The sequence below is a fragment of the Azolla caroliniana genome, unplaced genomic scaffold (genome assembly GCF_043228905.1).
Source record: "Azolla caroliniana isolate FFs.n. ecotype wild unplaced genomic scaffold, voAzoCaro1.0.p SCAF_2, whole genome shotgun sequence".
Lineage (NCBI taxonomy): Eukaryota > Viridiplantae > Streptophyta > Polypodiopsida > Salviniales > Salviniaceae > Azolla > Azolla caroliniana.
In genome coordinates, this window is record NW_028230437.1 from 16,819,438 (window position 1) to 16,891,526 (window position 72,089).

Sequence of the window (72,089 nt, forward strand, 5' to 3'; positions counted from 1 at the left end):
GGTCTTTATGACCCAAGCCCCCGGTTCTCAGTCAGAGATGAACAAGTCGGCGGTATGCCGGCTGAAGAAGTCACTTTATGGCCTGAAGCAAGCCCCCCGAGCTTGGAATGCGAAGATCATGCACCGATTGCGTAAGATGGATCCTCGGGAACGAAGTCCGAACCGGCCAAGAAGGGCCTCAAACCGGGTGATACCAAGTTACACCAGTCTTCCCGCCTGAAGAACCCCGTTACGCTGTCGTGCCTTTCGGCTTCGGATCGTTGCGTGAGTCGGGTGGGAACCGCCGAGGTTTTGGACTAGGAGAAAGAAAAATACAAATAAGGCTAGTAAAGAATAGGTATAAAGAGTTATAAGATAAGAATCTCGTGAATCCCACGAGTTTAGTATATTTAGTCAATATTTAGGTAGTAAGAGAGAATTATTTTAGCAAATTTGTGAATCCCACGAATATTTTAGATTGATTGATCATTATAGAAAAATAATCAACAAAAACTACAATGTGCTCCCCATCCTTATATAGTGATGGGAGAGACTAAGCATAGCTACATGCTTTTTCTAATATGTTCATGCACACTAAATGTGCATGTGATGCTTTTCTAATCCTTGCTTTTATTTGCTAAATATAGTGCTCATGCACGCTAGATGTGCATGAGTCACTTTTTATTTGCTTGCGTTTTTCTATAAAATATTCACGCACTCTAAAAATGCATGATTTACCTTTTAATAAAGGTAGGCGCAAATAAAGCACTTATAGTTATTAATCTATTTGTAGAATAGTAAAGATAAGGTAGCATAATGGTAAAGTTGAGGTTTGGCTACGTGGAGGTATAGGGTTTGAATCTTGCCCTATGCATGTGATAAATATTTTGATATTCTTATTTTATTTATTTATACGTAATTAAATCGGTTATATTATTTTTACTTTTTCACGTAGTGTACGAAATACACTACGACAACGCGGTACGGGTACAATGAGTACATGGCGCATCACTATGTGTACATGACCAAAGTGGCGGAAGGACGCAAATTTGCGTGCCGCTATGGAAGAAGAAATGCGGGCACTTGATGCCAGCGACACATGGGACCTCGTTGACCCTCCCCGACACTGTAAACCGATCGGTTGCAAATGAGTGTACAAGGTCAAGTACAATGCCGACGGTTCGCTTAACTAGTACAAGGCTCGGTTAGTGGCGAAGGGATACACACAGACCCACAGAATCGATTACGACGAGACCTTCGCTCCGGTAGCGAAGATGACGACGTTTTGTGTAGTACTAGTAGTTGTTGCGGCAATGGGGTGGCACCTTCACCAAATGGACGTGAAGAATACGTTTCTTCAAGGTTCCCTTGAAGGACGGGTCTACATGATCCAACCTCCCAGTTTTCAGTCGGAGATGAACAAGTCGGTGATGTGTGGGCTTAAGAAGTCGTTTTACGGTCTGAAACAAGCCCCACAAGCTTGGAATTTGAATATTACGCACCGGTTGCGTAAGATGGGGTTTGTGACCTCTAAATCTGACTCATCATTGTTCATCCGGCAAGGTCTGGATGGTCCGATTTGCATCTTGCTTTATGTAGATGATTTGGTTATCACCGGTCCCGGACTCAATGAAATCGGCTGAGTGAAGTCCCAACTATCGGACACATTTGAGATGAAGGACCTGGGGGACCTTCACTATTTCCTTGGGATCGAGGTGATCCGAACCCCCGACGGCATATTGCTCTCACAAAGACACTATGTGTTGAATATGTTGTACAAGTTCGGCATGATGGAATGCCGACCTATCTCTACACCCCTGGACCGGAACCAGAAGCTCTGTCCCGACTCCGAACCGGCCTGCGATGAGAAACGATTCCGACAAATCATCGGAAGCCTTATATATTTGACAATCACCCGACCTGACATCAATTATCCGGTTGGCGTGATCAGCCAATATATGCAAAAGCCAACTTTGGAGCACCTTCTGTGTGCGCATTGAATTTTTTGATATGTGAGCAGCACGAAGGAACGAGGACTGTTATACAACATGGTATAACCGAAGAGCTAGTCGGCTACACTAATGCCGATTGGGCCGGCGATACATCGGATCGCCGATCCACCTCCGGCTATATGTTTTCCCTTGCTAGCATGACTGTTGTGTGGAGTAGCAAAAAACAGCCAACAGTGGCCCTTTCGAGCACTGAGGCTGAGTACCGGGGCACTACCGTTGCCACCTGTGAAGCCATTTGGCTTCGGCGACTGGTGCCAACCCTGATCCTGATCTACTGCAATAACATAAGCAGCATGCAGCTCGCCAGGAACCATGTATTCCATGCTTGCACAAAGCACATAGAAGTGCACTACCACTTCGTGTGTGAGCGTGTCCTGAGCGGTGAAGTCGAACTTCGGTATGTTCATATGGATCGGCAAGTCGCCGACATCTTCACCAAACCGCTCGGATTGGACAAGTTGCAGCACTTCACCAAAATGCTTGGTGTTCAGCATCTCGACGTGCCACACTTGAGGGGGAGAACGGGCAAAGACACCCGAGAGGGCAAAGGCAAAGAGACTGTCGATTGCGCCGGTGAGGGAAGAACCGACAAAGGGAGAGAAAAAAAGAAGAAAGAAGTCGAGTCGACAAAGGAAGTTGACACATCTGAACAAGTCGGAGCAAGTGGCAGTGGTGGCAGAGTCAAGAGGGACAGAGCCGACCGGAAGAAGAAGGTCAAGACCCGGACATGGTTCGATGTGGTGAAGTGCCTGGAACTGGAAGACGAATTGGGAGCAACCGATTCAGACAAGAGCTGGAACGAATCGGAGATAGCCGATTCAGTTCAACTGACGGATTCGGAAGAACCGGGTCAATTCGAGGCCAAGAGGACGAGATGGCAGCGAAAGTCGACACCAACACGAAGGGATCGGCGAATCGGCAAGAGCCGAAGTCACGGCAACGAGGGAGCTGAATTGGGCCTGTTGAGCAGACAAGCCGACCGAGGAGGTCAAGGTGCGCAGTAACAGAAGGGTTGCGGCAAACGGGACCGGACCGGACTAGGAGCGCGAGCGAGGTGGAGTGACGCCAGAAGGAGTCGGGTAGAAGGACCGGTTGCCACAGACGTTGACACTACGACTGGACCTGAAGTTGAGCTTGAGGGGGAGTGTTGAGTGGCAAGCTCAACCGGATCTGGATCGGCTGAATAAGCCTGAGCCGGATTGGCATCCGGAAGGATGAGTCGGATCGGTGACCCAGTGAGCAAGTGAGCCAGTGAGCTGGGGAGCCGGTTAGCCGGATCCATCAGTAACCAAAAGCCTAGTAGCAGCTAGACTACTAGGGAGTTAATAGTCTCGTAGTCAATGCCAGACGCTCGAGTGAGCATTGACGTATGCGGTACTTCTGTCAGTCCTCGCAAGACTTGTATAAATAGTGTTGTTGAGCACGTTTCATGTACAGAGAACTATTATGGTTTCGTAATAGATTAAAACGTTCTGCTCTCTTTGTCTCTCCCGAGTACTCTCTGTATTTTGTGTATTATTCTCTCTCTCTCTCTCTCTACTGCTACGCAACCAAGCTGTTGTCTTACGCTTCCGCACATAATCTTTCACAGACCTGATTCCGGAGGATGAGGCTAGTGAACCCGAAGAGGTTCAAGAAGAAGATGAAGGATTCGGTACTCTAGATGAGAATCCGATCTCATTCCGGCTAAGTGGACCGAGAGCGGCTGAGTCGGGATGACCAGTCGGATGAAGAACCGACAAGTAGTGGAGACTTTGCCGTGCTCTCCCCGCGCAAGGAACTGAGGAGACGGTTGATGCGCAAAGAGAAGGGGAAGAAGGACATGTCGTAATACAATACAGGCAGTGAAGGGTTGGATCGGCGTGAATCTGACCCTGGAAAGGAAGTAGACGGATCTTCAGAAAGGAAGTCTGAACCGGCCAAGAAGGGCCTCAAACTGGCTAACGAAAAGTTATGCCGCTCAATCCGCCAGAAGAACCCTGTCCAGAGGTACAGATACAATGAGTACATGGTGCATCACTATGCGTACATTACTAAGGTGGCGGAAGTGCGTGAGCCGGAGAGCTACCCAGAAGCAGCAAAAGACGCAAAAGAAGAAAATTGGCGTGTTGCTATGGAGGAAGAAATGCAGGCACTTGAAGCCAACGACACATGGGACTTGGTTGACCCTCCTCGACAATGTAAACCGATCGATTGCAAATGGGTATATAAGGTGAAGTACAATGTTGACGATTCAATCAACCGGTACAAGGCCTAGTTATTGGCAAAGGGATACGCACAGACCCATGGGTTTAGGGTTTAGGGTTTGTGAGATATCCCACATAGACAGGACAAATAAGGATCTCACCATATATAAGGTAGAGCAAAAGCTATTATCTTTGTGTCTATGTGTGGAGAATATAAAGGATGAATTGAATGACGTGACGAATAGATGTAGCCAAGTTCATTGGTTTTTTATGACGACAGAACCGGCGATCGGCAACCGGCATCCAGCATCCGGTGACCTCAGGATGCGAACCGAACCGGGCCAGACCGAACGGATGCAAATCGGACGGATCGGTTGGGTCGGTTGATCGCGGTGCATGGTGTTTTAAAGATATTTGGTCCAAAAGCCTAATAGTATTTTGTGCTTTAAAAGAGATGTAAACAAAACTTTAACCTTGCACCTCCAAGATAGGAGGCAATAGACTTACCACTAGGCTATGTCATTTCCTTAGAAATATTTTTCCTATCATTATAGTTTTACATGTAAATTCTCATATTAGAGCTTGATTAAGTGACATGTGAGGCATGAGCGCCAAATGGCAAACATGCATCACATGCATTGTATGCATGTCTTGTACCCTCACATGCATTATATGCATGGGAGCATCTATAAAAGGGTGGATGAAAAAGATCAAAGGGGTGAGTGATGTATTAATCAAGAAATTAAAAGTAAGAAATTCGTTATCCAATTGATGTATCAATCTTATTCTTCAAATCTAAAGTCAAGAGTTCAATCTTAATCTCTCTCAATCTAAAGTCAAGTGTTTTATCTTATCTCAATTTCTCTCTCTTTCAATCTATCTTAATTCCTTTCTCGCTAAAGCTAGTGCAAACTTTGAGTCCTTTCGGTTCAGAACCCCGACGGTTCCGCCTCACGATCCGCACGTAGTGACGGATCTTCACGACAACATCCCTACTCCAGCCTGGGCTGCGATAAGAAACGGTTCCGACAAATTGTCGGAAGCCTTATATACTTGACGATCACCTGACCCGACATCAGTTATCTAGTCATTGCGTGCATCGACTATTGCGATATATGAGCGGCACGAAGGACTGGGAGCTGTTATACCGACACGGTATACCTGGGAAGTTGGTCGGGTATACCGATGCCGACTGGGCTGGTGATGTATCGTATTGTCGATCCACCTCCGGTTACATGATTTCTCTTGGTAGCGCAATTGTTACATGGAGCAGCAAAAAGCAGCCAACAGCGGCTCTATTGAGCACTGAAGCTGAGTACCGGAGCGCTACCATTGCCACCTGTGAAGCCATCTGGCTTCGGCGACTACTCTGAGACCTCTGAATCGAGGTGCCAACCCCGATCCTGATTTATTGTGACAACGTAAGCAGCATACAGCTCACCAAGAACCCTGTATTCCATGCTCGGACAAAGCACATAGAAGTGCATTATCACATTGTTCATGAGTGGTTCTTGAGCGCTGAAGTTGAACTTCGGTATGTTCACACGGATCGGTAGGTTGCTGACATCTTCACCAAGCCGCTCGGATCGGACAAGTTGCAGCATTTTTCGATGATGCTCGACATTCAGCATCTCGATGTGCCACACTTGAAGGGGAGAACAGGAACGGGAACGGATGGCACCAGATAAGGAGTCGGAGAGGAATAAAGAACCAAGGGGGGAGATGAGCAGATAAAGGAAGCCGAGCCGACCGAAGGAGTCGGCACATCCGAACAAGTCGGAGCAAGTGGCATCGACGGCAAAGTCAAGAAGGACAAAGCCGACCGGAAGAAGGCCAAGACCCGGACGTAGTCCGATGTGGTGAAGGGCCTAAAAACGGAAGACGAGTTGGAGACTCCCAACTCGGACAAGAGCTGGAACGAACCGGAGGAAGCCGATTCAGTTCAACAGTTGGATTCAGAAGAGCCGAATCAACTAAAGGCCAAGCGGACGAGAAGGCAGTGGCAGTCGACACTGATACAGAGGAACCGATGGATCGACAAGCACCAGAGTCATAGCAGTGAGGGAGCTGAGATGGACCTGCTGAGTAGACAAGCCGACCAAGGAGGACGAGGTGCGCAGAACCGGACGAGCTGTGGGAAGCAGAACCGGATGGGACGAGGAGCGCGAGCAAGGCGGGAGGACGTCAGAAGGAGCCGGAGGAAAGGACCGGCTACTGCAGACACTGACACCATGATCCGACCTCAAGTTGAGCTTGAGGGGGAGTGTTGACCGAGCAAGATCATCCCGACACCGATCCGGTTCTCCGTTCCGGATCGGATTGAAACCGGAAGGCCATTAGAGGCCTACGGATCCAGCCTAGTAAGTAGGCATATTTTTGGGAGTCAGTGACAGTTGCTCGTATGAGCATTGAAGTACTTGTCAGTACTTCTGCCAGTCCTTTATGAACTTGTATAAAAGTGCTCTCTGAGCACATTCTATGTACACAGAGGATTATTATTTTAGAATAGAGTTCTATTCTCTCTCTGTCTCAATGACATTTGAACTTAATAATTGTAAACATTTTATTCAATGTTCCAAACTTCCATCTCGTTCACTTGTGTCTTCTAAATCTTTGAGTATTCTCGTTCATCAATTTATTTGTGTGTAATTGATCCCACGCTTCAATTTTATTATTTTAATCTTGACGCCACGCAATTACCAAATTATGAATGACAATTACTCGGCTCTATTTTAGACGATTTTCAAGACGTGTTTCCTAACGAATTGCCGCTTACTTTACCACCAAATTGAACTCATCCCTGGTGTTGCTCCTATGATTATTCTATCTTATCAACTTAGTCGATTAGAAGAGGATGAGATCGCTAAACCACTTAAGGAATACTTGAGTATGGGCCACATTAGGTATAGTAAATCACCTTGGGGTGCGCCAGTTCTATTAGTTAAGAAGAAAGGTTCATGGTGAATGTGTATCAAGTATCGTCGTTTGAATAAAATGACAATGAAAAATGCATATCCGTTACCTCGTGCCAATGATTTGATTGATCATTTATATGGGGCCCAATATTTTACAAAAATTGACTTACGAACAAGTTATCATCAAATTTGCATTGCCAAGGGTGATATTCCTAAAACCGCTTTCCGTATGCGCTAAGGCCATTATGAGTTTTTAGTCATGCCTTTCGGGTTAGCTAATGCTCCAGCCACATTCCAACAAATGATGAATGACGTTTTCCGAGATCAACTCGGTGATTTGGTTGTCGTCTTCTTGGATGATATTCTAATATATAGTCGTACCTTGCAAGATCATGTTTGATTTGTTTTGCAAAAGTTGTGTGACAACTCTTTCTATGCAAAACGTTCAAAATGTGATTTTTTTGAAAAATCTATTGTGTACCTATGTCATTTAATTACGGAAAATTGTGTTGAAATTGAACCTTCTCGTATTGAAAAGGTTAGTGGAAAGGTCTATGTTCTTGATTTACCAAACGTAAAACAAAAAAATTCTTCATGAATGTCATGATGCACCATCAGTTGGTCATCCTGGAATACAACACACACTCGTTCTCATCTTGAGTACTTTTTTCTAGCCTAAGAAGCACTCTCACGTACATAAATACGTGACTCAATGCTTACAATGTCAAATTAATAAGTCAGAACGACTTAAAGCTGTTGGTATTTTACATCCCTTAGATATTCCCAACAACAAACAAATGGGAAATTATCTCGATGGATTTTATTGTTAGTTTACCTCGTACATAGATGGGTCCTGATGCCATTTGGGTTGTCGTTGACCGACTAACAAAATTGGCTAGATTTATTCCTACAATAACCACAATAACCGCTCACCAATTGGCTTATCAATTTGTTGATGAGTTATTTCGTTTTTATGGATTACCTATGGATATTGTTAGTGATCGAAATTCCAAGTTTACTAATGACTTTTGGACTCAGGTCTTTAAGAAGCTAAAAACTATCTTGAGCATGAGTTCCATAGATCATCCTCAGTCTGATGGACAAACTAAACGAGTTAATCAAATTATTGAGGACATGCTTCGAGCTTATGTAGCAAAAACCTCTTCTAAGTGGGAGCAATACCTTCCTATCTTAGAATTTTCCTATAATAGCTCAAAACATACATCCACTGGATATAGTCCTTTTATGTTGATGTATGGTTTTCAACCACGTGCCCCAATTGATGTCATGATTCATCGTGATACATTTAATAGTACACGCAATTTTTTGCAAGACATGAACTAGATGTTGCATATTGCCAAAGAAAATGTTCAGACAGCTCAAGGTCGTGCTTGATTTTATGTTGATCAAGATAGACATCCTCATACATTTACTATTGGTGAAAAAGTTTTTTTGTGTGTCCCTACTGACTCTACATCATTGTCTACGGCAAGTGTGTTAAGTTAGCCCCATGATATTGTGGCCCATTTGAAATCCTTAAGTGAGTTGGGTCATCTGTTTATAACCTTGCCTTACCCCATAATGTTGGTATTCATCTTGTTTTTCACGTCGGTCGTCTAAAACCATTTTTAGGCTCTAGTGATAACACCATCACAATCTAGGAACTTGTAACATTAGAGGATTTTTCTTACAAACCTCATGTTCCTGAACGAATTCTTGATTCTCATACTAAACTTTAAGAGATTTGGTTATTCAAGATCACATGGATGGATAAAGCAATTGATGATGCCACGTGGGAACGCTAGCATACTCTTAAGGCACAATTTCCTCACTTTATATTGCAAGAGTGGAATCTTTGAAGTAGGGGAGTATGTTATGTACACATAACGTAGGTGAGGGTAGATCACTATTATTTACAAGAGTGAAGGGTATGTTCACTAATGTTATAAAGGGGACTAATGTGATTGGATAGAAGGAATGATAGGTGCATGCACTATCATGATATGAACAACCAATGAATGGAGAGCCTTTTAGAAAGGCACATCTATTCAAGGGGCCTAGGAAAAGGTATAAATATGAGGCTTAGCTACCCTCATAAGGAGATTATGTCAGAAGGTTGCTATCTTAGACACCGGTGGTGCAGCTACGCTTTCGTCTCGATGATCGTGTAATCTCTTCAAAGGTATTAGTCATCCTAATATCCGGTTGTATGGGACGGTGGTAGGTTGGGTATGTCTAGATTATAGCTCGAGGGTGGTCGGGTGGAACAGGTTCTTCTATCCAATTGATCTATTTTCCTTCTTTTACTTTATTTTGGTCTATTGATTAGTAATATACTCTTAACACACCCAGATGCTCGTTTTGTATGTTGTCTGGTATGCCCACATCGCACTGTGCAATTTCGTATCCCAATCCGTCTAGTTTTCGTTCACAATCTTCCGTAGGATATTCTGAAATGTTTTGTTCGTCGATTCTGCTAGTCCGTTCGTTTGTGGGTAGTACGACATGCTTCTCTTATGGACCACTACGTAGAATGTCGTTAGAGTCTCCATTACTTGTCCTATGAAGTGCGCACCTTGATCACTTATGAGCTCGATCGGACAACCATACCGGCACCAAATGTACTCATACAAGAACTTCGCCATTCACCATAGACGCCACAGTGTTGTCCCAGAGTGCCTTCGCTTCCACCCACTTTGTACAATAATCCGTGGCTACGATAATGTACCGGTTCCTAGTATGCATTGCCGACGGCTTGAACGTCTTGAACGGCGTCGTAGTCCGGAGGGTAATCTTGTTCATAGAAGTCTCGAACATAATCCTCTCTCCATCGGTCATCGTACTGATATCCGCGTTTTGGTTTGTAATGGCCCTCTCGTCAGAACCACTCCTCATCCGATCGTCAGTCATCCAGGGGCTCAATTTTTCGGACCGGCGCTGCTTGCCGATTTAATAAATTATACTCACACCGGTCTGCGGTGTGTGATTGGGAGTGACACAACATACATTGGATCCTCATCATACATTCCACAGTGGAATGGCCGGGGTTGAGACACGTCATGCATTATACTGCCTGCCAGAATCATAGGTCCTCCTCACTTGGCAGTGCGCGTTGTAAGGCCCCCATTGCCATGTAATTTCCGTTTTGGGCCCGATTCAATTCCAAAACCCGGTTAATGACTTCATCAATGGTATTCGTATGGAAATCTAGCACTACTAGCATTGTCAAGAGTGGCTCCCAGAGTGCGGCCAAAAAGACTGCCTTCGCTTCATCCTCCAGAGATGCCCTTGTCAGCTAGTTGTGCAATGCCTGAAACTGGATTATAAATTGTGGGATGGTTTTGTTGGGTTTCTGGTATGTTGTGTAGAACTTTCCGACGAGTTGCCTCTACTCCACCTATTGGTGAAACAGTCTCAAAAACGTTTCCTGCAGGGCTTGAAATGTGGCGAAGCTTCCCGGGAGGTGCTTCGCGTGCCACCTTGTCGTCAGTCCTTCTAGTGACATGTCGAATTCTGCGACTTTCAATCGCTCGGCTTCCACTTTCGTTAATCGCTACAAAACATGGTTGGCCTCCCATGTTTGCAAAAAAGCGTATGTGTGCGCTTCCGCATCTGGTTCATCCCTATATTTGGGATATGGGTATGGCATATTGTCGTCATCTGTAGCCCGTTCCGGTTTCAGTAAGGATTCGTTACAAGTGGTGTCGGCGGGCAGTTGTTTTCCTCCTTCAGTTGTCGTTCTGATGGTGCTAGTATCGTAGTTTTCGACTCTAGTATTGACGTGTGTTCGGATCCGTCTTCCGCCGACTCATATGGAGTATTGTGACTCGATCAATAATTGGAGTGGATGCTTCGTTTGCTTTCCGACTCCGACTCAAATGCTAAGAACGCGTATGAGTCTCCAGCGCTTGTTGCTAGCGTCTAGACTCTGCAATAGTGACTCGACTTTGAGAAAACTAATGAGGCTACTTCCTTCGTCTGATTGTCGTTGGTTTTATAACCGGATTGTTTCCTCCGCGACCCGCCAAAGCACTCTGGGAAAAGATCGATCATGCCGGATCTCTTCAGCCGCTAGTTGGTACTCTTCCCGCCTTCACCGTCATTTAGATAATCTTCTTGCTTGCTCGGCCACTGGGTCATTGGTCTGTGTTGAGAATGAAACTCAACTTCCCATAGAAATAGGTTTCACACTAGCTCATGGACATACCAGGCTAGTTTTGTAAATAGTAGAAAGGGCCCTTGCCCTAGTTTAGTTGGTATATAAACCAACGTTTTGTAACTTTGTTACTGTTGGAAGTAATACATAGTTTTCTCATCTTAAGATTCTCTCTCTGTGTGTTTCTCATAAGTGTTTATACACACACACACTCCTACCGTTACATACAATCACTCTCCTTTCTTTACATGGTACCAAAGTGTGTGGTTTTCTGATCAAGACTAATCGACTGTGGTGTTCTACATACCGACGATCAACAGAACCAGTCCAAGAAATAGAGAAGAAATCATCATGAATACTCAGATGGGAGGCGCTCTTCCTACGGAGAAGCTCGACAGGACAAACTTCGCATCTTGGGAGTACAAGATGCATCAGGATTCAGTACCTTGTCGGACAAGGATACTAGAGCTATATTGAAGGAGCTCACGAAACGCAGCCCAACCCAACACACGCCGACTATCCCGTTTGGGAGCAGGCTGCAAGCCATGTACATGATCACATGCTTGGCTATATTCAAGAGACGAAAATGCCGAAAGAAGCGTGGGGCAATCTCAAGAGGATCTTCGCGGCCAATACGGTTGCCCGCAAGCTCCAGATTCACCAGTAGTTGAATGGCATTCAACAAAGGGACATGTCAATCGGCAACTATGCCTTGAAGATCAAGGAGTTGTGCGATGCCCTCGGGTCGATCAATGTTGGCATTGACGACGAAGAAATGGCGCAGATATGCCTCGAAGGGGTGGCACCTCGATTCAGCGCAATAAGGTCCGTTGTTCCCACAAGAGAGAATCCCCCCACCTTTTTCGATCTCCAGTCAATATTGTTGGTTGGGGAAAATCGCATCCAAGAAAGGAGCAATGCACCAGAGGGTCAGATGCTCTACTCCCAGTCGGATGATAGAAGAAATTTTGGCCATGGAATAGAGATTGATTCGAACATGGCCATCACGGTCATGATCACAGGCTCGGCTATATTCAAGAGAAGAAAATGCCGAAAGAAGCTTGGGGCAATCTCAAGAGGATCTTCGCGGCCAATACGGTTGCCCGCAAGCTCCAGATTCGCCAAGAGTTGAATGGCATTCAACAAAGGGACATGTCAATCGGCAGCTACGCCTTGAAGATCAAGGAGTTGTGCGATGCCCTCGGGTCGATCAATGTTGGCATTGACGACGAAGAAATGGTGCAGATATGCCTCGGAGGCTTGGCACCTCGATTCAGCGCAATAAGGTCTGTCATCCTCGCAAGAGAGAATCCCCCTACCTTTTTCGATCTCCAGTCAATATTGTTGGTCGAGGAATATCGCGTCCAACAAAGGAGCAATGCACTAGAGGGTCAGATGCTCTACTCCCAATCAGATGATAGAAGAAATTTCGGTCGTGGAATAGAGATTGATTCGGACATGGCCGTCACGGTCAACAGACCCAAGAGCATAACTCCCACCAATGGCAAGCGGACAGCAACAATCCCAGAGAGTTCTACAGAAGGGGGAGTCATCACACCGAACCAAGCAATCGTGATAACCCAATCAAATGCAAATACTGCAGAAAACTTGGTCACTACAAAGTGGAGTGCCGAAAGAAGAAGCGAGAGTTTGCTTCAACCAGACGTCAGCTCACGAACTATGCATCAAATTCCAACTACGACAATCGTAGCGGAATGTTCACGAATTACGCATCGAATTCCAACTACGAAGATCGTAGGGGAATGTTCATGATGAGGCACAAAGCGCACTCAATGGCGACTCAAGTTGAAACAAGCACCACGCCCTCAGAGAATGTATGGTTTGCTAACTCGGGAGCATCCAACCACATGATGTCTCATGAAGATTGGTTTCGGTAATTACGAAAACCCAAACGTCCCGGATATGTCAAGATAGGCGATACCACGACTCATCCAATACAGCATATCGGGAATATCCCATTTGGAAGCGACGGCAAACAAACCTACCTCAAGAACATACTGCATGTTCCTACCATCACGAAAAACCTGGTCTCGGTCGGCCAGATTGTCGAACAAGGAATGCAAGTACGATTCAACAATGATGGGTGCTTTATCGAAAGAGGCGATCGAGTCGTAGCTCACGGTCATCATAACGACTGTATGTTTTTCCTCGAATCGAACTAGGTAAAATAGGCCATGTTTGCAAAGGGCCTCAAAGTCAAAACCGACCTAAAGTTGTGGCACAAGAGAATTGGTCACATCAATCTCCAGAAGCTTCAGAACATGCAATCGAAAGGAGTCGTAATCGGACACCCGAACTTTACCGCGAAGGAGATTATGGGCGTATGTGAAGCGTGCCAATTCGGAAAGCAACGCTGACATCCATTCCCGAAAGAGCGGAATGTGAGCAAAGGGATCCTGGATGTCGTACATTCAGATGTATTGGGACCGGCCCAGACAACCTCACTCGACGGATGCCGATATTACGTCACATTCATTGACGACTTCTCCAGGCACACCTAGATCTACTCGATGAGACAGAAGAGCGAAGTGTTTGGACACTTCCAGAGGTTCAAAGCCGAAGTCGAAAAAACTACGGGTCGGCACGTACGCTGCCTTCGATCAGATAGAGGCAAAGAATATTTCTCGTATGAGTTTATGGCGTATCTTCGAAAGGAAGGAATCCGACGAGAATTTTCATGTCATCACACACCTCAGCAAAATGGCATAGTTGAGCGGAAGAACCGGCACATAGTAGAGGTTGCACGGGCAATGATGAACGAGAAGAACCTGCCGAAATCATATTGGGCAAAAGCGGCGAACACAGCCGTATAGCTCATGAACAACTGCACAACCTCGGGAGTACATGACACAACCCCCCATGAGAAGTTTCTTGGTAAGAAGTCAAACTTATCACATGTTCGTATGTTCAGCTCAATCGCTTATCTGCATATTCCCGATGATACGCGACAAAAGCTCGACCCGAAGTCCGAGAAATGTATCCTCATGGGGTACTCGGTCCAACAGAAGGGGTACAAATGCTACAATTCATCTACCCGAAAAGTTCGAACAAGTCAAGATGTCGTTTTCAACGAGTCCGCATCCTAGTATGCACCAGAGACAACCTTGACTCCGACTCCGCTCGACCCGGAATACGTTGAAATAGAGGCAGAATCCAAAGATCGACTTACGCGCATGTTCGACGAAAGTCCAATCACGACCCGAATAAGTGGGCCACAAGAACCTTCGAGTGATCAAAGCACATCTCGGTCGAGTCCGAAGTTGGACAAAGGGAAGGCGAAAATGCTGGAGTATGAAGACGATCACTACAACGGCACGAATCGACTTACTCCCTCGATAGTGAGTTCGAAGGCCTCCACATCCGAACAAATGGAGCAAAGAAAGCCTTAGTATCCGCAAACGAGAAGCTCCGCTGATCCACCCATGAAAAGAGCCATGTAAGCCGATTCGGCTACAATGGTTACATGGCATATCATTACGCCTTTATGATGAAGGTAGTGTCAGTACCGGAGCCAGAAACCCTTTCCGAAGCCGTAAAAGATCCGCGATGGGTCGACGCGATGAATGAAGAAATGCAAGCCCTATGGAAAAACGAGACTTGGGATCTCATTCCTCACATTCTACACAAGAAAGCAATTGGTTGCCGATGGATTTACAAAGTGAAACACAATGCCGACGGCTCCATAAATCGCTTCAAAGCATGGCTCGTTGCGAAAGGATACGCACAAATGCACAGAGTTGACTACGAAGAGCCCTTTGCCCCAGTGGCAAAGATGACAACTGTGTGAACCGTGGTTGCAATCACAGCAGCAAAAGGGTGGCACCTCCATCAGATGGATGTGAAGAATGCCTTCCTCCAGGGGGAACTAGAGGAGGAAGTGTATATGATCCAACCACCTGTCTTTGAATTGCGCAATCATCCGAACGCCATGTGCCGACTCAAGAAGCCACTCTATAGCCTCAAACAAGCACTACATGTGTGACATTCGAAGATCACACAGTATCTTCATCAAATCGAATTTCAAATGTCAAAATCGGATAATTCTCTATACATCTGAAACGAGTTGGATAGCCCGATTGTCATCATCCTATACGTGGATGATTTGGTTATCGGAGGAAAGGATCTCTCCAATATTAACAAGGTCAAAACACTTCTCTCTGGTAGATTTAAAATGAAAGACCTGCACGAGCTCCATTACTTCTTAGGCATTGAAGTAATTCGAACACCAGTCGGGATAATGATCTCACTATGTCCTCAACTTACTCTACAAGTTCAGAACGTCCTCAACTTACTCTACAAGTTCAGGATGACGGATTGCAAACCTGTGTCCACCCCGCTTGACCATAATCTCAAGCTTGATGTCGATTCTGGCACAGCCGAGTGCGAGCCAACTCAGTATCACCAATTGATTGGCAGCCTATCTACCTAGCCATTACGCGACCCGACCTCAGCTATTCGGTCGGCCTACTCAACCAATTTATGCAGAATCCGCGAAACTTTCATCTTGATTGCGCTAAGAGGGTACTTCGGTATGCCAGTGGTACGATGGATTACGACATCAAATACTGGTCAAATACGATAATTCGACTTGAAGGGTACACAAACGCGGACTAGGCAAGTTATAAAGCGGATAGACGGTCAACATCAGGATTCGTCTTCTCCATCGGCAACGGTGCAACTTCATGGAGTAGAAAGAAGCAACCGACAGTCGCACTATCAAGCACGGAGGCCGAATACAGGGGTGTGGTGGTCGCTACGTGCAAAGCCGTATGGCTAAAGCGTATACCTAAAGGATCTGGGCGTACCCATCAAGGATCTGATTCGTCTATACTGCGACAACATGAGCAGTATCTACCTGGCGTGGAACCTCGTATTCCACGCGCGGACTAAGCATGTCCAAGTGCACTACCACTTCATCCGCGAGCGCATGCAGGACGGAGATATAAACTTACACCACATCAGCACGCATCTACATGTAGCCGACATTTTCACGAAAGCCCTGGGTATCGACAAGCTGCGGTAGTTCGTGTCAAACCTTCGCTTATCTATTCCCAACCAGCCGAGCTTGAGGGGGAGTACAGAACAGTGAATTGATCGATTGATAGAAGCCAAACAAGGAGTACGCAACCGAAAAGCTGAACAATCAAAGTTCGAAGCGTTCAAAAGACCGATCCGAAACAATTTTTCAATATCCAGAAGTTGTGTTCGAAGGGACGTGTTGAGAATCGAACTCAACTTCCCATAGAAATAGGTTTCACACTAGCTCATGGACATACCATGCTAGTTTTGTAAATAGTAGAAAGGGCCCTTGCCCTAGTTTAGTTGGTATTTAAACCAACGTTTTGTAACTTTGTTATTGTTGGAAGTAATACGTAGTTTTCTCATCTTAAGACTCTCTCTCTCTCTCTGTTTCTCATAATTGCTCTCTCTCTCTCACACACACACACACACAGTCCTACTACTGCATACAATCACTCTCCTTTCTTGATAGTCTGCCTAGACATCCATTACCCGTTATTCACTGATCTATGCAAGAATCGTGGTCTCTAAAACTGTGTTTATCCTGGGTTGGACTTAGCCACAAGCACAGGGTATCCGTTCAGGAACACTTATCCAAAGGGGTGGTTAGGATATGGATGTTATCCGGTGTTTATCCGATTTCGATCCGACTATTTCCGGATACCTTCCAAATTACTCAATTTACGTCTCCAATTAATTATAACACGCGTAAGATTAATAATTAGAGCACACAATGGCAAGTACACAATAGGAACAATAGCACTAAGATCAACGCACTAATCTTGTATTACTTCCGTTAACTTTATACATCGATCTGGACCCTTTTATAGGCATCCGATAAAGCTTACAAAACGGTGCCTTACCGGCTACCGGCTATCAATCGGTGCGAATTCAGATCAGTGCAACTATCTGGATCCGTCTGTTCCTCTAATATTACTTAACTAATAAATATACTAAAAATTATGCTCCGACTCGCCCTCGTTCATACTACTTCGGAACCTACTCCTAGGCCAACAGGGTCGGGCCAACAAGGTCGGTTGTTCCTGCCGACTCTTCACTCGGCTCGGATTCATACCTATTGATCCGTTGCTTAGGGTTAGCCGTCTCCAACTTGTATTCCTCGATCGACTTCAATAGGTCTGCCGACTCTGACTCATATATATTGGTCAGTTGCTCCGAGTCGACCGACTCGCATTCGGCTGTGCCAACTGGCTGTCTCCGAACAACCAATTGTGTCAATCCAACTAGTCGTAAGTCGGTAGTAGTGGGAGTCGACTGGGAATCGAATTTGACTTCTGTTGTTTCCAGTCCTCGATCGTCTTGTCTTCCAAGAAGACTATGTCCTGATTCCTCACTACTTTCTTATTGACCAAATCCCACAGCCTGTAGCCGAACTACCTCTGGGTACCCCACGAATATGCATGGTGATCCTTAGCCACATGCATATACACCAAACATCCGAACACCCTTACATGTCGGTAGGAGACATCCTTTCCTGTCCACACCCTTTGTGGGACATCACCTTTCAATGACATTGAGAGTGACTTGTTGATCAGAAAAGCAGTTGTATACATCACCTCAATCGGGTATGATTTTGGTAGCTTAGCATGCAACAACATGCTCCTTACTCTCTCCATAATCATCTAATTCATCCTCTCTGCAAGCCCGTTCAACTCAGGGGTCTTTGGCACTATGTATTCGATTTGAATACCTTGGGACTTGCAGTATTCTTTGAACTGCCCTCTATATTCACCACCATTGTCAGTTCGGACAGTCTTTAGCTTCTAACACGACTCTCTTTTTGCTCTTGCCTGGAACTCCATGAATACCGACAATACTTGATCTTTCAACTTGAGCACGAAAGCCCACAACTTTCTGTTGTAGTCGTCAATGAATAGTACCAAGTATTGTCCAACTAGATGCGAAGGAGCATCTACATAGCACACTTTCGTGTGTACCAGCTCCAGTGGCACTTCTCTTCTCCTTGGTGGTCTCATGTGGAACGCAACGCTATTCTGCTTTCTGACTAAGCAGTCGACACACTTCTCCAAGTGCGCTCCTTTCACTTCTAGGAGAAGTTCCTAGTCGGCTAGGATGTGCATCTCCTTTTCACTCATGTGGACAAGCCTCTTATGCCATAACTCTCCACTAGAATCGGTTGCCACATTTGCTTCTAACTTGCATAGTCGAGCATGCATCATATATAATGTGCCCTCTTTCTGTGCTCAGGCCACAATGAGGTTTCCTCGGCAGAACTTCCACTTGGCGTTTCAAAAGCTACCATTATAGCCTTCGTTGTCCATTCTTCTAGTTGCTATCAAATTCAGCTTGATATCGGGCACATGTCAAATATCCTTCAAGATCAGTTGACAACCAGTCGACGTTGTCAGACATACATTTCCAACGCCGACTATCTTGCATTCCCCATTATCTCCCATCTTCACATGGCCATGATCCCCGGTTGTGTAGGTCGAGAAACACTCTCTCGAGGGAGTTAAATGGAAAGATGCATTGGAGTCGATTATGCTTGTGAAGAGACACAAAGATTGTGCTTGTGAAGAGCCACTTGAAATTGTGGAAAGCTATATATACCGTGAGTGTGAAGTTCCATCAAATCATAGATGGAATGAATGTGTTATTGTGGCCTAAAGAGGAGAAAGAGAGCATATTATGCATTTTAGAGCTCATGCAATCATAGTGAATTTAAATATTGGGTCTTAAAGAAATATCTTTTTGACACTTTAGTGACATTAATGCTCCTCTAAGGGGTGGAAGTATGTGGCGGTAGAATCCGTAAGTCCAGTTGAGACAGGATCACTTCCCATTGATATCATGCCCATTGAAATTGTTTTTGAATATATTCTTCAGGTTCAAAAAAGTCCCTTGCGTTGACTTCTTAGAATCACATGGGAAGCAAACAAAAAGATTCAAAAGATACACAAAAGAAAGATTTTGTGTTTAGGTTCAATGTAAGATGTGTAAAAATGGTTTGGAATATAGGATGCAACACACTTGATTTATTATGCATTTATAGGTTCCTTTACTATTAAGGCCTTTTTGCTACACAAACATGTCATGAAATGGAAAATGCAAAGGCTCACGCTTCACAAATTATGCTACATATGTTGAACCTAACTACAAAACCATTGCCGAATGGGGAAACAACACACATTAATACACGTTCGAGCATATCCGGTTGTCTACCATCTGAGCTATTTCTTCTATGCGACTTTGCTTACACTCACTAAGATGTGAGACAACGCGTTGGGGCACATGTGATGAGAGTAATCAACTATGTACACTTTTCCCTAAATAAGTTTGGGATTCTAAGTATCACAGTTTGATACAATGCTCAACTTTTGATCACATCCGAGAGCTTAAAATCTAAGATGATACAACTAAGATGATAATAAAATATTTTGATGCTTAAAATGCTAGAATTGTGGTTACTATTGTTTGGTTCAACTTAGCCTTAGCATTCAAGGGTTTAATACAACCAGTCAACACTCACCTAAACAATACCCAAGGTGTTTCATTTCCACCGTATCTCTCAATGAAAACAATGAAGGGCATATATGATCACACACCCTTAAAGCTCCCTGCTTTTGTCAAGTTTTAAATCTTTTCATGTCTAGCTTCATGCCTGTGTATGTGACTGAGGGACAACTTTCAACTTCATGGAAACTCAATTCGTTAACTCTTGCCATCCGAGCAAAGTAACTGCATGGACAACTCAACATCGTAACTTATCAATAGGCCACACTACCCGACCAAAATGATTTCTATCTTAGCACATGGCTTTATAGGGTACTCATTTTAATTCATATTTAGCCACAATCTTTCATGGTTTTAATCTCATATTCTTATTCAATACCCATAAAACCGTTTCTAATGATATAAAAATTTTGAGAAATTCTAGTAAGTATTCCCACTGCTTCCTTGGGCATGCGAACAAAGATTTCGTAAAGCTCCACGTTGTAGTTTATAGACAAATGTTTCATATACCAAAAGTTACAGTTGATCTCATTACTCAGAATTCTTAAATATTTTGATTTCGAACACATATCTGAGTTTCAAAGAAATGTCAAAACTGGTGTTTCCTGGTCTTTCAATCTGGAGCTTCAAGCAGACTATATCCATAGACCCCAATGGAATTAATTTGGTTGTGTATACATATATATCTCAAGACAAGGATAGACACCTCTGGACAATCAATAGCTTGTCTAAAGTGATGGTTTAATTGGTAATGATGGAGTTCAAAAACAAAACAAGATATACTATATGACCTTTTTATTGTACCACATGGGAAAGACCAGCCTTTTCTGCTGCAATAGCGGCCAGTTTCTTGATCTTTCTGAAATCTTTTGCTTCTACCAGAGCTTTATTGAATATTGCATCAGACAAAACAACAGCTGTAACCCCTGCTATCAAATATTGTTCGATTGATTCTGAATAAAAAATAAGGATTCTTTAGATGTTCCCCAGGCATATACAGTAAATATCATTAACATTTGTAGGAAATGAACTCTAAAGCAATCTAATAGTCTCTTACCCAAAGCAATCCCTTGAGACGCAACAAGAGGGATCGAAGGCATTGACTTCCGAATTGCTTCAACCAGTTTCAGTCCACCCATAATTGTTATTGGATACAACTGCACATCACCTTGTATTTTGCTTTAGGTTCTATATACTTTTTTTTGCCAGAGCATTAATTGTTCAATGGTGAGCTAACAAATGTATTTGTATATTATTGACTTTAGGATTAGGCAATGTTCATCTGAAGATCTACACACAAAAATTCAAAAGGAACGGAAGGAGGGGCATATTTTCTGATTATGGGAACCAGACACTCACATTTGTGAACTTTCTCGTTTTAGGAAATTGACAATTTGATACTGAGACAGACAGAATGTCATGCAGGAAAACCAAAGCAAGATGTCTGACTCTGCCCACTCATTGGCAATATATAACATTTTGTAATTTCCTCGTTTTCATTTGAGGAAACATACCTTCCTTTTCCCCGGAGTTTCCAGAACTCCTCTTCCCTCCTTCCTACCTTTGTATTTTCCAAAATTCTAGAACATGAGAGCTACTATGGAAAATTCCCGTAAACGATTGATAATGACACTGTCTTCCCAGTTTAATATCTGCACTACTACTTCCCCAGGCATGTAAATTCATTCAGGTAATATGATCACATGATCAATGACTCCCAATTATCCTTCACCATACGACTAAATTTCACAGTTTTTTAAAACATGACACTAATGCATAAATTATATTTAATAAGTAACATCTAACATCTTTCTAGCTCCTTTAGAATGTAAGAAAATAACGTCCATTTATTTGACAATCACATTCTTGCTAGTTTCTTATTTGCCAACTTTATGCAATTACAATTGGTATTTTCCTGATACAACTTTTAATCTCCAATGATGCAAGGTCACATTATTCCTTCATTCAGTGGTTGTCCTCACAGATGGACTCAATTTTTTATTGCATCCTGTTCATAGATCTTCACTTCAAGTGATGAAAACATTCCAACTTATACTCTTCCTTTCTTGTGGATTCTTTGAACCCGTATAGATAAAAGGCAAGAAATTCAGAGGCAAGTACCCTTCCTTATGAATCATGAAGGGAGTTCAAAACCTATGCTATTTTCTTTTAATGTGTAATTGATATTCATAAGAAGCAAAGCTACTGCATCTACTATGAAACAATGAACTAGAAGGACAATAAATCAGACAATGGGTTCAGTAAATTACCTTAACTAAGCATGCCCCCCAGTTGAAAGCATTAAAAACCTATATCAGATGATGAAACTGATGAACCCTTTCTTCGTGGTATCTCAAAAGGACAAGCATAGAATTTGAACCAGACTGTCATACTTCATTCGGGGTGATAGCACCTGGAATGATGAGTGTAGGTTCACAGCAATGGGCTTCTATCAGCTTCTGTACAATGAAAGAGCAATTCTTTCTGTAAGGAAGACCCACGTGTCATCAAGTTGTGACAAAGAAATTGAAATCATTCAGATTGACACAACACCTGCATTGTTATAGGGCTCATTAGAAATTTAGCTCCTACTTCTTTGGCTGAATTAGCATCTAATGTGGATAGAACTGTTCCAGCCTGTACAAGGAATCGTTATAGCTTGGTTGTGATAACCAGACAAACAAACACACTGTAATTGATTATGGAGAAATTACAGAAACTTACCCCTATAACTGCAGAAGGATATTCATCCACTAGAGTTGCAATAGCCTGAAAGTTTTAATTTTAAAAAGAAGGATGAGATTCTCATTGCTTGAGAAAAATAGAAAATCATAAGCAAATATCGATAAAAAGTTAGGCACATTCTGTAAGCACAAGTTAGTTTGAATTTAGGGTGTACATTTAGCCCAGAAGGAAAAAACTAACAAATCCAATGCAAATACGTAAAGAAGTTAAATAGCTATCTTGATTTTCCAATCAATGCATATAATTGTCAACTTCATTGCTCATAGCCTGAACCAAAAACTATTATACTTCTCGTGCCATTAAAACTGCAGGGCCACATGCATTCTCATGAAAGGTCCATAGAATCCTGCCTTTATTTCAAACATTTTCAGATGTGATAAGTAGCTACATTCACATTGAAATAAATGATAGCCAGTCACAAATGGATTGGAACAAAACATGATCTTATTTGTTAAAAAATGCAAATCCATATTATTGTATTCTAAAGAATATATATCTAAATTGAGCATATCCACTTAACAGCAAGGTTAACAATATGAAAGCACATTTGGCAAATGTAAATAGATGCAAGATTGCAAATATCCTGTAAACTGTGGTAGTCTATAAATTCATGTGTGAGAAAAAGAGAAATACTTTTCAAACTATGGAATCTTCAAGCACATTAATCTAAGTATTCTAACCACTATATTTTTGGTGTACAATGAGAGAGAGAGAAAAAAAAAATTGGTTTATAGATGGATCAAGAGAGCTGACCTTCAATGCATCTGGTGTATTCATCGTGACTTCTAACTGTTTGGAGAATCCAATATTAGGAAATAAGTAATGGAAAGTCTGCAAATTCCTTCTCCAAAAGCGAAGTTTAATGAACTTACCACGTTCACACCACCATCGAGTGCGGCACGTGCCATGTCCAGGGCGATATCCCCACTGAAAACACAAAGAAAATATTAAAAGAAACGGAATCGAAGAGAATTGGATGTGTGAAAGGAGAAGAACGTCAATAAAGTGGAAATGGAAAGAAACAATAAAAGGAACGGCAAAATTGATTTACAATCAAAACGCAGTGATTGAAACGGATAAGTGATACGATACGAAAAGAAAGGGAGAGAGAATGTGGAAGAAACGAAGAAAATGTGCAGAGAAACAGGGAAACGGAGGTGTGAGACATGTGTTAGGGTCAGGGTCCTTTTTTTTCTTTTTCTTTTTCTTCTTTTTTTTTACCTGCTCCACCTAACACAGGCGATGATGCGAGATTGGGAGATACTTGCTAACGTCGATTCTTTCTGTTCATGGTGATGCTTCTCATGTGGCAAGCAAGCAGAAACGAAGGAAGAAGGAGACGATGATCTGCTCCTTCTGCTGCGGCCATTACTCCCTGACGAGATGTCGGAGAAGACATTATATGTCACAACAGAAGAAGAAGAAGAAGAAGAAGAAGAAGAAGAAGGATGGAGAGGGAGAGAAATCATGGACACCATATCATCATCATCATCATCATCATCATGAGGCGAGCCACATCTTCTGCTTCTGTTCTGCTTCTTCTTGGACACAAATTTACAATGGGAGGAGAAGAGTCTTTTTTTTATGGCCCTCAGAAGTATGTATGTATATGTATGTACATACATACACATAATGATAAAGAGTCATGAAAAGAATGAAGAAGATGATGATCACTAGGCAAAGAAGATTTATAACTTGTTTTTTATGTCACTCTTACCATTATTACTACTATTACAATTCACAACTATAGAGTATATATATACATAGAGAGAGATAGATAGATAGATTATAGATAGATTATATTATCGTCTTCGGAGGTCAAATATGACCTATGAGACCAAAAATATTACATTTCACGTGATACGTGTGAAAGTGAGTAGTGACTCTCGATGTTCAAGAACTTTACCAATGAATGTTGCAATCGAGAGTGCACATTGTGGTTGTGAGAGGAATTCATGCAAAGATTGGGCTCGATCGAAGAGATGTGGAAAGCATGGTCGAATATGATCAAAGGCAGAGCATTGTATCAAAGTGTGATACTCAGACTCGCGAACTTGTTTAGGGCAAAGTGTGCATAGCCGACCACTCTCATCACTTGTACCCCAACGCCCTGTTTCACATCGCAATGCATGTGAGCTAAGTCGCATGGAAGCAATGGTTCGAATGGAAGATAACGGTATGGGCTCTAACATGTATGGATGTGTACGATTTCCCCGTTCCGCAAAGAATATGGTTTTGTAGTTAGGTGCAACATGTGTAGTATAATGTGTGAAGCGTGAGCCTCCAAATTTGTCCCATGTCATGATACATTGGCGTTGCAAAAATGCCTCATTTACAGAGGAATCTAATGATGCATCATGAAGCAAGTGTCTTGCATCCCATCTACCAAACCATTTTTCTATATCTTGCATCCAACCGGAACACAAAATTTTGCTTTTATGCGTCTTTTGGATCTTTTTGCTTGCTTCCCACGCAATTCTAGGAAGTCGATGTGAGGGACTTTTTTGAACCTTAAGCATGTATTCAACAACCCTTTCCATGGCCATGATCTCAATGGGAAGCGATCCTGTCTCAAGGAGGAGGAGGGTGTAGGGCGTTTGTTTCTTAACTTGTAGAAACTTGGTAAGAAAATGCTTTTGGACATTTTCAAACTCTTTCCACATAGATTTAGGGATGCTACTGCCCCATACTTCCACCCCATAGAGAAGAACCGGTGTCATCAAAGTGTCGAAAAGATATTTCTTGAGGACCCAACACTTAATATCTCCAAGATTGCATGTGTTCTCAAATGCATAGTATGCTCGCTTGCCCGCCTCTAAGCGGTGTGTAGCACATTCATTCCATCTATGATTTGAAGGAACTTCAAGGCCAAGATATTTGAAGCTTTCCACACATTTAAGTGGCTCATTGTTGTACATAATGCATGGTTTATCTCTTTTTTGGCTCTTCACAAGCATAATCTTTGTTTTAGAGCTATTGACACTTAATTTAGTATGCATGCAAAAAATTTCCAATGCCTTCATAAGCTTTTGTGCATCTCCTAAAGTATTTGCAAAAAGCACTACATCATCTGCATATAACAAAAGCATAATCACAACATTCCCAATGGCAACTTCTGCAACACATTCTTCCTTTGCAAACTTGGTAACCATTTCTTCCAATTCATCAATGCATAGACCAAATAGTGTTGGTGAGAGTGGGCATCCTTGCTTAACACCAATAGTGCTTTTGAAAAAATCTGAAAGTTTATCTCTCATGCGCACACAACATATAACCTTCTCATAAATTCGGGAAATTGCAAGCATATATTCACTTGGCACCTCAAGTTCTTCCATTCGCCTCCAAAGATGCTCACGAGGTACCATATCAAAAGCTTTCTTGAAGTCTACAAAGCAACAATATAAACCATTACCTCTAAGGCGACTTTCCTCCATTAATACTCGAAGGGTGATAAGGTGATCAATGGTGCTATGGTGTTTCCGAAAGCCAGCTTGTCCATAAGCTCTCTTACCACTTTTTTCAGCCCATACACTTATCTTTGATTCCATTATACATCCAAATAGTTTTGCCATTAATGAGCCAACCATGATGGTTCGATAGTTGTTTACATTATTTATATCTCCACCTTTATGTAAAGGTTTGATCCAATTTGTAGTCCAATCGTACGGCATACCATGTTGCAATGCATCATTAAACATATCGATTATCCATATATGTGCTTCATTTCCCGTCCATTTGAGCATTTCAGCCTTTATACATTGAAGATCGCTTGCCTTTCGAGAGGCCAATTTCTTAAGTCCTATGCATATATCTTCAATTGTAAAGAAGGGAGGCATATGTGAAAGAGAACCATAACACATCATCTTTCCGGAAAGAGATAACTCATATAAATTCTTACAATGCATAGACAAGTCGTGAAGAGTTAAGTCACCATAACTCTCAACACGTTTTCCCTTTAGATTTCCCCAAAATTTAGCACATGCATGTGCTTTCTCTTGCGTTTGGATAAATTGTTGAGTAACTTCCCATATTCTTCTCTTTCTTTGAATAAGCCTTTTATACTCATGCAAATGCTTTTGGTAATTCTCTTTATCCTTAACTACATCCAAAACCATAAGGCACTTTCGAGCTTCATGACATTCTTTATCAAACCATTTTTTCCTAAGTTTCTTGGTGCATTTCCAAGATGTGCGGTTGGTCGAAAAACATTTGTTTGTACATGAGAGAATGACTTTCTTGAAAGCTTCCCATTTGCATTCTAGTGTGGCACCATCTTGTATCTTTGTCATTTGTAACATATCTTCAACCATCTTGGAGTACATGGGTGCTCGCTTAAGGTTCATGCTCAAGTGCGGTTGTTTATTATCTTCAATAGCCTTCTTACAATCAAACCTATGCATACATTTGAGATCAATACATAAAGGCCTATAATCGGATTCCGGTGTCCATTCACCAAGTGAGAATTTATGTATACGATCCAAAATACCTTCGGAAAGTAGCACATAATCAATCACACTATTTCCGTTGTGTTTTCTACATGTAAAACCATTAGTGTTGGGCCATAAGGAAATACCATTTGCAATAAGCAATCCGGTACTATTGCACATTTGTAGGAGTAACTTCCCAAATTGGTCTGGATCTTTTTCATCGCTAGAAGAGCGGTTATACATTTGCATATCCTCTTGCATCCTTGAGATATGTGGCATGAAAGATTCTTGTGAATCAAGTTGGAAACTTCTTGTACGAGCATTCATGTCACCAAAGACAATAACTTCCCTTTGGATTTGAAATAAGAAATATCATCTTCTAGATTGGCAAACGGTTGATCTTTATCCAAACAAGCATAAAAGTTAGAATCTTGATGAGGAATGTAACATCCAACTACAAAAGTGGGCAAATAATTAGGTGTTTCTATTTTGAGCCATATGTAGCATTTATTTTCATCATTTTTTATGATTGACACATATTTCTCTATTTCCTTCTTAATCAAACATGCCACTCCTCCTTGTCCTCTTCTTTTTCTTGGATTTTTCTTCCATATCAAAGAGTGTACATTATAGTTTCCTAAACCTTGAATCCTTTGAGTATCATGCTCCCATGTTTCAACAAGAAGTGTGATATCCGAGTCATCGGTGAACTCCTCTATGCCAAATCCTGCATTCCATGGGTATCCATTGCAATTCCAAAAGCATAGTCGTAAAAGTCGTGGGTTAGTCTCATAGATCACGTGTCCCTATTTGCCTACATTGCCATCTTTAGGCACATCCTTAACCTTGTTTTTCAATCTTTCTTCATATGCTTTACGACGAGCATTTTGTTGTGAGATAGTGCGATCTTCACTCACAAAGCATTGTGTACCTTTGAGGTATACCCAACTATTTTCGAGTATGATCCGCCGCTTTGTATCATCTGTCATTGTGCATACAATAGGCCTTTCTCCGGAGCGAGTAACACCATGTTTCCCAACTCGGTGTGCCCCATATACATTCACATCTGACATCCCATAATGCATGCTAAAAAATTCACCAATGGCCTTTCCAAGGGATGCGGGTGTTTCAATACTCTCTTCTTTAATCCCACGGACAACAATGTTCTTTGATCGTCGTTCACGTTCTTTCAATTCTCGGACATCTATGTTTTCTATATTCTTCTCTTGATACATCACATGCATATTAGATGAGTTTGATAGCATATCCCCACCACATACATCGGCCCATGACTTCGTTGTACATACATTTTTCATCTCACTTACATCCCGCCTCATCGTGTCCAATTTTTCTTCTTTTAATGCTTCTTTTAACTCAATCTTGTTAAGGCGCTCATTTGTTTCAAAAGAAGCTCTTTTACATTCTTGAATCTCTTCTTGAAGTTTTGCAACCACTTGTTTAAGACTTTCATTCTCAATGACAACACTTTGGAGCTTAGTATTCTCTTTCATTAACATCCTAATCTCTTCACCTTGTTTGTTTATGGTTTCTTGAAGAGAAATCAAGTGACTCATAAGCATTTTGTCCATTGCATTAGAATCGAGATTTGTTGGTGATCTCGGCTCATTATCAATCATACCCCCGAACTTTGCGGCGGTTTTACGAGTATTTGCCATTGTAGGGACAAACTCTACGGGAAAAGAGAGATAGAGAGGGAAGGAGAGAGAATGTACCTTTAACTCGATTTAGGGCTTCAAAATCTACCTTCCGTTTGAGGAACCGTGGGGCAAAGATGGCTGCAGATGAAAATGCTCATAACTTCTCGCCACGGTAACGGAATTCAGTAAATGAACATTCTTTAGAAAGCTCTCTCAAAGAGCTTTCCAACGAGCTATAGAACGTAGAAAACGATGGCCAGAGAGAGAGAGAGAGAGAGAGAGAGAGAGAGAGAGAGAGAGAGAGAACAAGAAGTTGTATTCAGGGGAAAATGAGAGAGAGAGAGAGAGAGGGAGAGAGGAGCGACTTTAATATCGTCTCGAGAGAAAAGTATTACATTTCAAGTTTATTACCAATCAATGTAGCAATTGAGAGTACACATTGTGACTGCTTTCTTTCCGTGCAAGGATTGGTTCATGATGATATTCGCAAAACTTTGTTATCATTCCAGTTATATGAAAAAACTTTCAAGAATTAGTTTAGTGCTTCATACTATCCATGCATGTGCTTCCTTTCCCCATCCATTTGAGAATTTCGACTTTCATCCATTGAAGATCACTTGCCTTTCAAAAGGCTACTTTCTTAATACATATGCACACATCTTCAATCATAAAGAAGGGAAGCATTGAATCGAACCCTTTACTTCGTATCGTCAACCATTGTGCATACAATATGCCTTTCTCATGAACAACCAAACACCATGTTTCCCAACTTAGTAGTGTACCCCATACAAATTCATATCTAACGTACCATAGTGCATTCTAAAGAAATTACCGATGACCTTCTTGTTGAGAAGCAAGCTCAACATGGGCCGGACCGGTTGTACTAGCCGAGAGCAAGATTGGGTGAAGACCAATCTGCTAGGCCCAGATCGGATCAGAGAACCGGTAGGCCGTTGGAGGCCTACGATTTTAGCCTAATAGATAGGCATACTATTAGGAGTTAGTGTCAGTCGCTCAGTTATGAGCATTGAAGTACATGCCAGTCCTTTTAAGGACTTGTATAGAAGTGCTCACAGAGCACACTTGTATGTACAGACAAAGTATTATTTTTTATATAGAATTTTTGTGTTCTGCTCTCTCTGTCTCTCCCAAGTTCTCTGTGTGTTATCTGAGTTTCCATTAAACCTTCGCTTACTTTCTGTTTCTATCCGGATGTAACCGGTTGTGTCCTTTAGCTTCCCACGCTATTCTTTACATGGTATCAGAGCGCGAGGGTTGAGAATGCTCTGTTGCTAACAAGTGCTCAGACAACCAAAACCTAACACCCAGTAAAGAACACAAAAAGAAAAAAGAATGGACAGAAGCATGCAAGTTCGCTTCCAACGAAAAAGCTCAATAGGGGACACTATGCATCTTGGTCTTACAAGATGCACCAATATCTTCTTGGACACAAATACTAGAGTTACGTGGAAGGAGCAAACGAGGTAGTGCCAGAAACGACACACAGGGAATTCCTAGTGTGGGAGCAAGAAATAGGTTGAGTCTTGTACTGTCTTGCATCCTGTGTACACGATCAGATGTTGGGCTTCATTCGAGATACGAAGACGCCGAAGGAGGCTTGGGAAATTTTGAAGAAGATTTTCGCCGCAAGTACCACGGCCCAGAAGTTGCAACTCCGGCAAGAGCTCAACAATATCCGACAAAGGGATATGACAGTGACCGACTACACCATGAAGATAAAGGAGATCTGCGACGCCCTCAATGTGACGGTGGATGAGGACGAGATGGTACAGATCTGCCTCAGTGCTCTAGTGCATAGGTACGGAACAATCCGGACGGCTATTTGCGCATGGGAGAAACCACTATCATTCTTCGACTTGCAATCGATGCTTCTAGTCGAAGAAAACCATGCGGGTGCATCAAGGAGCACACAATCCGACAGTGGATGTTGTACACGGAGGCGGATCAGCCCTATGGACGTGGACGACAAGGTGGATCAGCACACAACGGAGGCAGCCGACAAGAGCAGAATCAAAGGCATAATCAACATGCCAACAGCAGTTCCGGACCCTGCACGATTAGGGGGAGTCAAGGCGGTGTCAGAAATTGGCAAGCAAAGGCCGAAACAGAATGTTGGTATTGTGGCCGGAAAGGCCACCGGGAGAGCGAGTGTTGGAAGAAGCGCGCTGATTCAAACAAATCCAAATCGAGGAAAGCCGAACACGGAAATCGACAGCGATTGCACTACGTTGAAGGATCGGAAGGATCCGGAACCGGAAAGGGCCCAACCTTTGCAATGACGCACAAGGAAAATTCGATGAAGAAGAGCACCTCGAAACCGAACGAAGTGTGGTACGTCAACTCTGGAGCATCGAATCATATGATGAGTCATGAAGAGTGGTTCTCATATCTAGAGAAATTGGAACAACCGAGAGTCGTCGAAACCAGTGATGACATTGCGCATCCGATCGAACATGTCGTTGAATACTAGTCTATAATGGTCGTAATACACATTGTATCTTGGACAAACTAGATTTAGGACAATTCTGTAAATATGTCAAAGGGAAGTTGCCCTATCCCAGTTAGTATGTATATAAGGGGCTTTGTAACCTAGGTTGTTGTTGTTGCATTTGTTAGAGAGTTGTCACCTCCGTTGTTGTAACCATTTTTTTCTGAATAAGAGTTGTTACATTGTGTGCCTCTTTCTCCCTCCCTCTCTCTCTCTCTCATTCTGTTCTTTGATCTTGCTTCCACTCGTACACTTTGTTATCTTCATAGCAAGGTGTTGATTATGTTTTCTCTTTGACGGTCTCAATTCCCAACATTTGGTATCAGAGCAGAGGTTCTTCAAACCGCTCATGGTCATCATTTATTCTCAACAACTTTCTTGCCCATGTCTTCCTTGAAGAACTTGAGTTCAAGATCTCATCTAGAGGAGATAAAGAAAACTGAAGATTCGAACTCGACTTCGCTAGATCACTTGTAAGGTAAGCCAATCAGTTGTACCTTGCTTCTGTGATTGGAGCCGCTAGGAGTGGAATATCCATCAAATCTGCCTTGATCGTGCTTTACCAACTTAGACACTTTCTACTCATTTGTTGTAACCTCTCAAAGCAAATCCAGCTCCTAGGAACAACCCCAATTCGTGTTTCATTCGGTCGAATGACACTCAGGAGGACTAGCCGGCTCTGTCCCTCTCATCGTTGCAGTCACCCGAAGCAGGATTAGGCTGGATAATCTGTGATCAACATCTTGGAATTGACAGTCGACATTGAATCAGCAAATTCAAGTCCAATTCGGCTAAGTTGATTGATTGTAGTCACTTTGGACTGAATCCTCCAATAATCGAAGTCGATTCGACTTGTGTCCAAATCCAACGAGAACAACATTGAGTGAGCCAGTCGGCCACACTCCACCACTGTTCGTATTCAACTCCGGACAAAATCTAGTAAATCGACACAAATGGCATCAACATTGGGCTAGTCAGAGATGAGTCTAAGGAAATTCGACGGATCGAATTCCAACTTCTAGAAGGAGCAGATGCAAGACTATTTGATAGTCAAAGGTCAAATAGATCCAATCGAGAACGAAAACCCTCCAAAAGGAATCAAGCCGAATGAGTGGACGAAACTTGATAGGTTTGTTCGAGCCACCATTCAGATGCACCTGTCAGAGTTAGTGTACTTCACACTGCAATCGTGTTCGACTGCCTTTCAACTATGGAAGACATTGTCGGACACCTACGAGAAGAAAGTCGCTGCCACAAAGATATATTTGATTCGGCGCCTCTACAACCTACAGATGAAAGAATCTAACTCGGTCCAGGCACACCTGAACAAGTACGAAAGTTTAAGCTCCCAGATCTCAACTCAGGGAACGACAATCGAAGATGAACTAAGAGCAATGTTGCTCATGAGTAGTCTCCCCCCTTCGTGGGAAACTTTCGTCACAACTGTGTGCAATGCTTCTACTGCCGCGGTGAAGTACTCCGAAGTTACGAGCGCAATACTAACTGAAGCAGCTCAGAGGAAATCGTTTGCGAAAGATTGACAGATGAAGCTTATGTAGTACAAGGTTCGCTAACCGACTGAACAATCGAGGAAGAAGTTCTTCTCGATAGTCGAACAATCAGTGAAGTCGGAGTAAGTCCCGAGACAATCGAAGACGGGCACATCAAAGTTGATTGTCATGCACTCAAAGCCAAGAATGATACGGCTCAGCGAGCTTATCAAAAGAGTGGTCGGCATGAGGAGGTCAATTACATTGGCTCTTCAGCCGAAGTATTGTCGAACGACCCGAACATACTATCCATTGAAAACCCAGTTGAATAAAAAGTTCTGCTTACGAATGAGGAATTGAGCACATGGCTCTTGGATTCAGGCATGTCCTACCATGTGACCCCTCACAAATCCCAATTTCGGCAATATTTGGTCCGACACTCTGACTCAGTATGAGTCGGAAATTCACAGTATTGCGTTATTATCAAAATCGGCACAGTAGATCTTAACCTTCCGAGTGGCTCTACATTGGTACTGCACAATGTCTGATATGTACCTAAGCTCTCACGACTGTTGATCTAAGTCGGAAAATTAGATGAAGACGGCATCCGTGTCGGCTTCTCATGAACAGGGTGGACACTCCATAGAGGGAACCTCCTAATAGCTCGAGGACCAAAAGTACATTCGTTGTACCTGTTATATGTCACACTCAAAGAGGGTGACGTGTTCCTGGTGGACATTCCTGTGTCATCACTATGGCATGGACGACTGGAACATCTCAGCAAGGCCGACATCACGCGTCTATCTAGAGCCTGATACATCCCCAAACTCTCCTTCTTCGATCATCAATTCTGTGAGCATTGCCAGTATGGCAAACAGATAGTCGCATCACACCGGACATCAGCACTAAGACAATCGAGTCCACTCGGTCTGGTCCACTCGGATGTTTGTGGTCATATGCCACATCAATCTCTCGGTGGTGCCTTGTACTTTGTTAGCTTTATTGACGACTCGACTCACAAGGTGTGGGCTTATCCGATCAAAACCAAAGATCGAGTGTTCTCAATTTTTTCCGAATGTCTCACTATGGTAGAGAACCAGTCTGGTAGAAAGCTGAAATGCCTTCAGACCGACAATGGAGGAGAGTTCAATTCTGAAGAATTCGTCAGATTATGCTGACAATGCGGCATTCGACGTGAATACACGGCACCGTATATTTTAGAGAAGAATGGAATGGCCGAGCGCATGAATCAAACCATTATTCAAGAATGGATAGTTTCCATGCTCCAACACTTCGGGCTGTCGAATGGCTTCTGGGCAGAGGCCCTACTTACAGTAGTACACATTATTAACATGTCGTTGAGTAGGCCTCTAGGACTTCCAGTACCTCAAGAATTATGGACCAACAGCAAGCCGAATTATGACAAGTTGAGGATTTTCATATGCGAGGCATATGCCCTCATACTGAAAGACGACCGCCGCAAACTTGCACCAAGGACCAAGAAATGCATTTTCCTCGGTTATGGACTAGACGGCAACATCAGATGCCAACTCTGGGACCCCGAGCACAAACAGATCTTTGAAGTTCGAACATAGCGTTCAATGAGTCAGCTATGCATAAGACGGCTGAAAGGCCTATTGAAATTCGAAGGGAAGTTTTCTCAAATGTGCCAACCCTTCATGAAGGCCCAACCCATAACACAAGGTCGGCTTCACGAGTAGCCGAATCCTCTAGCATCGACTTGGCACAGCCAAACAATTCGGCTTTGGACCATCCGACTCTGACACCCGATGCAACTAGTCCAGTCATACCTCGAAGATGCGAGAGACTGTGCAACCCCTAGAGAGGTACTCTCCTGAAGTCTTCTTTACAGACGTCGACAAATGGAGGTCATACAAAGAAGCATCGGCATTAATCGATTCAGCCACATGGCATCTGGCGATGGAGCAGAAATGAACTCCATTCGAACGAACAAGACTTGGGACTTTGTTGAATTATCGAAGAATTGACATGCTCTTCCATGCAAATGGGTCTACCAAATCAAAGATACATCTAATTCAGTCACCCCAAAGTACAAGGCCAGGTTAGTCACGAAGGATTTCTTGTAGCAATATGGCGTCAACTTCAATGAAATTTTTCCACTAGTAGTGAAAATGAATACCCTTTGATTTCTACTTGGTGTTGTGGCCACCGAGGATTTGCAACTTATACAGTTAGTGAAGGGAAATAACGCGGAATATTTCTCGGCCACAACCGAGTCTTCAATCACTTCTATGAGAATCAAACACAAAAATGGGGAGTAGGGAGTGAACGCATGTACACACACACAAACAATGATAGAGAGTACACATGATGTTTACGTGGAAAACCCTAATAAGGAAAAATCACGGGAGCCCACAGACTCCAAGTTATCACTATATAAGAAAGGTATAATCAGAGACTCGGAGGCAATGACCTCGAGCTCTATATCTTCGCCAAGCGGCAGTTACAATAGAGTATCGTTCTATATCTCCTCTCTCTCTATACAACAGTTATGCACATACAACAATATGACAACTCTACATTGTCCACACACTAAAGTGATTGCCCTAAGTCATATTTATACTTATATGAACTTAGGGCTATTTACAAATATAGCCTCAATAGGCTTACTCAAAACATATTTACGAATAGGTCTTCTCTTCCGGTTCTCACCGGATCCATTCGATCCGATTTCCGAATCTCTTCCGGTTCTCACTGGGTCCATCCGATCCGGTTTCCGATTCTCTTCCGGTCCTCTTCATTCCTAACCGAATCCCATCCAGAGGGACCAACTTCACAACAATCTCCCCCTTCACTCCGGCATGGGATGTCTCGTCAACCCGATCCGCTTTCGGCATGCATCCAGCTTGTCGGTTGTCAACACCTTGGTCAGCATAATTGACCCGTTCTCCTTCGTGTGGATCTTCATCAGCACGAACTCTTGATCTTCTACTCTATCCTGAATTCAATGGTACCTCCGTTGGATATGTTTCGTCTGGGAATGGTAGGTTGCATTCCTCACAAGGTGAATGGCACTTTGACTATCGCAATAGAGTCAGTATTCCTAGCTCTCCGATGAAGTCCTTCATCCAAATTATCTCACTCCCAGCTTCCACAACTGCCACGTACTCCGCCTCTGTGGTTGACAACGCAACCGTCTTCTGCAACCTCGACTGCCACGAAACAGCTCCCCCTGTATAAGTCATGACATATCCAGATGTAGACCGGCTGGTATCCGCATCAACCGACATATCCAAATCGGTGAAACCTTCCATGAGGGGTTTACCGGAGCCGAATCGGAGGCACATACTCAAGGTGCCTTTCAAATACCGGAGTACCTACTTTACCGCGTTCCAGTGCTCTCTTCTGGATTGCTCATGAACCAGCTCACCACTCCGATTGCATATCCGATACCCAGCCGAGTACATACTATCACATACATCAAGCTTTCGACAGTAGAGGCATATGGTATCTTCATCATATCCGTCTTCTCTGCCTTTGTCCTCAGACTTTGTTTTCCAGATAGTTTGCAGTTCGCCAGAAGTGTTGATCTGACCGGTTTCGCCTCCGACATGTTGAACTGTTGAAGCACCTTTGACACGTACTTCTCCTATGACAACCACAACAGCTTCTTCGACCGGTCCCGGATGATATGCATTCCCAATATCTGTCTTGACAGACCCAAGTCTTTCATTGAGAAGGTCTAGTTCAGAGCCTTCTTCAGCATCCAAATCTTGCCTTGGTCTCGTCCGACAATTAGCATATCATCCACACATAGGAGGAGTATCAGGAAATCTCCTCCGTCAAATTTCTTCACGAACATGCAGTGATCGGCCTGCGTCTTGTGGTACCCTTGGTCGGTCATGAAGGAGTCGAACTTCTGGTACCATTGTCGGGGAGCTTGCTTCAGTCCGTATAAGCTCTTCTTCAACCGGCACACCAAATGCTCCTTCCCTTTCTTCACAAATCCTTCCGGTTGATGCATGTAGATCTCTTCTTCGAGGTGGCCATGTAGGAATGTCGTCTTTACATCTAGTTGCTCTACCTCGGGGTCCATGCTTCCCGCTATGCTCAACACCATCCGGATGGAAGTTATTTTAACTACCAGGGCAAAGATCTCGTTGAAATCCACTCCTTTTTTCTGTTGGAACCCCTTCACCACAATCTGGACATTGTATCTCGATGGGTTTCTAGCATCTCCCGGTTTTAGCTTGTACACCCACTTGTTCCAGAGTGTCCTCTTTCCTTTCAGCAACTCCGCCAGTTCATACGTGTGGTTCTCATGCAGGGAAACCATCTCGTCCTGCATGGCACTCAACCACTTGTGGTTGTGGGTGTCTTTCTTTGCTTCTTCGAATCTTTCCGGCTCCCCCTCATCGGTCAACAATACGTGCTCTGCATCTGGAAATCTCCGAGGGGCTCTTCTCTCTCAGAGAGGATATCTTCATCCTTGGTTTTTTACTACCGGTTCCTCCGTTTGTTCCTCATCCGAGTCCAATTCGGGATCTTGTCCGATTCCGGTGTCTTCTTCTTCTTCGGTCAGTTTGGTTTCTTGTCTGTATCCGGCAAGTGTCATACGGTTACCGGCCAACATCCGGTTTTCAATTGGGTAGGTCCTTGTGTCCTCAAACCGGTTTTCATTGGATGATCCGGAGTTCATCATCTTCCAACTCCCACTTGGCAATGGTCCTGTCTTCCATGAAGACTATGTCCTAACTCCGAAACACCTTCTTGTTGCCCAGATCCCACACCTGGTAACCGAACTCATCATCACCGTATCCAAGGAATATGCATGGTTTGGACTTCAGATCTAGCTTTGCTCTCTTGTCCTTTGCAACATGCACATATGGGAGACACCCGAACACCTTCAAATGTTAGTAAGACACGTCCTTACCGGTCCATACTCTTTGCGGTGTGTCTCCATCCAAGGGTACTGAGGGTGATCTATTTATCACGTAAGTCGTCGTCATCAACGCCTCAGCCCAAAACGTCGTGGGTAACTTGGCATGTGCAAGCATGCTCTGGAATCTCTCCATTATGGTCCGGTTCATCCTTTCAGCCAGCTCGTTTAGTTCTAGTGTCTTCGGCACAGTAAATTCGAAATCCGCGCGTGCGTGTCAGATAGGACGGGACCACAAGGGTCTTGGACTAGGGAGTAAGAGGAGGGAGAGAAGCTTGGGAGTTCAACCGAGAAGGAAGAGAAAGATTAAGATGCGAGAGATTAAGATTCAAGAGAATAAGATCTAAACAAGACAAGATACATTATGGAAAGCACCACATCAATTACTAACCGTGGCCGTGTAGGCTGAATGTAAACCCTCTAGATGAAACCCTAACCGGATAGGGGAAAAGAAGAAGAAGAAGAAGAAGAAGAAGAAGAATGAAAACCCTAAAACAAAATCCTAAAAGCCAAAATTCCGAAACCCTAATGGCAACCCAAAGAAACCCGGAAAAGTGGAAGCCCTTCAAAAGTGACCCTTCACTCCCTTTAATAGTAGTAAGGGGTGATGCACATTACAAAAAGGAGTGGTCAAATCCCCTTTCTTTCAAAAGGAGAGTATTTGAACTCGATCTTAGGAGGTGAGATTGATGGGTCTTAACTCCCTCTCCTCTCACCGACATACTCAATGCCCACTACTCCCTACACCCATAATTCATGTGCCTCCCTCTAGTCTACAAAGTGCACATCACCTTTATACCTTTACATCTTACTTTTCCTCCTTACATTTGTCTATTATTCCTTACATCTTGTTTTATTCCTCCCGCTCGGGTTTTCCACCATGGCCGAAAATCCTCATGACAACGTTGCCCAACGTGACAACTAGCATCTCCCAACTATCCAGGAGGGAACCGAGCAAGAGTAATGCGAGTACCTCATCGGCGAGAGGTACTTCCAACGAGGTGGCTTGGTGTATTAACCCTGGAAGGCATTCATGTGCTCTTCCATACTAGAGCCATCTTGGTATCAGAGCCTCACTAACTTCCGGAATACCCAAACCCAATTAATGGCATTTTTGTTCTGGAACATGATGTTGATCTTCTCCCAGAGTTCATGGGCTCTCTTCATTGAAATTGTTGTAAAGGCTATGTCGATGAAGCAACGGATGTATGTCATCGTCTTCATGTGCATCGTCTTCAATGTGGGATGTATGTCATCCCACATTGTGGCGCCGATCTTATCTGGTCTCTTGTCCCCGAACTGAACCAACAACCAAAGATCTTTAACCACCAACATATCCCTCATCTTCGACTTCCACATTGAGTAGTTAGAGCCGGTGTGCTTGAACATGCCGCCAAACGATTCTTCCATTTCCTGTGTTGTTCACTTTGATACCAGATTGAAGGGAAATAGCATGTAATATTGTTCGGTCACAACCGAGTCTTCAATCACTTCTATGAGAATCAAACACAAAAATGGGAAGTAGGGAGTGAATGCATGTACACACACACAAACAACGATAGAGCGTACACAAGATGTTTACGTGGAAAACCCTAATAGGGAAAAACCACGGGAGCCCACAGACTCCAAGCTATCACTATATAAGAAAGGTACAATTAGAGACTCGGAGGCAACGACCTCGAGCTCTGTATCTTCGGCAAGCGGCGGTTACAACAGAGTATCATTCTATATCTCCTCCCCATCTCCTCTCTCTCTATACAACAGTTATACACATACAACAATATGACAACTCTACACTATCCACACACTAAAGTGATTACCCTAAGTCATATTTATACTTATATGAACTTAGGTCTATTTACAAATATAGCCTCAATAGGCTTACTCAAAACATATTTACAAATAGGTCTCACCGGGTCCATCCGATACGATTTCTGGATCTCTTCCGGTTCTCACCAGGTCCTCTTCATTCCTAACCGAATCCCATCCGGAGGGACCAACTTCACAACAACTAGATGTAAAGACGACCTTCCTCCATGGTGACCTAGAGGAGGAAATCTTCATGGAACAGTCAAAAGGCTTCGTCACAGTAGGCCAAGAGCATCTAGTCCGTCGACTCAGGAAGAGTCTCTACGGCCTTAAATAGGTATCGTGGTAGTGGTACAAGAAGTTCGAACTTTATCTAGTCAGTCAGCTTCTCTAAGAGCGATGAGGACCCCTACCTCTTTACGAAAACATCTCCCGATGGGTCACCCATTTTCCTCATCTTATATGTGGATGACATGCTACTACTTGCTAGGCATGTTGGAGAACTTGCCGATCTTGTTCAACAACTATGGTTGAAGTTTGCAATGAAAGAACTAGGTCTTGCTCGACACATTCTTGGTATGAAGATTAGTCGACTCCGGAATCGACGACAACTGTTCTTGTCTCAAGCCGACTACATCAGACGTGTCTTAGAGCACTTCAACATGAAGTCGGCCAAGTCTGCTTCAACCCGCTCCCCATTAACCTTCAACATTCGGTCCAGAGGGGGAAGATATGAAGTCGGTACTCCTCTTAGTTCGACCTTATTTAAACACCCATTTGTTCTAATGAAGCGTTCTTACATTCTCTAATCTCATCTTCAAGTTTTGTAACCATTTCCTTAAGATTCTTAAGGTCAAGAACACTAATTTCCATAAGTGCCTTAATCTCTTCACCTTGTTTAATTATGGTCTTTTAAAGAGAAATCAAACGGTTTATAGATATTGTTTATGAGCTTCGACTACAACTTGTATGACCGAGTTGTGGCTAAAACAAGCTTGATGAAAACTAAAGACAAAGAGGAATATCTTTCCTTTGTGTTTTTTCATTGTGTGTGTGTGTGTGTGTGTGTGTGTGTGTGTGTGTGTGTGTGTGTGTGTGTGTGTGTGTGTGTGTGTGTGTGTGTGTGTGTGTGTGTGTGTGTGTGAGAGAGAGATAGATAGATAGATTATATTATCATCATCGGAGGTCAAATATGACCTATGAGACCAAAAATATTACATTTCACGTGATACATGTGAAGGTGAGTGTCAAGAACTTTACCAATGAATGTTGCAATCGAGAATGCATATCGTGGTTGTGAGAGAAATTCGTGCAAGGATTGGGCTCAATCAAAGAGATGTGGAAAGCATGGTCAAATATGATCAAAGGCAGCATTGTATCAAACTGTGATACGCAGACTCTCAAACTTGTTTAGGGCAAAGTGTACATAGTCGGCCACTCTCATCACTTGTGCCCCAATGCCCCGTCTCACATCTCAATGCGTGCGAGCTAAGTCGCATGGAAGCAATGGTTCGAATGGCAGATATCGAGATGGGCTCTAACATGTATCAATGTGTACAACTTCCCCGTTCCGTGAAGAATATGGTTTTGTAGTTAGGTGCAACATTTGTAGTATAATGTGTGAAGCATGAGCCACCACATTTGTCCCATGTCATGATACATTGGCATTGCAAAAAGGCCTCATTTACAGAGGAATTTGTGACACATCATGAAGCAAGTGTCTTGCATCCCATCTACCAAACCATTTTTCTAAATCTTGCATCCAAAGAGAACACAAAAATTTGATTTTCTCCGTCTTGTAGATCTTTTTTATTGCTTCCCATGCAATTCTAGGAAGTTGATGTGACGGACTTTTTTGACCCTTAGCATCTATTCAACAACCCTTTCCATGGCCATGATCTCAATGGGAAGCGATCCCATATCAAGGAGGAGGGTGTTTGTTTATTAACTTGTAGAAACTTTGTAAGAAAATGTTTTTGTACATTTTCAAACTCTTTCCACGTAGATTTAGGGATGCTACCGCCCCATACTTCCACCCCATAGAGAAGAATCGGGGTCACCAATGTGTCAAAAAGATATTTCTTGAGGACCCAACACTTAATATCTCCAAGATTACATGTGTTCTCAAATGCATAATATGTTCGCTTACCCACCTCTAAGCGACGTGTAGCACATTCATTCCATTTATGATTTGAAGGAACTTTAAGGCCAAGATATTTAAAGCTTTCCACACATTTAAGTGGCTCATTGTTGTACATAATGCATGGTTTATCTCTTTTTTGACTCTTCACAAGCATAATCTTTGTTTTAGAGCTATTGACACTTAATCTAGTATGTATGCAAAAAATTTCCAATGCCTTCATAAGCTTTTGTGCATCTCCTAAAGTATTTGCAAAAAGCACTACATCATCCGCATATAACAAAAGCATAATCACAACATTCCCAATGGCAACTTCTTCAACACACTCTTCCTTTACAAACTTGGTAACCATTTCTTCTAATTCATCAATGCATAGACTAAATAATGTTGGTGAGAGTGGGCATCCTTGCTTAACACCAATAGTGCTATTGAAAAAATCTGGAAGTCTATCTCTCATACACACACAACATATAACTTTCTCATATATTCGGGAAATTGCAAGCATATATTCACTTGGCACGTCAAGTTCTTCCATTCGCCTCCAAAGATGCTCACGAGGTACCATATCAAAAGCTTTCTTGAAGTCTACAAAGCAACAATATAAACCTTTACCTCTAAGGCGACTTTCCTGAGAGAGAGAGAGAGAGAGAGAGAGAGAGAGAGAGAGAGAGAGAGAGAGAGAGAGATGTATTACTTTAAATGGAAGATAGGAATTAAGCTTAGAAACATGTGGAATGTCATTAATTCTTAAAGGGATATCAAATGTGTAAGGCCTCTTATAGTTAATCATTTATTGACATCTTGGCAAAGATGTTGGATTTTATAGAATAGCATCCTCCACAAGAAAGGGGATATGTCAATTCATTATAAATAGAGGTTTTGGCGACATCAAGGTTGTTGAGGTAGGAAGGTAAACAAATTCTTAACCTTTAATTAATCAAATAGCTAGGTTTGGTTCGATAATAGTCAAGGGTGTTATGTTGGTGTCATAGAGAAGATTAATGGCCTTTCGAAATAACAAGATCAAGATTTTGTATTCTAAAAGGCTATACCTTTATTTGGTATAAGTTGCAAGAATTATTATCATCGTATAAGCCAATACTTGATTTAGATGGGGGATCTCAAGAGCTTGATTGGACATTTTTTGGAAATAGGAGATTGACTATGATCTCCCCAAATGATGTTTATCACAAGTTTACTAACAAACATAAGTGGATGGAAGAAAGGGTTTCATAAGCCCATACCTGGTGGTTTCATCTAATCAACGCAACCTAGTGTTCTCGATTGATGCTACAAGCTAAACTATTCATTTAGAGAGTTATGGTTGGAGCTTTACTATTCGGGGATGAATTAAAAAAAAGAAACAGTGTTAGATGAATGTTTTTCTTTTGTTCGGTGGAATTGAAACAAAGAAGGCATAGATTTCTTTCATGCCCAATGGTTAGGATGGTTTGGAGGTGCATCAATTTAGTGTGGATGTCTATAACTAGACTAAGCCTAGATTCCTTAAGTTAAGTTTTTGCACATATGGAGAACAATGAACCAATGCCTCATTTCCAAATTACTTTTTGAGTTCTTGAGGTATTGACGGCCATGGTTCAATTGGAATATGCAAAATGACTTCACTTCTAACTCACAAGTTGGGGTGAGGAAATAGGTTGTAAAGTTAAAAGGACTTCTTCTATGGCAATTGATAGACCTAAAGAAGTCACAAAATCTTAACCATGAAGAGAAAGAACTCTACAAGGTCTTGCCATTTAAAATGGTGTGTAGGGTGGCGTTGACTTTGGAGTCATGGTAGTATTTAGATCCCCAAAAGGGTTCTATACTATGTAGTAAGTTATAATGGTGTTTTTTTCTTTCATAATGCAAGCCATTGTTTACAAAAAAATAAAGAGAAATGTATTATTTAATGTCTGTATGAGAGAGAGATTATTTAATGTCCATGGAATACCGACCACAACCTATGACAGCATTTAAAACAAGATTTGGTAGTGCCAATTTAGAATTTCAGGAAAATATGAGGGTGGTTGTTTCAGTATTTTCACTAGTTACAGCACCAAATCAAATATAATTTGTTCACAAAAAACTTGTTATTACGTTCAGTTCTTTCAAGAAATACAAGCTGTTCATGGAACTCATACAACGTGTCATCTTCAATTTCAGTGATGTAATACTAATTATGTGTGATATATACTGACAGATGATTCATCTGTTAAACGGTAGGAAAATATTTGCTTGAATTAATTATGACAACTGTTCTTTGGAAAGTGAAGAATGGGTTGGAAACAAATTTTAAACAATTTCTTACTTTGGAAACAAATTTTAAACAGGAAATGTTGATGTTTAACCTTCTTTGAGATAAATTATTTTCGTGAAGCACAAATTTAAAATACTTCTATTGATAGTTACGATGGCCAAGAAGTAAAATCATCAATTGCTCAATGTAAAGACCTTTCTTTAAGACAGAATGACCCCAAATTCTCAGAAATTGAATGATAAGCAAGAAAAACAAATGAAGCTTTCATAAATAGCTTGAATAGACTTGGAAGAAGAATAATGTGATGCTCGTAATGAAATCCAAACCAAAAGTGCAGATGATCATTAGTAGTAGCAACATCTCTTTACAATGGTTACGAACACATCCATGATAAAAACTAAAATTCTCACCGAGATACTCTTATACCTGGTACTCCTGTGAGATTTAGCTTCGAAATAAGCATCCTCGATAATGCAGGAGGCTCCTCAAAACCCATCGAAGCACTGAACTGGTTGGCATACTGAACTAGCTTTGCCTTATCTAATGTAATGCCTTTCAAAGATTTATAGTAGCCAAGCCACGCCTGATACGCTGGTTCTCTTATTCCGAAATCAATCCGACCAGCAGTAGAAAGAATCTATAGATAACAAAAAGCATGAATTACAAATTGAATTTGGAAGTCGAAAAGCATGAATACAAATTGAATTTGGAAGTCCGTTCTTTTGTTTCAATATACATAATGAATCTATAAATGAAATAGATTAAATTGGAATCTACAGAAACATACACTACAAAACAACCTCGAGTTCTTTATTTCCCCAAATGTCCCCTGGCTCAAGACCCAGTCAATTCATCTCCTTTCTCAATTATGTGATTTTCACTGACTGGCATTTGGGGAAACAAGAGAAGCCTGGAATATTTCGAAATGTTTTTCTTAGCATCTGTATATTTTCGAAAGACTTACTTTGATCTTGGCCTGCGAAGTTAGCTTTGGAGGTGGCATCAATGTAATAGGCAACTTCTTTGACTCTAGCTTTTGAAGGAAATAATCTTCCCAAGGAGCAAGAATCAGTAAACCTTCACCTTTCTTACCCGCACGGCCAGTTCTTCCAAGCCTATGAATGTATTGCTCAAAATCGGAAGGTGCCCCAACCTAGAAAGATATTTCAATGAGTATCCATGTTGCAGTTGCAGATCATGTACAGGAAAAGCGCCCTGGAGTTTTCCTTTATTTCCGCAATGCCTCTTTAAGTTTTCATTATATCAAGAAATGCCTTTGGTCCACCCCCAAAAGAGAATAATGGGATATAATTCCTGAAAGAGGGTCATGACCAAGTGCATTCGGAGAAATTCAACACAAACTTAGAGGCAGAGGGCATGGAGAAATAAAGAAAGACTCGGTATTCTGGAGTTTTTCCTCTAAAGTGAATGCTCAAGACTTGATAATTAAGCAAACCCAAGTTAGGAGTCAAAAAACCCTGGATGGATATTTCGATGAATATTCATAAAAGTACCTGGACAACCAGCGTCACATTAGGATAATCGACGCCCCTTGCAGATACATCAGAGGTGAACAATATAATGCCACCCTTTGACTGACGGAACTCATCGGATACACGTGTGCGATAACGCTGATCTTTCCTTGAATGTATCTCTCTTGAATTGAAACCAAGGTTTGAAAAAAGCTTGCACATAAAGGCAGTTACTCTAGCAGTGGTGCAAAACACAAGAACCTGTTTGGAGATGCATATCCGAGATTTTAAAAATGATGAATTACAACCAGAACTTGTTTCGATTTTGAAAATAGAATTACAACCACCTTGTACTGAGGATCCTGTGATATGTGCTCTTTGAGAGCCACATATAGAACTCTTAGCTGTTTCTCCAGAGGAACAATAATGTATTGCTGCTTTACCTGCAGAAAGGTAGAGGAATGAAGTGATAAGCAAGGCTTAAGCTTTACTCCACGGTTTGCAAGAAAATTGATGCAAATTCACATCTAATATTGGAAGTGAATTCATCAACACAATTGTTCACTCACTATAGTCCAAGTTTATGTCCAAGGTTTGAACTGAGCTCATTAGTACCACATAATTCACTCACTTTAATTATGATTTAGTATAGACTTTAGTCTGCTCACTCCTAATCAATCTAACCACTATGTCTTATAAGGGAACATTGAGCATTTAATGTGAGTCGTGAAATTTGAGTATTAAAGAACAGCTCGTCAATGTTTAACCTGTACGATTGTTAACATATGATTTCATTTTTTGCTGATATTATGGAGTGTTCACTTACTACGTAAAATATCAGAAACTGTAAACCTAATATGTTACTTCATTTTGATTGTTTAACCTGTTTGATTGTTTGCATATGATGTCATTTTTTGCTGCTAGTATGGAATGTTCACTTCTATGTAAAATATCAAAAAGTGTAACCATTATGTCATATAAGGGGACAAGTGCATTGAATGTGAGTCATGAGATTAACCTTGATATGAGTGTCCTGACTGTTTTTCCCAACAGCATCAATAAATACATGGTCATCTCTCAATGCAATTTTAGAGATATTGTGCACCTGGAAGATACAAAGATGACATTAAAAAGCTTCTGCTGTAAGGTTTTTAATAGAAAATGTTTCACAAAAAGTAACCTCTTTTGGAACAGTTGCAGAAAAGAGAAGGGTCTGCCTCTGAGAAGGGACTGCTTCCATGATTTTACGCAAACTGTCCCGGAAACCCATATCTAACATATGATCAGCTTCATCTAATACAAACATTCTCACTGATCGTAACTGTCTTCCCAACTCTGGAGTTCTCTGAATATGATCCACCAGTCTACCAGGAGTACCTACAAGTATCTGTCGTAGATTTTGACTTTAAAAACAGAATAATAGTAGCAAGTAAAAAACACACTAAAGAAAACTCCACCTGTGGCAGAGAGAGAACAAAAGATATATTAAAGCCTATACAAGACACAATTTACCTATCAGACCTAACAAAGATTACAAGTAAATCCACAAGCTACATAGGCTTTTTTGAAAAGGATTGTAAGAAGAGAACAGGCGATCAATGAGTTATGACATACAACCAATAATGTTATGGCATTATTGGTATTTCATAATAATAGCATTCGCTTGATTAAGCATATATGAATACCTGGCACGGATTTCTAGACAAGTTCATCTGTTCTGTACGAATAGAATTTCCTCCATAAACAACCTGTGCACCAAGACCTCTATGAAATTTTAGCAATACTTGAGCTTCATTTGCAGCCTGTTGTGCTAGTTCTCGAGTGGGACACACAATAAGTACATTGATAGGATTCCTTGATCTTCCTTCTGGTGCCTTCAGGATAGCCTCTATTGCTGGGAGCTGAAAACAGAATATAATATAGGGCATTTAGAAGAATAATATGATAATACGTATAGATAAATGTGGCCGTAGTGGTTTTATCAGTGTGCATATTAACTTGCAAGAATTATTCCCGACTCACCAAGAAAGCAATAGTTTTACCAGTACCAGTTCTAGCCTTTGCTAAGACGTCCTGACCTAATAAAGCACATAATTGCATGCTTCATTGAGAGCACATATGAACAAGCAACTAAAATAAACTAATACTCTAAAACCAGCCAAAGTAGAAATACCTTTCAGGATTATTGGAAAAGTCGCCTCTTGCACTTCAGTCATCCTCTCATACTTTAGAACAGAATGAAGCGCCTTGATTGAATATGGAGATATGTCAAACTTGTCAAATCTGACACATCAGGAAGAAATTTCTGTGGAGTAAGGGAAATTTCAATACTCTATAATCTACGATGTTGATGCATCATTAATATCCACATCATGATATGAAGGATGTTCCAATGATTTAATTCTAGCATGGCATGCCATATTATTAGTTTCTAAAAGAAATAAATGTAAATTACAAAGGAGCATTTGAAGTTTCACTTTAAAAAACAGATTTTGCTTGCTTTATCATCTTAAAATCCTTAATATTCATGCTAAATCAATAAAACATTAAACATGTCTGAGACCATGTTTTAATAGCTTTTAACATTTTCTATAGCAAATTGTGAGATGTGGCACTAATCCCATGCAAATAACTGCAAGTTGAGATCATTCAGTATAGTTAGATGCGTCTTAATGTTCTTAGAATCTTTCTTTCATTGCCACACTTTGTATTCTTATCAACTAACTCCTCCCTATAATTAAAGATCGTGAAACAAAACAATAATATACACATACCGAATCCTGGTGAAGATAAAATACATAAAAAAATCAAATTTTGACTCACTTTTAGTTTCTAAGATAAGCCGGTTCTTATTATGCATTAAAATAAAGAACTTGACTTAAGATACATAAATAAATCAAATTTTGACTCTCACTTTTAGTTTCTACGATAAGCTGGTTCTTATCATACATTAAAATAAAAAACTTGACTTACCTTGTCTTTATAAGATAAGTATTAAGATGGTTCTTAAGATTCATTGAAATAAATTAATAGCTTAACAAAGAAAAGATGGTCTTCACGATTAATCAAATTAAAAAACTTGAGTACCTTGTCTTTGTAAGGTAAGATGGTCCACCGTTATCAGTGTCATCAGCCACACCGCTATCCTCAGTTGCTTCTGCACTGGAATTAAACCTTGATTCACATTCAGATGAACTGTTTTCAGCCTCTTCATCCGAACCCAGCTCTAATGATTCAATAGAAGACTTAATATTTTTTCTTCTAATAGAAGTATCTCTAAAGTCATCAGAACGCCTTGCTTTTTCTTGAGAAGACATTGATTTCCTCTTGTCATCTTCACTGAGATCCGAATCTTCAGGTTCATTACCAAATGAGGCAGCTGATGATCTCTTTCTCTTTGTAGTTATGATTGTAACACCATCTTCTTCTTCTTCTTCTTCTTCTTCTTCTTCTGTCTCAGATTTATGTATTTTGACCTTCTGAGTCTTGGAATTAACAGGGGGTGGTTTCCTATCTCTGCTCATTTTAGCATCAGATTCCATGAAGAAGTCATCAAGATCATCTGATTCGTCCTCTTCGTCATCATCACTAACTATAGAATGAACCGCTCTAGCACCAGAAACATGCACATCAGGCCAAACAGACTTATGAAACGGCAAAGCTCCAGCACAAGATAGACGTGTCTTCAAAAGGCCATTCATGTTGCTTCTCTTGAATGCACTTCTTATTAATACCTCTCTTCTATCATATACTGATATTAATTCATGTTTCCATAAATGATTATTCACGTTTCTCCTCCCAAATGTATGTTTTACTTCTTCATTCTCTAATTTGGATCTTCTCTTGGAGATTGACTCGAGATTCGACAGATTAGAACTCAAGTTTCTATAATGATTTATCTCTCCTTTCTCGAGTTCAGGTCTTACATGTTCAACTAAGTTTGATTGAAGCTTCCCTGCAGACGCAGTGGTTACAGAGGTGACCAACCTCCTTGCTGTAACTTGAGCTTCTGCAGAAAGAATAGGAACCAACATCCCTTCGCTTGCTTCTGCAGATACGGAAGCATGGCAGATTATGAGGCGAGGGGATATGGAAGGGTATCTACGAGACGAGATAGATGACCTGCGAAGAAACATTTGCAAAGGCATGGCAAAAGTTCTTCTTCTTCCTCCTCCTCCTCTTCTTCTGTTTAAACTTCTTCAAAAGTTCAAAATGATTACCGCTATCTACTCAGCAGACAGCCTATGGAACGGGGAGTCGCTTAATATATTTCTTCTAACATTTGCTTCTTCATTCTTCTTCTTCTTCTTCTTCTTCTTCTACTACTACTACTACTACTACTACTCTTCCTCGTCTGTTTCTATTTCTTTTTGCATCTCCGATTCTTCTGTTTCTGTTCCTTCCGGCTTCTCCTGCTGCTAATTTCTTGCCTCTTTAGATCCTTCTGGCTTCTCCTGTTGCTAATTTCTTACCTTTTTTAGATTCATTAACTCATTGCCTGCTCCTCCGTCTTCTTCGTCCGTCTGTCTGTGTGCGTGTTGCAGGAGCGGGTGTGTTTCCTTTTCACGTGGCCATGGCGTTTCCTGAGCAGGATGAGCAGAGAGAGAGAGAGAGAGAGAGGGTTTTTGCCCTGAAAGGGTTTAGGGTTTAGGGTTTAGGGTACTATTGTAATAGTAGTACATACATACTAGATAGATAGGTAGACAAGAAGGAAGGAAGGAAGGAAGGAAGGAAGGAGGAGAAAGCACATATGTACATACATAATGTGAAGGGTTTGTAAAAATTACAATAATGGGTCTCGGATTGAATTACGAATTGAGTTTTTTAAAGCCTTTGTTACAGCACACACCCAAAGGCCCTCCTCTAAGAATGTCGTTCCACGAGGTGTGGAGTTCTCGTGAAATGCTCGATTCCTAATAAGAAATGGTCTTGTTAAATTTATACCAAAAGTTTGCATCTCCTGTGTCCTTTGGCTCAATCGAGACCAATATCATTAGTGGGTGGGTTGTTTAAGATTTTTGCTAAAGTAATTGCAAATCGACTTCAAAAGGTATTACCGTTTGTGGTCCATCCAATGCAATATGGGCTTATTGCAGGACGGGGCATCCTTCACAATATCTTGAATGTGCAAATGGCAATGGATTATGCAAAGGAATCCAGACAACAAATTGTAATGATACAGTTAGATATCGAGAAGGTACATGATTGTGTAAGTTTGTCTTTTATTACTCAACGTATGTCTCATATGGGTTTTGAGGAAAGGATGTCTCAACTCTCTTTGATGTTGGGGTTAGGTGTATTGTCACCTGTTAGGTTAAATGGTGGAGTTACTAAGACGATACCATTGACAAGGTTAGTTAGACAAGGATGCCCATTGAGTCCATTATTATTTGAAATTGCTACACACCTTATTTTGGTGAGGATTCATGAGTTGGCAACATGTGTGGAAATAATTGGACTAGCTTTACCATCCCAGAAACAATTGATAACTCAAGCCTTGGCAAATGATTCATTTTTATTTCTCAAAACGGTACATTATAATATAGCTAAGGCTGTGGAGGTGTAGAATGTGTTTGCATTGGCGTCAAGATTACACATTCATTTGCAAAAGTCGATGCTCATTAGATGCACTAAGAGTAATTTGGTTTATCTTGGATGGTGTGGCCAAATATTGGATCAAGAGAATTTGTGTTGACACTTAGGTTACCTTATTGGTGTTGATATATCCCCATCTCAAAGTTTGAATTGGATATCAGGGACCATTTTAGATAAGTTTATATACATTGTAGATGAAAGAGTCAAATTTTGGTATAAGTTGGGTATAACGGAACAATATATGTACCCCAAAACGGTTAGAGGAAGTTGCATTACTAAATTTAGAAAATCATATGATGGCTTGAAGATTCAATCTTTTAAAAGGTATGTGCATAGGTACCCAACCTTGGGCAGAAATAATTGGTTATTTTTTGGAAAAAGTTGGTATAGACAATGGGAAAACGAGATTTACAACCTAGTGGTGGCATGTTTTTAATATGTAGTACTCGTTCATTTAAAAGTTTAGAATCTATTATAGTTCAACAATTACCGCTTTCTTGGCAGCGATGTGTGAAATTGTTTAATTGGAGCCCCCCCTAAGTGTAGAAAATATAGTAATTATTTGGCATGAGAGATGTTGGCAACTTTAAGGATATTACATAGGGATGGAAAAGAAAGTCAAAACTCAAAGTTCAATCAAATGAGAAGGTTGGGCTTGGTAACTTTGGAATATGTTATCTTAGAGTCATGCAAGAAAATGATTGCTTTTCAGATAGAAAGAAATAAGTTACATATACAATGTGGATATGGGTATATTTGGCAATCAAATCTTGCATTGCTTAGTTTAGTTTTTTTTATTCTAGAGTTGATGATCGAGGAACCATGGAAAGATTGGTCATTTGGTATTGGAAAATGGTTATTTGTGGTGCACACTAATGACATATATGATAAGTTGGTCCAAGATAGAGCTTGGTTTACAAATAAGGGTGTCTGGATACATTGTACATTACTCGGCATGTAAAGCGGTGGCGTCAAGTTTTAGATGCAAGATGGCGGTCCACCTTCCATTTCGTGTAAAGGTGTTTCTTTGGTGTGCAATGGTCGATGGGTTGCCTTTGGCGATGCCTTTAAAAAGAAGATCTATATTTCGAATGGGACATGTTTCTTCTGTACATTGGTTGACAAAGATGTGAGACATAGGTTCATTACATGTTTGGTTGCTAAAGCCATTTGGGTGGTTATATCACCACTTTGGATATAAATAACATAAAGGATTTTGTCACCTTTTAAGTAGGTTGTTATTGACGACGATAATAAAGTTATACCTGCGCCATCATATTAGGTCGTGTTTGACTACTTTAAGTATTGGGAGATGTGGTTTAATTGGACCATGAGAAATAAGTTCTTGTTTGGTGGACTTCTTGGGGTAACACAATAACTCTGTAGGATGAAAGAGAAGTTGATTTGGTGATTTTTGCAACAATGTTGGATGGGGACGTTGTCCCAATATGAGGTAGAGTTATGTCATCTAGTCCTACAACACTTGAGAGGGATTAGCTCTCTTTCTCTCTCTCTCTCTCTCTCTCATTTTTTTTGGTAAAAGCACACCTATATTTATTAATTGTATGTAAAACCCACTTGTTACAACATTCTTAGTCATCCTCTACCTTCCTACCTCCTTATGTAAGGAAAGGAGCATATGGTATCGCTCATTATAAAACATGAATATGTATGTACATATGCACTTGAGGAAATGATCCCCATATATTTTAACATCCAAAAATTCCACATGAGATGCCTTTTAACTTCTTTACATAGGCATTGAACCCCACGACCACTTTCAAACATGAAAGCATTATGCGTATTCCAATTATCGAAAATTTTGGAATAATATCTCCAACTCATCATTTGGACCATTTTGAACATATTGAGCAAAAACCCTTTGTTGAGGCCCCAAATAAAAACATGTTAAAACTTGCCCAATATCCAATATGCACTTCCAAATGATATGCGTTGTACTGTCCTCCAATGCAATGGTGCAAACAAAGCATGCACCTCACCTTAGTCCTCATCTCATTAAGGCTAGACCTAATGGGAGTCCACCAATCATGACTCTCCATATGAATACCTCTACACGAAATGGCAAATAGGAATGCCAACCAAGGCAATATTTGCCACCACATTGTATTTGACTTACATAAATTCCACGCCATTTCTGCTTTAGGTGATAGCATAATGATGTCATTGCTTTAGTACAATACATTTGTAGTGACTTGTAACAAGTGTGTACTATCCTTTAACTCGCCAATCCAATGAGCAATGGTTACCATGATGCTTGAATCTTAGTTTTTCCATGTATCAATCCATCATCCTCAATAAAAATATAGCATCATAGATATCCATGGTTGATCTTATTGACACATATCTTGTAATAATGCAAATCAATGAGCCATCAAATGCATTTCCAAATCCAATCTGGTGACACCACTTAATCATTTGGGAGTAGCCAAATGATCCCATGAAATCCATGTAACCCCCATGGTTTCTCCTTTCCACCAAATGACCTCAGGAGGTTGCAATAATGTTTGTAATGCCTTATTAATCTATGGAGTAATGGTAAACAATATGATAGCATTGGTATCATGATATATCGCACCACTTTGAGTCGTACATGAAATGGCCATAAATTGATATTACCAATACATAAATTTGTCCTTCAATTTACTACCAATGTAGTCAATCAGTTGAATATGACATCAACACCCAATGGATACCCCAAATGCTGATAAATTGATCCTCGTGTAATTATTGACCCGACCATCCCAAACAATCCAAATCACTTTTTGTACAAGAACTAAGGCGAGACTTCCTCCAATTTATCTGCAACCATGAAGCCATGGAAAATTGATCTCAAACTAATTGTCAACTAGAAGGAAGATGCAAACCCGCAATATCAACATTACTACAAGATTGGACAACATAGGGCTTCATGGACATCATTGTTGTTGAATGTTGAAGTTGATGTTGCGGAAAGTTGCGGACCTGTCAGTGAGTCTGGCAAACAATACATATTGATGGAGAGATATAGAAAAAGATAGAGAAGAGAAGAGGAAGAGAAATGAATACTTTAATATACTATTAGGAAAACAATACCATCTTCTTAAACTCCAAAAGTAACAACCCCAAAGAACTACCTTAATCTCAATGACACTAATTCATAATTGTTGCGAGATCAAGCTCAACTTAGTTTAGTTAGTTAGTCAACCATGTGACTTCGTAGTTACCTAGATAGAATCTAGTTAGAAGTGTTGACTATAACACCTTAAATAGGACCTTGTACTTAAGTGGGATATTCTAGATCCTCCACTCCCATGTGTACCTATATTCTCCTCACACATGTGCACCCTTGCACATGAGATCTATATATACCTCATTGTAGGTATTTTTGTATTTTGATGATGCTTTCTAATATAGTTACTCATCCCCCATCTTGTGTCATTCATAAGTGTACCTTCCTCTCTCTCTTCCTCTCACACACATACACACATCTCACTTAATCTTCCACTTAACTTAATCACATAATTAGTTACTAAGTAACCCGTAGTTAATCACCTAATTCTTAACAATAATAATATGTCCTTCTTCTCTCTTTCTTCTACTAAGAATCCTCTCACTTCTTCTAGCCTTCTTATTCGTCCTTCTTCCCAATTGCTAAGAATACCCTCCTATTTATAGGTTTTTGGTTACGTTATTCTTCTTTTTTCCTTTTCATTTCTTTTTACATATTCTCGGGTTTTTTTATATATAATTGTTTCTACTTTGTCATCCCAAATACGTCAACAAGAAAGCTCTCTTTGTCAAATTTCTTATGAGTCTTTTCTTTTGAAATTTGGATATGAGATGAAGAAGTTATGAGCTTTTTTCTCTAACTTGCTTTTTCTGCATCTTTTTTTCTTTTTTCCTGTTTTTTCTACTTTTGAAAAACGCCTCTAACTTTATATACCTTCAACTTCCATTGTCTTTTAACTCTTGAACCTTTCATATCGTGGTTTATTCTTATACACCTTAGTTTTCAACGTATTTGCCACAATGTTTTCTTACGAGCAAAAATTGACTTCACACATATAGCAATCAAGATAGAGTTATGCATTGTGACAAGATTCACGTAGATGAAAACAGGTTCGGCTGTTGATAATTTCCGACTTGCGTAATAGACTGGCGTCTACCAGTTCGGCTCCGACAACTGCATTAACAAACTTCCCATTGCGACATTGAATGCGTCGACAAATACATGAAAGTCTTTTCCCCAATCGGGAGGTTGTACGACTAGAACCTTGGTTATCATCTTCTTTAGATAGTCATATGCATCCTGGTCAGCTGTCATCCATTGAAAAGGCACTTTATGGATGGACGTATATAAGGGTGTCACCACATCGGCTAGATACCAAATCATCCAACTGTGCCATCTGATCTGGCCCAAGAATCAACTGAGGGCTTTGGCATTTGTCGAAGGTGGAGCATACGTTGTCGTAGTGTATTTCGTACACTACGTGAAAATAATATAAAATAACCAATTGAATAAATATGAAGAAAAAATAAGAAAATATCAAAATAAGCATAGGGCAAGATTCAAACCTTGCACCTCCATGTTAATAATGTAATGTCTTACCATTGCACTAACATTTCATTAGTGTTACAAAGTAGATGTTCCACATAGAAAGGTTAGTTCGCCTAGGATAAACATTAGTTAAAAGAAAACGCATGCTAAAAGAAAAAGCTACGCATGCACATCTAGCGTGCATGAATGCTATAGTTGATAAAAAACGCACAAGTTAGAAAAAGCATATAGTCTATCTATAGGAAAAGCATGGAGTCTATAGTTAGATAAGAAAAAGCATGGATTGCTAAGACTCCCTCATCACTACATAAGGATGGGGAGCACAATGTAATAGGTGTGTGGAATATTTGGAAATTGGATATATTTCCTAAAACACCAATTAATAAAATTATACTCGTGGGATTCATGAGGTTTCTATATCTATCTCTTTCATTCTAATTTCATATTCTAATTTCACATTAGACTCGTGGGATTCATGAGGTGTTCTATCTCTATTTCTAACAATCTATTCATAACTAGATTAACCTCAAAATCTTCTTCCTCCTAGTCCAAAACCCCTGCAGTTCCCACCCGACTCACGCAACGATCTGGAGCCAAAAGGCACGACACATTTGGTGAACCCGACGTGAAGGCGGGTGGCAAGGAGATGGGGAATCAACAACAAGCGATGAGCATAATGATGATGATGATGGAGCAGATGTGTTGAGAATCAAGCTCAACATTGTACAACGTGTGAACACACCTTTGAGAATCTATGTGCACTCAAAGGTCAACAGTCATACCACTCTCTACACATTAACTTATGTGTCATAGATTCATATTCTATGACACATAACTAATGAGTTTCACATTCCCCATGACCTTAAGTCTTCACATTCTACAAGGCTCTAGTGAGAGAGTGAACGTTGTAAATGAAGAGAGAGGGTGACTCTATATAAAGCACCCTCCTCCTACTCCATATTTAGTTGGTTGCTTGTGTCTCCTTGTAACGTTATTATTGTATCTCATACTACTTGTTAAAATACATCTCCTTCTTCTTGAGTATTCACCTTTCTCATCTAATCCATCTTGTGTTTTTCTCTTCTCCTCTCTCTTTACTCTCACACATACACACATCACTTCTCTTCCGCTACACAAGAATCACCATCGATTCTTTACATGGTATCAGAACGAGGTTGGTAGCTCGATCTAGCCCACTCGCCTCATCGTGATCGTGTGTTTTGCTCTACGCCAACGTTCAAGAAGAACCGGCTCATCGCTATCGTAGTGCAACTACATAGATCGTGTTCGTGAGAGAAGGAAAAGAAGAAAGGAAGTGTAATCGACAATGAATACTCAAATGGGGAGCGTTCTCCTAACGAGAAGTTGGACCGCAACAACTTTGCATCTTGGGAGTACAAGATGCACCAATACCTTGTCGGCCAAGGCTATTGGAGCTACATCAAAGGAGCACAAGAGGAACGCCCCGACCCGAAAGACACCAACTACGCGCAAGAGGAGCAAGCGGCGAGTCGTGTAATGTATTGCTTGGCGACATGTGTACATGACCACATGCTCGGCTACATTCGGGAAGCCGGGACGCCAAAGGAAGCGTGGGAGAATCTACGAAAGATTTTCGCCGCCAACACAACCGCGAGGAAGCTTCAACTCCGCCAAGAGTTGAACAACATCCAACAACGGGATATGTCCATCACAAGCTACACCTTGAAGATCAAGGAGCTTTGTGACGCGCTTGGCTCGATAAGCATAAACGTGGCGGATGACGAGATGGTGCAAATATGCCTCGGCGGACTTGCACCACGATTCGGCGCGATGCGGACCGCAGTACTAGCGTGGGAGAATCCGCCCTCCTTGGACCTTCAATCCATGTTGTTGGTCGAAGAAAACCATGTTCGAACAAAGAGTAGTGCCTCGGATGGCCAAATGCTCTACACGCATTCAGACGGAGGAAGAGGACGCGGCCGTGCAAGGAGAGGTCGATTCGGCCAAGGACGCGGCGGACGAGGCGGACAAGGCCCGATTTACGAAAATAACTCTCACGTATGGGAACAAGACGGAGGCCATCGAGGAACCTTCGGAAGGAGGGGGAGCCATCATTCCGGTTCGAGTCGACAAAACTCAATCGAATGCGGATACTGTGGAAAAATCAGCCATCGCGAAGAGGAGTGCCGAAAGAAGATGCGCGAGTCGGCGTCCACAAGACGACAACTCACGAATTACGCAAGCAACTCCGACTACGATGACTACGGCGGACTATTCGTGATGAGGCGTAGCGCGAACTCTATGGCGGCGTCTACGTCAACTAGTGCATCCGGTCCGGAAGACGTATGGTTCGTCGATTCCGGTGCCTCGAACCATATGACATCACACCAAGAATGGTTCCGAGAACTTTGAGAGCCGGAGCGACCCGGCTATGTTGAAACCGGAGATGACACTACGCATCCGATTCAACACATCAGCAATGTCCCATTCGGAGAAGAAGGGAAGCAAACCTACATATAAAATGTCTTGCATGTTCCTACCATAACAAAGAATTTGGTCTCGGTCGGCCAAATTGTGGAGCAAGGGATGCAAGTTCGATTCGACCAAGGTGGTTGCTTCATCGAGAAGGAAGGCCGACTCATCGCTTGGGGTCGAATGTTTATCCTCGAGTCGAACGAGATAAAATCGGCCATGTTCGCAAAAGGCACGAAAGCGGAGTTCGACATAGAGCTATGGCACAAGCAAATTGGCCATATCAATCTTCAAAAGCTCAAGGCGATGCAATCGAAAGGGGTCGTCATTGGGCTCCCAACCTTCAAAGAGCAAGAGATCAAAGGTGTATGTGAGGCGTGCCAATTCGGCAAGCAACATCGGCAACCATTCCCGAAGGAGAGGAACGTGAGCAAAGGCGTACTTGACGTTATACATTCCGATGTATGGGGACCGGCCCAAACGGCGACATTCGGCGGATGCAAATATTATGTAACCTTCATCGACGACTTCTCAAGGCACACTTGGATATACCCAATGCGGCAAAAGAGCAAAGTGTTTGGACACTTCCAAAAATTCAAGAGTGGAGTCGAAAAAGCTACGGGTCGACACGTACGGTGCCTTCGGTCGGATGGAGGAAAGGAGTACTTCTCCGATGAATTTTCGGCCTTTCTACGAAAGAAGGAATTCGGCGAGAGTTTTCATGTAGACATACGCCACAACAAAACGGAGTAGCCGAAAGAAAGAATCGACACATCCTCAAAGTTGCGCAGGCAATGCTCAACGAGAAGCACATACCGAAGTCGTTTTGGGCGGAAGCACATACTAGAAGTTTTATGGAAAGAAGCCGGATCTATCACATGTTCGGATATTTGGCTCCATTGCGTACGTGCACATCCCCGACGAGAAGCGCCAAAAGCTCGACCTGAAGTCGGAGAAATGTATCCTCATAGGATACTCATTAGAGAAAAAGGGCTACAAATGCTATAACCCCTCAACTCGGAAGGTTCGCATGAGTCGAGACGTAGTCTTCGACGAGTCCGCATCCTGGTATGCACCAGAGACAACTACGACTACGACTCCGCTCGACCCGGAATCCGCCGGACAAGAGATAGAAGATGAAGATCGCATCACGCACATATTCGAAGAAAGTCCGATCACGACCCGACTGAGCGGACCACAAGAGCCTCCGAGCGATCAAAGCACATCTCGACTGAGTCCGAAGCTAGACAAGGGGAAGGCGAAAATGCAGGAGTATGAAGAAGATCACCTCGATAGCAACGAATCGACTCACTCCCTCGATAGTGAGTTCGAAGGCCTTGACATCCGGACGAATGGAGCGAAGAAAGCCTTGGAATCCGCAAATGAGAAGCTCCGCCGATCCACCCGAGAGAAGAACCCCGTAAGCTGATTTGGCTACGATGAGTACATGGCGTACCATTACACATTCATGATGAAGATCGCAACAGTACGGGAGCTGGAAACCTTTTCCGAAGCCGCGAAGGACCCGCGATGGATCGAAGCAATGAATGAGGAGATGCGTGCACTACGCAAGAACGAGACATGGGATCTCGTTCCCCACTCACTGCATAGGAAGCCGATCGGATGCAGATGGATCTACAAGGTGAAGTATAATGCTGACGGCTTCGTCAACTGCTTCAAGGCTCGACTCGTAGCGAAAGGATACGCGCAAACACATGGAGTCAATTATGAAGAGACCTTTGCCCTGGTGGCAAAGATGACGACTATGCGTACCGTGATCGCACTTGCAGCGGCGAAAGGGTGGCACCTTCACCAAATGGACGTAAAGAACACCTTTCTTCAAGGCGAATTGGAAGAGGAGGTGTACATAGTTCAACCACCCGGCTTCGAATCCAACATCCATCCGAAAGCCGTATGTCGACTCAAGAAGCCTCTCTACGGCCTCAAGCAAGCACCGCGTGCATGGCATTTGAAGATTACGCAATATCTTCATCAAATTGGCTTCCGCATGTCAAAATCTGACAACTCCCTCTATGTGCGAAATGACTCTGGAAGCCCGCTTGTCATTATCCTATACGTGGATGATCTAGTCATTGGAGGTGAAAGTCTAATCGACATCAACAACCTCAAGTCCCTCCTCTCCAACAAATTCGAGATGACGGACATGAAGGAGTTACACTACTTCCTAGGCATTGAAGTAATTTGGATTCCGGCCGGCATTATGATCTCCCAATGACACTACATTCTAAACTTGTTATACAAGTTCGGGATGACGGAGTGCAAATCGATCGCTACGCCTCTTGATCGAAATCTCAAATTGGATGCGGACTCCGGCGTGGAAGAGTGCGATCCGACGCAATATCGACAACTGATCGGGAGCCTTATCTATCTCACGATCACACGACCCGACCTCAGCTATCCAGTCGGAGTCGTTAGCTAATTCATGCAAACTCCGCGAGATATTCATCTCGATTGCACTAAGCGAGTATTACGATACGTGAGCGGGACTATGGATTACGACGTGCTCTACAAATTAGACACACCAGTACCGCTCGAAGGATACACGGATGCGGATTGGGCAGGCTACAAAGCCGATCGACGGTCGACCTCCGGATTCATCTTCTTGCTCGGTAGCGGAGCAATATCATGGAGTAGTAAGAAGCAGTCGACCGTCGCTCTTTCAAGTATGGAGGCTGAATATAGGGGCGCAGCCGTAGCTGCATGTGAAGCCGTATGGCTCAAGAGGATTTTGAAGGATCTGGGCGTACCCATCAAGGATCCGACTCCTATTTACTACGACAACATGAGCAGTATTTATCTGGCTTGGAACCTAGTGTTCCATGCACGCACGAAGCATATCGAAGTGCACTATCACTTCCTTTAGGAGCGTGTTCAAGCTGGAGATGTCGACCTTCAACACATCAACACAAATCTTCAAATGGCCGACATCTTCACGAAAGCCTTAGGAGCCGACAAGCTTCGGCAATTCATGTCAGACCTTGGATTGACGATCCCTGACTTGCCAAGATTGAGGGGGAGTACAAGCAAGAATCAGAAATTGTCTGAACAGGGTACGAGCCGAAGCGGACAACGGAGATCGTCTGAACCGAATACGAGCCGAAGCAGACATCAACCGAAAGGAGACGACCCGAGTTGAGCTTGAGGGGGCGTGTTGAGAATCAAGCTCAACATTGTACAACGTGTGAACACACCTTTGAGAATCTATGTGCACTCAAAGGTCAACAGTCATACCACTCTCTACACATTAACTTATGTGTCATAGATTCATATTCTATGACACATAACTAATGAGTTTCACATTCCCCATGACCTTAAGTCTTCACATTCTACAAGGCTCTAGTGAGAGAGTGAACGTTGTCGAGGTATTCCTCGGGGATGCGTGGAATGAGGCGGGACCTCGGGGGTCATGTACCGAAGAGCAAGAGAGAAAGGAAAAGAGACCCACTAGGTGCGAGCGTAGATTCACAGGGACACGGCCCTTCGACACAAAGACGCGAGTGGGACAGCGACACGGAGAGACACGAATGTATGTATCTATTAACAAAGACAACAACAAGAACACGAAAGCAACAAAACACGAAGTCGGTTACAACCGAACAGGCCGGCGAACAGATGCCGATGCCTGTTCGTAAACGTACAGAAAGAAAGGAGCAGGTTGGAGGTGCTGCCGGAAGCACTCGGGCATTCCTCAGAGCAGCGCGAGCCTCCCGAAACCTGCACAGAAAGAAGCTATGGAGTTTGCGAGCCAGAGAGAGAGAGAAGCCTTCGCCCACAAACCGACAGCACTTCGTCCTCGACTCTCCGCGATCCCTTCGTCCTCCTCGTCTCCCTCCACTTATAGGCAAAAAGGGAGCCGTTTCCTATTAACTCCCTACCTACCGAATCTGCCTGCCTAGGATCTCCTATGTACAACATAAGGCGCACGTGCATGAAGAGCCGGTTCCTACGCTCCGGTGCACCGATTCCGCTTGTGGACGGTTTTCTTCACGACATCCGCCCCCACCTAACCGCGCATCCACCGGCATGCGCCAAATTGTGTTGGGACGGAGAAAACCGTTCCACCCTTCATTCTCTGCCCGTCGGTTCTTCTTCGGTTTCGGATCGTTCGTCGTCGCGGTCCAGGTCAACCGGATCCGGCTCGTCGTCGTGACGCTTCTTGAACGCTTTGATCCGCTTCCCAGCTACCGGTATCGCCATTCTCGTGCCGTCGAGTTCAGCCAGATGGTACGTCCCGTTGCCGTTGGCGCTTTGTACCACGTAAGGCCCGAACCACCTTCTTGCGAACTTCCGTGTCGCTCGGTGTTGGTTGTCGAGGCTGCTGTCGTAGACTAGCACCTAGTCGCCTTCCTCGATCTTCTTCGGTCGGAGCCGGTGCGTCCGGTCGAACCGGGCTTTGTTCCTCGTCCTGGCCACCCGAAGCTTTTCCGCAGCCTACTCCACGTCCTCCGGTCTTCGCTCGAGCTGTCGTGTGCGCGCCGTCAACAGTTCCTCCCGGCTCATCTCGTCTCTCCAGTCCACGGTTGCCCATGAGCAGATCGTACGTTTCATCGGCATGATCGGCTTTTGCCCAAACATGAGCTCTGCCGGCATGAATCCGGTTACCGAACTGTGCGTAGTTCGGTCCGCCCACAACGCGTAAGGCAACAACCGCGGCCAGTTCCCGACTTGACCTCCGCATGTCCGAACTAACGCCTTGACGATCGGTCCGTGTCCGCGCTCCACCTTCCCATTCGCCTCCGGATTATACGCAATGGTAAGCGAGAGCTTGACTCCTAGCCGGTCGAACAGCTCCTCGGCCTCTTCGGCGTCCAACTCCCCCGCGATCAGCCACGATCATCCCGACGCACCCGTACCGGCATATCACGTCCTCGATCAGGAACCGACATACGACCGCGGTCGTTTTGTTTTGAAGGGCTCGGCCTTCCACCTGGTTCGTCAGATCTTCCTGAGCCAGGACCAGATACCGCATCTGTCCTACTCCCATCGGCATCGTCACCAGATCTACCATCCATTTGAAGTGAATGGTCGGAGGGTACGTAGGGTGAAGCTCGTCCCGATGTCGGACTATGGAGTGCATCTGACAGCTCTCGCAAGTCATCACGAACCGATGCACGTCCCGGTACAGTCTCGGCCACCAGTACTTCCCCTTTATCTTCTCGAACGTGGCCCACGTTCCACGGTGTCCAGCCCAAGGGCTGTCGTGGTAGGCCGTCAGCAGCTCCTCCTGTTCTTCCTTCATCGCCACCACCCGGAGCGGGACGCCGTTCCTCTTCTTCGGGTGCTTCCATAAGTACCCGTCCCGGAGAAAGAATCGGTAAGCTTTCTTCCGGATCCGGTTGGCCTCGTCCTTTGTCCATGACGCATCCGGCGTCATTGTCCTCAAAAATCCACCGATCCGGAGCCACTCGCCGTCGTACTTGCTCTCGTCGAAGTCGTTAAGTGCCGGAGTGCTCGTCCCATCGGTCGTCACGTGCGCCGCCTCGAAGAAGTCCACGCCGACTTCTTCGTCCTCCGAAACCATGCCACCCTCGTCATCAAACCTCGCCCTCGAAAGCATGTCGGCCATGGCATTGTCCTTTCCGGAAATGTGCCATATTTCCGGGCCCAGGGACTTGATGTACGCTATCCACCTGAGCATCGCCAGGTCCGGTGTCGCGCATCCGGAAACCATGCCGAGAATTGGCAGGCAATCCGTCTCGATAATCACTTCTGTCCCGATCAGGTAGTCTTTGTCGGCCTTTACTGCCGAAACGATACCCCAGAGTTCGCGTTTAACTTGGGCGTACCCTCGCTGTTGCTCACTGAGGACCTTTGCGCCGAATCGGATCGGGAACCGAATGCCGTCCTCGTCTTCTTGGTTGACGACCCATTCGATCCCGGTCGGACTCGTATCCACCGTTATGTTTACCGGGGTACCCTTCCCGTAGACAGCCTTCCAGAGCGCCGGTGCTGCTGCAAGAGCTTCCTTCAGCTTCCGGACCGACTCCGTGTGCTCGTCTCGCCACTCGAATTTTCGCCCTTTCTTCAGCAACCCGTATAGCGGCTCCGCAACGTGGGCGTAATGCGGGATCTATATGTGGTAGAACGCGCATGCCCCCAGGAACCTCCGAACTTCCGTAACCGAGCTACAGTCGGTCTTCATCGCGGAGATGGCTTCTACCTTTGCTGGCGACGGCTTCTGGCCATATGGTCCACACAGGTGTCTGACCACCAGAATTTCTGATTGCTCGAAGGCCGATTTCTCCCCGGAGAAGGTGAGCCTCGCATCCTCTAGCCTTTGTAGCACCTTCTCGCAGTCGTCGATGTGTGTTGCCACGAACCGCCGGCATTCGTCCGGCCCGACTGTCTCGTCCTTCTCTTCCACCGGGCACCCTTTGATAGGGATGTCGTCTAGAAACGGCATGGTGATGTCCGGGATGCAATCCCTCAGTACCTTGTTCATTGCATTCACCATGTGGGCCACCGAGTTGGTCCCTCCTTGCGGCAGGGTACACATTCGCACTAGGCCGAGGGGAGTTCGCATCGTCGTAATGTCTCTGCTCTCCACAACTAGCTGGAACTGGTCGTACCCCGAGTACAGATCACCGACCGAGTAAATCGACCTTCCGGCGAAGGCCTCCGCGAACTCGTCTATGGTCGGTTCGATTCCTGCGTTCTGAATGGTCACTCTGTTGACCGGCTGCAGGTCCTGAATGAAGCGCAATGTTCCGTTTTTCTTTGGTACGGTAAACCATCGGTTCGAGTATGGCGCGCTCGACGGTTCGAGAATACCCATATCGACTTTCTGCCTCAGTAGCTCCATCAACTCCGGGATGTGAGCTCTTGGTACCGGAATCGGCTTGAGATTCCACGGCACATGCGGTACCGTGAATATCACCATCGGCTCCACGATTGTCGGGTCTACGCACCCGATCTCTTCCGGCGAGAATGCGAAGGCTTTCCCGTGCCTTCCGAGCATTCTCCGAAACCGGTCTTCCTCTGCCGGTAGTAGGAACCCGCCCCCACCGATCTTGAGCTCCCGGAGCGTCCCGTCGGTGAAGGTGTGTCCTATGCAGGCCGGATCTCGTAAACTGGGGTCCGACGCCACCCCTCTGATTCGGGACTCGCTGCCCTCCGGTAAGGGTGCCGCGACCGGCCTTACCTTCCGGTCCACAGTCTTGTACTTCGTGCTAACCTGGGCCGTCCGATCCGACCCGAGCCCCTGGCTGAAGTTCGTGATGACTTCGTACATCTCTTCAGAACATACCGGTATCGTCCGGTCTTCGTTAAGGTCTTCTCCGGCTATCTTCTGCAGCATCCCCAAGGTGTTGTCGAAGGAGACCGCCTCCACGGCTCCGCTGATTTCCTCGTCCGGGCCGAGAACTCCGCACGCTCGAAGTCGCCCCTCTGCCCTTGCCTTTTCTCGGCCAACGATGCCGACTATCATACACCCTCCATTGTCAGAGAAGCAAAATCTCCTACCTATCGTACAGTCGTGGGGTCTTTCCCGAGTGTGCGGGCTGTCTCGGCCCCACGCCTTGGCAACCCTCTCTAAAAATCCTCCCGGTTCTCGCCACCGAGGGATTCGCGGTTTCTCTCGTGGTTCGGCCGCACCGTCAGAAATTGAACCGAATGGCGCCCGTCTTGGCTTTTGACCCTCGTGTAGGCCGACCCGTTGTCCAGCACCTTGGTCTCCATTCGCGCCGCCGTGATGTATGGTTCCCCTAATATGACCGGGTGCGAGGACGTCTCCTGTACGAAGAAGTGCTGGTCAATCTCGACGTCGCCGATCTTTACTCGCACATTCGGGCAGGCCCCGTGCAGTTCCTCGATGGCGCGCGTCGCCGCCCGTATCTTCCACCCGTGCCTGGTGTTGATCGGTCACTTTCCCTTCTTATAGAAGTCCATGGACATTAGGTTTATTTCCGAACCGTGGTCCACCAACGCCACCACCGGTTCCTGAACATCTCCGATCTTTACCGGGGTCTCCGTGGTCACTCGGGCCTAGTGTGGCCTCGAATAGTGGCTCTCCGCCCACTCGTCTTCCATCGCCATGTCGTCGATGTGCGTCGTCCGCACCTCCACCGGCCTTTCCGGTTTCGTCTCCGTCGATAGCCTCTTCCGTTTCACTAAGTCTACAATGGAGTCGTGGAACTCCTTCTTGGCGATCCCTAACACCTCTCGCAATGACAGCTCCACTTTGCTGTCGAGGATCCGTTCCTCTAGGACCTTTCGTAGGTCCGTAGTCCTTTCTATTTCCGTCCCTAGTCGGTATCCGCCCTTCCTGGGGTTATCTTGCGAGCTGGACCCGCCGGCATCGTTCTGTCGTTGCCCGAATCGGGTCTCGTACCGTTGTGAAGGCCCGACCGCTCCGGCATTCCCCACTCGCTTGTCTTCTACCAGAGCCTCGTAGTTCTGGCAGGCGGCTTCTACGAAGCCCGTCTTCTCCTCGACCGGATCGCTCCACCCGGTTATTTCCCGGACCCGTTGTCGTGAAGAATGTGCTTCACGATATAAAAATGAGCTTAAATGTTGTATTTAATAATATTTGAGAGACTTGAACCCACATCCTTATATACGATGTACAATGTACATACCACTAGGCTAGGCTATTTATTTGTAAAGGTGTGTAATAAATGTGCTTCATGATATAAGAATGAAGCTATATATTGTATTAAGTAAAATTGAGGGACTTGAACCCTCAACCTTGTATATCAAGCACAAACCATACACCACTAAGCTAGGTTATTTGTTTTAAGGTTATATCCATCATTATACTTATCCCAAGACATGGGAGCTCAAATGAGCATGATGGCTATCATGCATCGCATGCAATGCATGTGCGCCAAATGGCGATCATGCATAAGATGTAACTCATGCATTACATGCATGACATTACCATATGCATGGAAATACTTATAAAAAGAGAGAAAAGGGGAAAATAGGTTAATCAATCAAGAGAGAGTGAGAAAATAATACAATCAAGTAAAGAAGATTAGCCATTGGGTGGAGAACGTCTCGTTTCGAAGTTGAGGTCGTGGGTTCAAATCAAGGGTCGATAGAGAATGTGTTCAGTTTGCGATCAAGGATTGTAAAGTTGGTAAAATATTGTCTTTCTAATATACATCATGTTTATATCAAATACTCTTGCTTCTTGATTCATACTTTGTCTCAATCTTCCTTATTAAATCATATTTTGTCTCTATCTTGCTTCTTGAATCATATGTTGTCTCTATCTTCTATCTATTCTCATCTCTCTCACACACACACATTACTCGTAACTCTTCTTCTTGCTACTCTTAACCTTTCTAACATCACCATACAAGCCTTATTAAAATTTAAGTTCCTTCAACTCCCCTTAACCTTCGTCCCTGCGACTTCGCCGCACGAACCACAACTACCCCGACACATTTGGTGAACCCGACGTGAAGGCGGCGACGAGGAGAAATGGAGGAGCAAATGAGGCTTATGTGTATGATGATGGAACGAGTGATGCGGCAACAAGGGATGATGGCAAGTATCGACAAAGCCGTCGACAATATTCTCGCACGAGTAGGAATCTTCGAAGGTATAAATTTAACAAGATTTCTGAAGATTTATAATGAAGAAATGCTTAAACGCGGTGTCGACGAAGCTACAAAAATTAATAATTTTAGTCGAGTCGCTGCGATTGGGCTACAAGAGAGGATCCAAGAGCTCCAAAGGGAGAATCAGACATGGACAACATTCGAAAGGGCATTACTCAATGAATACAACCTCAACGATATGTCAAGGATGACAAGGCGAGCTTTCATGGATTGGGTAGAGTCTAATAAACATTTAAGTGTTTTGGAAGTATTAAAAGAGTTTTCTGAAAGATTTGAGCAACTAAATGTTAGAGATAGAAATATAATAGTGCTAGATAAAGTCATATTATTTCTACAAGCTACTAATATTAAAGACAGGAAGGACTTGGGAATGCTTTTAGAAGATCAGAATAGTCCAAGTGGACTTACCGAAGACTAAGAGGAGGTGAAAAGGACGTGCGCCCATTTCTGCAAAAGAAAGTTATGGTTTATGGAGTTGCCCGACAGAAATGATGAAGAAACGGGGAATGAGTCGGGAGAAAAGAAAGTAGAAGAATCACTCTTACACAAATTGGTGAAAGGCATGAAAGACTTGTCGATCAAAGTGACGAAGCTAGAATCGGGACAAAGCTCGACTTCATCAAGGCAAGGAGGTGGAATGGTGCGAAGGTGTATGTGGTGTGATAGTATCGACCACCAGAAGAAAGATTGTCAAGAGCATAGGGATGCTCTTAATCATAATAAAATCTACTATCAAGATGGCAAGATTCACTCAACTGAGACTCGACAACCACTTCAACTCAACTTCAGGCGAGGAGGAATGAAAAGGCTAATGGAAGATGCCGAGAGAGAAACGACTCAAGCGATACAATCCGTGGCAACCTTAGGATTGCGCGTAGAAGACTCATATGGTGGATCTGGCTTTTGGCAAGATGTGATGGATTATGCAAGAAAAGGGAAGGTTCGAGTGGATGAATTAAAAAGAGCGGGAGATGAAATACGAAACTTCACTGGATGGAATGATCCAGTAGACGTGCTATCAGCATTCGCCCAAGTGAATGCACAAGATGTGCTAGTGGAAGAGAAGCGGAAGAGAGCTGAGGAAGCTGATCCGACAAAGAGACATGAGACACGAGAACAAAAGAGAAGGGAGATGGAAAAGGGTGCTATTGAGCCGAAGGAAGCTGATAAAGTAAAAGGAAAGACAGGCCCATCTTTCAAGCTTGCCTCAGACATAGAAACAACGACGGATATAAAAAAGGTACTAGAAACAAGAATATTAAATAGTAAGGTAGAATTTACTTTAAGAGAAGTGTTGGGCATAGCAAAGAAAGAATTTCATGAAGTTATCATAGATATTATTAGAAGGAAGAGACAGGTGACGGAGGAAATTACGGGAGGGTGTGCAGCAACACTCCAAGATTTGTATGGTGGCACCATCAATGCTGCAAGTGTAAAAAACCAGAATGATGTTGGCATCCATGAAGGGGATAGGAGTCACTATACAAGGGACCATTGGGCTCGAGCAACAACGGAGGCACCTGCAAAAATTGGGGAGCAGCAAATTCCATGTATTGCTTTGATCGATCATGGGTTAGAGATTAACATGATGTCATCGGAATTTTACGCTCGAGGACGATGGCCGATCGACAAGAATCATGGGTGGAAAATAAGAGCTGCCACAGAAACTACGGAGGATCTATTCGGAGCATGTCCTAGTGTGAAGGTAACAATTGGTGATGTCTCGGTGAATCAAAATTTCTTTGTGCAGGATCGATCAACCTACCCCGTCATCCTTGGCCAGCCCTACATCACCGCAGTGAGGATGGAAACAAAGATTATTGATGATGGTTCGGCTTTCGCGAGAATCAAGAGTCAAGATGGAAGAAAGACTGTCCAATTCTTAACCGTGAGGCCCAACCATGAAAGAAACAAAGAATGCTTGAGGGAACATCCAATTCAAGAGATGGATGAAGAGTTTTCCCAGGATTTTTAGATAGGGCTTTTACAGGTAGGGGCTGTGATAGCCCGAGCATAAAAGAAAACCCCATAAATAATAATGTAAATAAAGATATTCCTTGTACAATCTCATCTAATGGTGCTACTTTTATACTAAAAGTAAATAATAATAAAATACAAAATGCTTTCGAGTACTTTAAGTGTTCTGGATTAATAGATGATGATGAAGAAATTCAGGATATGTTTGAAGAATTAAGTTTTGAAGATACAATAACTCATTTGGAAGCAATGGAAGAAGACAACGAAATCCAAGTTCCTGTCCATTCAATCAAGATGTATGAGGTCATTGAAGAAGTTGCTCGAAAGGATCATGAAGCACATGTACTAATAAAGTACAAGACAGTGGAGAAGAAGGTTCGTCCTATTGCTGCTCCACTTCCAGGGGATAGTGAAAAGGCAATCAAAGAAGCAGCCACAGAGCCAATGATCATAGACCCACGAAAGGTAGGACATGTGTTTACTCCGGAAACAATACAAGGGATGAAAATAGGAGGGGGTGATTTCCTATTACCCGCTGAAGAAAAGCAGTTCAGGGAGATGTTAAAAAGGCATGGAAAGGCGTTCGCATTCCAACCGGAAGAAATAGGGTGTGTGGATCCAGAAATTGTGGAGCCCATGGTTATATTCACTATCCCTCATATTCCATGGAACTTTAAGCCAATACCCATGCCTAGGGCTAGAATCCCTCAACTATTAGAACTTTTGAAAGAAAAGATAAGGATGGGTATCTTGGAACCATCGAACGCTCCTTACTCGAGTCGATGGTTCACTGTGTTAAAGAAAGATGGGCGACTCCGATTTATCCAAGATATGCAACCCGTGAATAAGGTAACAATCCGAAACTCGGGAGTAGGGCCAATTGTGGATGAGTTTGCTGAGATGTTTGCAGGAAGAGCTATATATTCAATGGGAGACCTTTATTCTGGGTATGATCAATTTCAACTTGCTATCAAAAGTCGAGATATAACTTCTATCAAGACACCTATAGGGTTAGTACGGATGTGCACCTTGCCGCAAGGAGCAACCAACTCAGTGGCGCATATGATGAATGGAATGAACAAGGTACTTCGTGATTTTATTCCTCATATTACAATGCCTTTTCTAGATGATGTTCCAATTAAGGGATGCAAGGAGGAAGAGAAGAACGAGGAATTGGACGAAAGTGGTTGCCGTCAATTCATTACCGATCATATCAAGGATTGTGAGAAGGTGCTATCAAGGATGGAAGAAGTGCATTTGACCTTATCAGGGGCGAAGTCAATATTTGGGGCAAAAGAGATATTAATAGTTGGTCATATGTGTGGCCCGTATGGGAGAAAGCCATCCCCAACCAAGGTCAATGCAATTCAAAATATGCAAGAGGAATGTACATCCATCTCAGAAGTACGAAGGTTTCTGGGGGTATGTGTTTTTTACTGTAAATGGATTCCGCATTATGCCCATTTATCTGAACCTTTATATAGACTCCTAAGAAAAGGAGAGACATTTGAATGGAGTGAAGAGCATTCAGAGGCAATGAAGAAATTGAAGTACTACTTGGCACAAGCTCCACCATTAAAGCAACCAGACTACACCCGGCCCATATATCTCACAGTAGACTCTAGTCCCATTGGAATTGGATGGGTGATAAGCCAACAAGATAGGGAAGAAAGGTATCCAGTCCGATTCGGGGCAAAGGTTCTTAGTGGTCAACAAAGAAAATATGCACAGGTGAAAAGAGAGCTATGGGGGATAGTAACAGCTGTAAAGACTGACAGAGATTACTTAATTGGTGCTGAAGTAATAATAGAAACAGATTGTTTGCCTATTCTGGGTATCATAGCTAATTGTGATATTCCAGATCAAGCCATGTTAAGATGGTGTATCTATATTAGATCAATCAACCCTGAAGTTCGACATATCTCTGGGAATAGAAATGCAGTAGCAGATATGTTATCAAGAGCAAGGTATGAGGAAGAGGAGATTCCAGACTCGGACGATGAGGACAAAGAACAAACAGTCCTTACCACAAGCATTACTCGGGAAGGAGGAATGCAGTTTCTAGAAGAGGAGTATGAAGAAGAGTTCAAGGAAATAGGGAAATACCTACAAACCCCTGACAAGTACAAAGGTCGATCTGGAAAAGAGTTCGCACAGTTTCGCAAGAAAGCCCATAAGTTCTTCCTGCATGAAGGATATCTATGGCGACATCCGAAAACCAAGACTGGAAACCCGCAAAGAGTAATAGGTTTTGAAGGGCAAAGAAAGGAGATAATCAAAGAGCTGCATGACAAAGAATGGGCTGGTCATCGAGGAGTGTGGGCCACTTTCAGTAAGATTAAAGAACGATTTTGGTGGCCTCGATACTATGAGCAAATAAAAAAGTATGTGGAAACTTGTCCCACTTGTCAATATTATTCAAATGTAAAATTTTGTGATGAATTACACCCAACATACTCACCGGGGGTGCATTACAAGTGGATGATAGATTTGGTAACAATGCCACTTGGAGTAGGACAAAAGAGATACTTGGTTCTTGCTAGAGAAGATCTAACAAATCAAGTGGAAGGTCGTTCATTGAGAACAAAAGGGACATTAGGAGTATGTCAATTCATCTTGGAGGACATTGTTTGTAGATATGGATGTATCGGGAAGATAGTGGCAGATAGGGGAGAACTCAATTCTGCGGAAGCTCAAGATTTTT

The 72,089-nt window shown here is 43.0% G+C and overlaps 2 protein-coding genes across 2 annotated transcripts; both read right to left on the reverse strand.

The window, feature by feature from the left end:
• Window positions 1-20,246: 20,246 nt before the first annotated feature.
• On the reverse strand, window positions 20,247-24,104 carry LOC147867440 (uncharacterized). The gene is made up of 9 exons (XM_087315224.1): window positions 23,750-24,104; window positions 23,401-23,455; window positions 23,282-23,317; window positions 22,508-22,552; window positions 22,337-22,420; window positions 22,177-22,242; window positions 22,054-22,092; window positions 20,841-20,940; window positions 20,247-20,736 (listed from the first exon to the last, which is right to left on the reverse strand). The coding sequence occupies exons 1-9, from the start codon at window positions 24,004-24,006 to the stop codon at window positions 20,579-20,581; spliced, it is 840 nt and encodes a 279-aa protein (XP_087171350.1). The 5' UTR covers window positions 24,007-24,104; the 3' UTR covers window positions 20,247-20,578.
• A 19,885-nt stretch (window positions 24,105-43,989) lies between these two features.
• LOC147867441 (DEAD-box ATP-dependent RNA helicase 26-like) lies at window positions 43,990-49,740 on the reverse strand. The gene is made up of 10 exons (XM_087315225.1): window positions 48,302-49,740; window positions 47,388-47,497; window positions 47,237-47,292; window positions 46,900-47,115; window positions 46,395-46,601; window positions 46,233-46,319; window positions 45,562-45,657; window positions 45,257-45,475; window positions 44,707-44,895; window positions 43,990-44,379 (listed from the first exon to the last, which is right to left on the reverse strand). The coding sequence occupies exons 1-10, from the start codon at window positions 49,360-49,362 to the stop codon at window positions 44,149-44,151; spliced, it is 2,472 nt and encodes an 823-aa protein (XP_087171351.1). The 5' UTR covers window positions 49,363-49,740; the 3' UTR covers window positions 43,990-44,148.
• Between the last annotated feature and the right edge of the window lie 22,349 nt (window positions 49,741-72,089).

Coding starts and splice junctions, on each gene's coding strand:
- LOC147867440 (XM_087315224.1), bottom strand. CDS start 24,006: ATGGTGTCCATGATTTCTCTCCCTCTCCATCCTTCTTCTTCTTCTTCT. Junction 23,456..23,749: donor GCCTGTGTTAGGTGGAGCAG/GTAAAAAAAAAG, acceptor TTGTGTTTTCAG/TGGGGATATCGCCCTGGACA. Junction 22,421..22,507: donor ATCCTTCTGCAGTTATAGGG/GTAAGTTTCTGT, acceptor TTCCTTGTACAG/GCTGGAACAGTTCTATCCAC.
- LOC147867441 (XM_087315225.1), bottom strand. CDS start 49,362: ATGCCTTTGCAAATGTTTCTTCGCAGGTCATCTATCTCGTCTCGTAGA. Junction 45,476..45,561: donor CACAGGATCCTCAGTACAAG/GTGGTTGTAATT, acceptor ATCTCCAAACAG/GTTCTTGTGTTTTGCACCAC. Junction 44,896..45,256: donor ATGTGACGCTGGTTGTCCAG/GTACTTTTATGA, acceptor ATATCTTTCTAG/GTTGGGGCACCTTCCGATTT.